This window comes from Malania oleifera, chromosome 12 (assembly GCF_029873635.1).
Source record: "Malania oleifera isolate guangnan ecotype guangnan chromosome 12, ASM2987363v1, whole genome shotgun sequence".
Taxonomy (NCBI): Eukaryota; Viridiplantae; Streptophyta; class Magnoliopsida; order Santalales; family Ximeniaceae; genus Malania; species Malania oleifera.
This window is the reverse complement of record NC_080428.1, coordinates 77420591-77477581: the sequence shown is the minus strand read 5'-3', so window position 1 is coordinate 77477581 and position 56991 is coordinate 77420591. Positions and strand designations below refer to the sequence as shown.

Sequence of the window (56991 nt, the reverse complement as noted above, 5' to 3'; positions counted from 1 at the left end):
TAACTAAGTTTTGTTGTATTTAGGTACAACCTTGCTCTATGAGAAAAGAATAAAAAGAAAATGCACAAAGGACATTAGACATTGTGTGGCAATTTCATCCTTAATCGTGCAACTAATTTGTGATTAATTAAATTCAAAAACAAAATGATTAAGGTTCCATATAGTTCTAGGATTTCATTAGGAGAGAGAGAAAAAAAAGATAAAAGACTAAAAAGAAAATTCACTTTCAGTTTATTTTCTCCTACATTAAATATTATTAAAGAATAAAATTTTAATTTAGTGTGTAATTTCCAAATATGTGAAATTAAATTTATGTTCATTGCTTCATTTTATATTTTGAGATGGTCAATGGTAATATGATCAATTGTTCACGATTTCAAGTTTAGAGAAATATTTTCTTCGCATAAAAATAAGGATAAGATTCAGTACATTATGACAATCCTCCACTTACCCTCGGAAAACCTCATGGCCTATCAAGGACCTTTTTCTTTTAATGAATTTGGGCACACTTCGATATAAAATTATATTATATCTCTTTCAAAACAGAACAAATATAATTTTAAAATTTAAAATCCACGCTCTTAAACGTTAACTAAGAAGATATTCATATTATACTACTGTAATTTCAAAATTCAAAATTCATGCTCTCAAATGTTAACTAAAAAGATTGCAAAACATTATCAAAATGGCCAAAATAGAATCATCCTACTGACTAGTGGAAAAATACTCAACAGATAAATGCAAATTGCATATGTAAACTGCAACGCCACATTTTTTGTGCCTTGCATGTGACGCAATGGAGAACATGTGCAAGATGAAATCTCCATTGCTCTTGAAAAGGATAGGGAAAATACATTCTCAAATTTTTGTTCTAAATTTACAATTCCTTTTCCTCTTTCGTCGCCCAACTTTTATCCATGTTTATATTCATAAGCCTGTTGAATTAAATATTTACAGTATATTTTTCAACAGGATACAATGCAAAAACATTGCAAGGAGCTATTAAACCCTTTGTAGGATTTTCACTTGCCCCCAAGCTGCTCTGTTAACAGATCAACAGGTAATGACCCAAAAGGAACTGATGACTCCAACTCTTCGGATGACGAGTCACTTAAGTAGTAATCATCATCGATGTTGAATCCATCTTCATCATCTTCAGAAGAAGGATCATCATCATGCTCTACCACAGAACTACTGTAAACATCTTTCCTTGACAGGGCTGGTGCTGGATACGAGTGCTCGGTGGCTTGTGAGGTGTCCTCAAATTCCTCCACCACTTTCAAAAGAGCATCAGGACCAAGATTGATCTCATCCAGCAACAATGCCTTGCTTGACTCAAGCGCACGTTTCCACAAGGACATCATTCTAGGGCTTGAGCTCACTGTCTTAGCATCCCTCCCCTTGTGATCATCGTCATCGTTGACTGGAAAAAACAAACACACACAAATCAGGAAGAATGAATTGAGACTCCCACCTCGAACCATCAAGAACCATGCTGCAGCATTGCAGGCTATGGCTATGTGCACTGCGTACAACGTACACAAGTTAAATAGTTTGTTTTTTATTTTCAGTTTTAGATTTCAGAACTGCTGCCTTGTTTTACATTTTTCCAACATTTGTATACGAAACTATGGAAAACTCTTCTATACACAAATGTCAGAAGAATGGAAAACAAGGTGCCATTTAGTAATAATTTAAAAAACTAAAAATGAAAATGGAACTGTTTTCCACAAGAACAGGCCCTTGGTATCTTTCAAGTTATTGATAATTTCAGTTTAGCACTGTTAATTCAAAAGAGAAGTGGAGCAGGTATAACAGGCCATGTCTGATCCCCCTCATCTCTTTTGCATACCTGAAGTGTCCAAGCCATTTGCAACACTGCAAGTGAGGAATGAAGCAGACTGAGCTTCAGGGTACATTGATTTCCAACCTTGTCCCCTCCACATCAATATCTGTTCATCGTCAAAAGAAAGTAGCACACAAGGAACCAATTCCTGTCAACAAATAGAGAGAGAAATAGAAGTTAAACAAAGCATGTGGTCCACTGCAATTCTCAATACACTTCTAAACAAAGCAATTCTCAATATTTGTTGTTCCCCATTGAGTTTCATATACAAAAAATAAATACATCTCGAAGGGTCGCCATTTGAAAGTGTCTTTAACAAAAATGGATGTCCACAATATCTAGTTGGTCTGTGATGCATATCCACCAGCATCAACGAGTGAACTCAAATCTTCCATGTAAGGACTCTAGCCCTAGCCCCATTTTACCTTGTGCAGCTTAATAAGTTTTTAATGGCCTGAATAAACCATAAACTATGAAACATAGACAAGGTGTGCCAGCGAGGACTGTCCAGGGACCATTTCTATTAAGATAAAAAATTTGCATTGTTCAGATTCAACAAATTTGGCCTAGGATTGAATAAGGAACTAATGACAAGCAGCTCAATTTGTCCAAGTGATGCAAGGGGCCAATTCCTAGTAAAGAAACTGACCTATTAACAAGAAACAAAAGGAGAATGAGAGGATTAAATTTTGTGTTGCTTTCATTCTTGCAAAGAACACATCCTATAGTATTCAAAAAGACTCTTACTGTTAGATTTGGTACTTTATTTGTTCAATGTATTTTACTGCTTTATTTATTTTTTTAAAAGAGCCCTTAGAGAAATAACATAATTGCAAGTAATGTTGGGGCATTTGAACAATGAAAGAATTTCCCAAAGAATTTAAAAGAGATAAAAAGAAATTCCTAAATTTATTCAACCTACTTAAAAATTTTCATTCAAATTAAGCTCATAATGATAACTTGAGAAACTGTTACAATGATTAATTTGGTTTAAGATAAAAGTATAAACATTGTGGTATATCATACGTACCATTATAGGGGGGAAAAAAGAAGATGAACAATTTCATTTTCACATTCTTTGCATTCTCTCCACACTATCCTCCTTCTGTCTATTTCCAAATCAATTTCAAATCAAGAAAATACCCCCCCCCCCTTCTGACATACATATGTATATGTACTCTTGATACTATCACCATATCCTGGATACCTTTGGAGTTCAAACTTTAATTAAAATCTGAATTTGACATTTCCCATTAAAGAACCATATTGTGGATTTAATACAACTCTTTCTTCAACTTTGCCCATCACATTTCTTTTTAATCAATTAATAAATCTTGTCTCGAACCTTGTAACCAGTCATGTGAAGATCCACATAATAGGGCATAGACTAGGCAAAGCCTTATAATCAAAGTATAATAAATGATTTGGAAGTAAAATGCACACCAACCTTGAGCTTAGCACCTATTCTTTTGTAATCACTTGGATCCAACCCCTTGCAGTCAACCTTCACCAAAGGACTTCCTTCAAAAGCATCTCTTACATCCTTCACAAGGGAAAAGTACACTCCATTTTTTGCTACAGCATGAAAGCAAAGTAATCAGAATAAATTAGCTAGCTGTTGAACGCAATTTGGAAATTAATTTACATGCAAGCATATATGTGTGGGACAGTTCATCACTGAATTTATGTCCCAAATGAAATAACTGAAACTTTCTTTTTCTCACCAGTGAACTTTTGGAGATGCATGTCACAAAAAGGTTAATTATAATTTATAACTATATATATATATGCCAGATATAATCAAGGTCCCTTTTTTTCATAGGAAAAAAAACTATAATAAGAAAAGAAAGAATCTACAAGGAGAATAAGAAATCCTCCAAACTGACATAAAATAGGGGGAAAAAAAAACAAAAACAGAAAAGAAAAAGGCCCAAATAAAGCTAGCAAAGCCAACCAATCCTGTTGAATATCCCAAAAACCCCACATTTCCAAAGCATCATTACAAAAATACTGTACAGTCAAATCAATCCGATCCTCATAATAGACAGATAAAGCCTGATCTTGGAAAATATGAGCATTCCTCTCTTGTCAAGGGGCCCATAATACAGCAGAAACTGCACATCACAGCAAAACCTGTGCTCTTCACCACCCACCCACACCAACCTCTAAAAAAAGGATAAAAAAAAAATCCTTCACAAAGTACAAGGCACGCACAATGCTTAACAGATCCAAAAACTTGGTCCACAACTAAAGTTTTATACAACAACAACAAAACCAAGTCTTAAGTCAGACTAGGTGGGGTCAGCTATATGAATCATTTTCCGTTAATTTATACGATCATGGACCATTTCTTTTGACAAATTCAGGGCTATTAAATCCTTACTCATTATCTCCTCCCAAGTTATTATAGGTTTACCCTTACCCCTTCTACTACCCCCGACAGTAACTAACTCACTCTTCCTCACTGGTGCACTATGTGGCCTACATTGCAACTGTCCATACCATCTAAATCGTCCTTCCCTTATCTTATCTTCTATAAGAGCTACACCTAACTTACCGCAAATATGTTCATTCCTTAATTTATCTTTCAATGTTATACCACTCATCCATCTAAGCATTTTCATCTCAGCAACTTTAACTTTTTGGATATTCTGCTTCTTCAACGCCCAACATTTTGATCCATATACAATAGTTGGTCTTATAGCTGTCCAATAAAACTTCCCTTTTAATTTTAAGGGTATTCTACGATCATAGAGCACACTTGAAGCACTTCTCCATTTTATCCAACCTGCTTTAACTCTATGCATTACATCATATTTAATATCTCCTTCAGCTTGCATAATATATCCAAGGTATCGAAATCTACAAGTGCTATTTATTTCTTCATCATCAAGTTTAACTTTGTCTCCAATATTCCTCCTATCATTACTAAAATTACATTTCACATATTTTGTCTTATTTCTACTTATCCTAAAGCCTCTAGATTCCAAAGTTTCTCTCCATAATTCTAACTCAGACTCTACTCCGTCCCTGGTTTCATCAATTAATACAATATTATCTGCAAACAACATACACCATGAAACCTCCTTTTGAATACTCTTAGTCAGTTGGTCCATCACTAAAGCAAAAAGATAAAGACTCAAAGCAGATCCTTGATGTGCACCTATGGTGATTGAAAATTCTCTAGTTTCTCCATCTATGGTCCTCGCACTAGTCATTGCTCCATCATACATATCCTTAATGACATCAGTATACCTACTATATACACCATTTTTTTCTAAAACACACCATAGAACTTCCCTAGGTATCCTATCATATGCTTTCTCGGTCAATAAATATCATATGCAAGTCTCTCTTCTTTTCCCTAAACTTTTCCATTAATCTTATTAAAAGATATATGACTTTTGTGGTAGATCTCCCAGGCATAAAACCAAATTGATTTTCTGAGACCTTCATTTCTAACCTTAATCTTTGTTCAACTACCCTTTTCTTATAGTTTCATTGTGTGACTCATAAGTTTAATTCCACAATAGTTATTACAATATTGAATCTTCTTTATTTTTGTATAGAGGTATTAAAGTGTTTTTCCTCCATTCATTTGACATTTTCTTAGTTTTTATAATTGTATTAAATAAATTAGTCAACCATATAATTTTGTTAACAACTAAACATTTCCAAACTTCAATTGGGATGTTATCTGATCCTATAACTTTCCCATTTTTCATCTTTTTTAGTGCAAACTTAACTTTGTTCACTCTAATTTTGCAAAAAAAAAAAATCTCATATTTTTAGTCTTTTCCTCATTTGACAATTTTAAGTTTAAGTCTTCTATTTGGTTTTCATTAAACAACTTACTAAAGCAACTTCGTCATCTTTCTTTAATGTCTTCGTTCTTAACCAAGACAATATCATCCTCACTTTTTATACATTTTACACTTCCTAAGTTTTTACTCTTCCTTTCTGCTTTAGCAAGTTTAAATATATCTCTTACCCCTTCTTTTGTATCTAATTTATCATACAAACTATTAAATGATCTGTATTTAGCTTCATTAACGACCTTTTTTGCATCTTTTCTCGCCTCATATTTTTCAAAGTTATCTTTGTTTCTACATTTTTGCCACATTGTATACCAAATTCTTTTTGTCTTTACGGCTTTTTGTACATCTTTATCTCAACACCAACTTTCTTTACTATTCGAGAATCTTCCCCTTGATCCACCTAAAATCTCTTTTGCTATCTTTTTAATAGAGCTAGCTAATCTACTTCAAAGAGTATTTGTATCTATCCCATCCTCTATAGTCCAATCCCCATCTTTGATCATTTTATCTTTAAATTTTATTATATTTTCTCCTTTTAGGTTCCACCACCTAGTTCTCTTATACTGGTTTATTTTATCCTTTGTCTTCCATTTTTTAATACATATATCTAATATTAAGACTCTATGTCCACAACTAAAGTTTTATATATAAAAAATAATAATTTTTGAATTAATCATCAACCATTGCTAATCTGTTGGCACAAAGAGATGACTTGTCAACCCTAAGCAATGTAATTTCCATGATCAATCAGAAATTGTTGTATATATATGAAAAAAATTCGATGCTCCCAATGAAGAATACTAAAAAGGTGGATGATCTGTTTTGACAAAAAATGTATTACATTGAGTTTAATTTGTAAAATGTACTACTTGGACATGTTTCCACACATGCGAGTGAAGATGTTATCATATAGAATGACATGTTTGAAAACAAATGGACCTATAAACTTTTTAACCAGAGAACCTTCACTACAAGCAATAAAACACCCTTCACTTGCAACAATGAACCTCTTAAATCCTCAATGGACCACATTAACCTTACAGCCTTGCAGCAGGTCCAAATAAATCCACCCCTTGAGGACAAGCTCTCTTAGAGCAATTGCATGACTTTTCCTCTCATGATCCCTTCACCTCTATAAATATAAGGGACAACATAAATCCAGTTACTAACTTCAAATTCCATAGCCCTGGCCTAATAAACCAAGTCATAACTTTTCAATTCATGGTCTCCTCATCCCTATAAATGTAAGAGTAGACATCAACTATTTTCACATTCAATGGCTCCGATCCTATGACTAAATTAAACAAGAATACATCTTGATTGAATAAAAAGAACATCCTTCATTGCAAGAAGATTCAAACAAAACAAAAAAATAAATGGGGGCTGATGGTCTACCTAGTTTACAAATTGGCATAAGATTTTTCCCTTTCATCCGTAACTCATCGGCTTCATTTTTTGTCAACCCCTCTGGAACTTCTTGGATGAGTTTTGGGTAAACTGGAGCAGCTGGTTTCCAAAGCATTAAAGGGTACTGTGGACGAGTACGGTAATTGTAGTTTCTTCCACGAAAAAGGTAAACAACCCCACCAAATCGATGAATGATCTTCCCCCCAGACTTTTCCTAAAACCATAAATAAAAATGGAGTTGAAAGGAAGCATATTTTTCTAAAGTTTGATAATAAAATTAAGTGCTTGTAGAATATGCATGGTGTAAACCAAGCATGCTTAATGGAAATCAAATCAATTTCATAATATCTATAAAACATCTGCCAATGAAATTGTGCAGCAACAAAGTGAAACATAGAGAAGAATAAACCTCTGTAGTGTGACAAATATGTGAACAACCAGATAACATGAACTCCACTAAAATTTTGTTTTTTAAGGTAATGATGGACAAAGATATGTTAACCACGTTGACAACACTGTTTCATCTACAGAATGCAACAAAGCAAAAACAGTCATATCCAAATATTAGAAATCCTTGGTTTTATTCTAATGGAAATTGTTTGATACCATATGCACACTGGTTGTTGACACCCAATTTTGTTCACGGTCAATTTGATTAAAATCTAATAATTTCAATGATGGACAATAAATGACTAGAAACAACTAAGGGCACTCTCTCTCTCTCTCTCTCTCTTTAGACCCTCATTAGCACTTTTCAAGTTCGGGCTAAGTTAGGGCTTCAATTTTGCATTTTAATGCTTAAACCACCTTTTTGCTGAAACAGGAGGATATCCCTAGCCAAGTTAGGGGTTTCACATTAAGAACAAGGTGAAACATGTATCAAACCACCCTTCTAGGATAAGGAAAGAAAAATCTTGAACTTTATGGGCATTTTTGGAAAGATGGTTATTAAGTTACCCTAGCTCCCAAAGCTTTATAAAAGGGAATCTAGGGCTCCCAAAAAAAGAGGGAGGCACATTGAAGGGGAAGACATGCAGTTAAGGGAAGGAGTGGAAGTACAGCATATTATTTATTGGGTCTTCTTAGCTCTATTGGGTTTTCTTGGTCTTCTTGTCCCTGAAGGAGAAACAAGGAATGATCTTTTTAATCCCTCTTGGATGCTTATGAATTTTTGTTGCATATTAGTAGGAAGTATTAATGTGAACTTTGATGTTCTTTAATGTTCTTGCATGATTTTATGATGGTTAACCCATGAGTTTCCCATGATTGGGTTGACGTTGACATATGAATGAATAGTGGGGACTTATTCTTGTTTCTTCTTCTCATTTTACTCGTGGTCTTTGTGACTTTGTTTTGCTACAATGAATGAAGAAATTAATGGTAGATACAAGAGAGGGAAGCTATGAATGCAAGGGAGAGACGGTTCTCTTTGACATGCAGGTTTTGTTTAGGAGGTCTTTGAAGTCCATGATTTTTCTTTGTTTTAGTATTGAGGAGTTCACGGTGGAACAGGGGTTCACACTAACGCCATTGTCATCTCACTGTCATCATATCATCTTCATCATCATCCCCTTCTTCTTCTTCTCCTCCTCCATCTTCCTATTCTTCTTCTTTTCTAGCATGCATATCAAAAGGGAGAAGAGTAGCAGTCCAGTGGCAGCAACAGAGACCAGCTCTTGCAGGATATTCAGGGAACGATGTTAGCATCTGGAGATAGCCACTATGGGAGCAGCTGAGCACGGCAGAAAGAAGAAAAATAAGAAGCGGCAGGGTCAGTGATTTCCGTGCCAATAAACAGAGCCAGTGGCGAGGGAGCCGACATTTGACCAAGTCCCACAGCAGTGGAGAGGCAACAGGGCGGCTGCTGCAGCTGCTGTTGTGCAACATGCAGGAAACCCTAAGAGATAAATGATTTCAAATTCATATAAAAAAAATCCTTAAAATATTTTAAAATAGGAAAAATTCAATTTTTATTCTCATTCTTTATTTGATAATTTGTTATAAAGTCGTTTTTGTTATTATTATTATTAGTATTATTATTACGATATTTTCTCTAAAACAATCCAAAAAATGAGAAGACCAAGAATCCAAAAATTTTAATTTGCTTATGTATTATTGCTTAGAATTTTATTTAATCAACGTTACTAATTGGGATTTTTCGTCATTTATTATTTAATTGTGCCAATAAAAAGTCATTAAAATTCCATGAAAATTCAGGAAAATTGTAGGGAAATTCCTAAAATTGCTAGGGTATTTTCTAGTTTTTTTAGAGTCTCTTGGGCTTTCTTTTGAGATAGATTAGTGTTTCCAATTTTTCTAAAAATCACAAAAAAAAATTGAACAATCAAATAATAAAAAAATAAAAGGCCAGGGTTCCCTAGTACATAAGTTTGGATCTCTCTTTGTATTTATTTCTAACATTAGAAGGGTTAAATTATTTTTAAATAGTTAAGTAGGGTTTCCTTTAAAAGACTTTGGGCAAAAGTTGCATGTCTTACTTCAATTGAGGCTTGTGTTTCTTATTTTGTTATATTGATTGCCTCTTTTGCATCATTTGGTAGATATCTCTTCATTGTGTAACTTATTCGTATAAGGTTGCATCCTATTTCGCTTGAACAATCTTTAATTGAATCAATCCAACGATGGAATCTGAAAGTGGCATGATAACGTCTTCTTGGGATTCTAAAGCTGAGGGAAGCCCTTTGTACAAGATCAGGAAACTAGATGGTCATTGGGTGAACCAAAGTAAAGAACTATAGGCCATGTGTAATTCATGTTTAAAATTCCAAAGTAACGGTACGTCCATGAAATGGTTGTGTAGGGGCGCTAGTACCTTCCCCTCACATAACCATACTCATGAACTTGGCCCTAGGTAAGGGAAATAAGTTTGACTATTAACTCCTTGGCCCTAGGTGTAGCTAGTAGACCAACCAATCCGGTAATAATCAATTAGTTGTTCTAACCTTACCTAAAATAAAATAAGTTAGTAGGAACTCCACTGATTTGTTTTGACTCATATATCATCCACACTCATAATTTCTCATCTTGAGTTTGCCATCCAAGTCCAGGCAGTTCTAAGATTCACCCTGGCAGGTGGTGGCTCTCCAGCACATTGTGACACTGGTCTATAAAGTAACTAATAAAAACAAGCATCAGGGTAAGTTTGGTAGCTAATATTTCTCATGATACATTGACACAATCTCTCAAGGGAAACATGATAAGAAGAGAGAAACTTCACAAGAGAAAAGAAGAAAAGTGTTTTTTTGTTTCCATTTTTTTTTTTTTTTTTGGTGTGGGAAGCAAGAACTACAATCCCTTTCTTTTGTCCTCTCTTTTCTCCCCAATTTTGGAGAGAAGCTCAAGCTCTCCTTCTTCCTCCTTTTTTGGCTCCACTTCTCAACCAATTCTTTTCTCTTCTCCTGTTAAAATAACCATACAAGAGAAGATGATAGAAGCTCCTAAAAATCTTTTCCTCCTCTCCTTAAAGCAATCAAACAAAAAAATTGGAAAGAAACCCCTACAGTACTTTTTCCTTTATCTTCACTTCTCTCCAACCAAGTGGGGAGTTACTAAACTTCAAGGGATTAGACAACATAAATTAAACTGGAATGAAATATCCCATTTATCTTCCACAATTCATTCAAATATCCTCTTCTTTTTTTTTTTACTTTCTTGTTTTCTCAAGTATTGTAACTCCTACACAAATGATTATTTCTTGCAGACTAAAATTTTATTTATTTATTTATTAGAAAGCACCAAGGGGAACCAGCCCATACACAAGAGCAGAATCATTTACAAGACAAGCACTTAATAAAATCTATGAGATTCTGCACATAAAATGTAAGCTGCTCACTGAACTAAAATCTAAAGGTCTATAATCATCTGCCTTTGAAGGACATACATCAAGGAAGTTTCCTTTCACTCAAAACTTGGTCCATTCCTCTCCCTCATTGCTTAAAGATTATCTTCCAAGTCTTAATTATTATTTCTTCCTCTTCTTTTTCCTCTTCTTCTTTTAAAATTATAGCGCTTAAACTTTTATGTCACTGATAAGTTAGCAGCAGTTCAAACTTAAGACATAAAAATTTTCTTTCACCCAATTAATTAAAAAAAAATGATACTTTATTTCAACGTTCAAATCCTGAACAGTTTTTATATTTGAATTAATTAAAATTATAGTGCTTAAATTTTTACGTCACTGATAAGTTAGCAGCAGTTCAAACTTTAGACTTAAAAATTTTCTTCATCCAATTAATTAAAAAAAAAATGCAACTTTATTTCAATGTTCATCTCTCTTTGTTTTCCTGTAAAGCGATTTTTATATTTGAATTTCTGAGCACTGCACAGGTGGTTTTGAGTTTGAAACTAATATTCAATCACAATCAGCATGATAGCTGTTAAACAAGCACTTTACCTAAAAGCTTAAGCTGTTAGCTTGTGGGTCAACAATATATATCCTGCCTTAACGATAGCTAAAATATCAAGCCAGATACTTCAAAACAAAAAATGTATAACAAGCCTAATAATGGCAGATAAAAGAATTGAGACTAGTTGTTCAAATTTAGCATGATGAATAATATTAAAATTGCGTCACATTGTCCTGTTAAAATCGACTGTTTTTCATGCATTCAAAGCTACATAAATTGACATCACTTATAAAAAAAATTGAAGTCATTGTGAGAGCCTATATTAACTCTAGCTTTTCATGAAGTGCCACCACTTTCGGCTGCACAGATGGCCACCTTCTCAGTGATATTCTCATTATAAACGATTAACTTGAGCATAGAACGATAGAAGTGTGCATAAAATTTCATGAGCAGGAAAATCTGCATCTAAAAATAAATAAATGAGAGACAATGCTGAGTGAAGAAAACCTCAAGATGATGGCAAACATTATCCATATCAACAGTGGGAACGCCTTTGCAACGAACTTTACAAACACGTCGTCTCTTCCAATGTGTGTGTACCAAGTCCAGCATATTATGGGTTAATCCATCCCTCCCTAGACCATTCAGTATAGTAGCAAATTTAGTAACTCAGTCTTCACATTTTGAAAAAGATAAAAAAAGAAAAACTCCCATCACGCTAATTGAAATAAATCATTAGAAACTATAAATTTAAATAGGAGTGTGAGTAAATCAAGCCAGCTCGAATAGTCTTGTTACATAGCTCAACTTGACTTGACTCTATTCAACTTCAAGTCTAACTTGAAATACTCATTGACTAGATAGCTTCAGAACTAATCAAGCATTTGTTATTTTAGTAATTTTTATATATCAGAAATTACATGCACACACATACATATATGTTATGTTATTTTTATAATCAAATCAAACATAATTGAATTGAGCTTGAACTTTGAACTTAAAGAGTCCAGTCGAGCTGGAGAATAAGATCCACTGAATTAGAGTCGAGTTCCCAGCTTGAGTTGATTTGAGGTCGTGTACAAGTACACTACTATAGTTGATATAGGTTAGAAGCACCCTGAGAGAGAGCTTACCGAGATTCACCTGGCGATTATCAGACAAGATGGGTTTAACAAGCATTCTAATCTCTTCCTTGGTAAGAGGATCTCCAAGTATCTCCTCCCTCGTTTTCCCCTCCGTCGGGAACTTCCCTACCGGAAATGGCCCCGGCATTTGCACGTACTTCACCCCCTTAGTCCCCGGTGGGGGCGGATTGAACGAATCAAACAGCGGAATCTTCTTCTTCTTGTTCGACTTCAGTGGAGCTTTCCCCGTCCATGGCCTCGGCATCGACGGCGGAGCGAACGGCAAGAACGCCGGTTCCCGTATTGCCAAAGGCTTCACCTTCGGCGTCTCCGAGTAACTGAATTGGAACTCGAACGGAGCTCCAGGGAGGAGGTATGACACTCCGGATTCGCCGATGAGGACGGAACGCTCGTCGTCCATCAAGATGACTCCTTCGGACACGGGCTTGGGATATTTGACGAAGCGGCGGGCTTTGATGGCTGGATTGGAGGGCTGATCTGGGGTTTTGGATTGGGATTGTGGAGGGGCTTTGGGAGATTTTGGTGGGTATTTGGGGATTGGGATGGGATGCGGTGGGATTTTGGAGACTCTGGTGGGATCATTCGGAGGAGAGTTTGAAGGCAGGGAGGAGAAGAGGTTGTGACCTGGTAGCGTTGCCAGAATTGCCATGGAGCTTCCGCCCATACACCTCTTTTTTTTTTTGATGCGCCGACCGCTTCGGGTGAGGAAAGAGATAATGAGAGAGAGAGAGAGAGAGAGAGAGTTTTAGGACTGGATTGTAGAACAGTTTATCTTTGTCGGATGCTGATTGCTGAGTATGAAAATTGGTGCTTGGGGGTTGGCCGTGACGGTTAACATATAGTTGAAATTGAAGATTATTATATTTCTTCTTCTTTTTTTTTTGGGAAAGCCTAATAATTTCATTCATTTAAAAAACCCCTCTCCCAAAGAAGAGGGAAGGCAAGCTTGAAAATCGATTTTGTCCATAGAAGGTAATAATAAAAATAATTAACTATAATTATAAAAATAATTATAGAAGGAGGCTGTAGACTTCGTCGACGAACGCGGAGAATATAATAAATTCGAGGGACTTCCAGGACTCATCGACGAATACAGGATTTCGTCGACGAGTGCATAAGAAAATTCGTCGACGAATACAGGACTTCGTCGACGAGTGCGTAAGGAAATTCGTCGACGAATACGGGACTTCGTCGACGAGAAAATACCGAGAGACGGTTTTGGGTTGCTTTGAAAGTCGTCGACGAATACAGGTTCTCATCAACGAATTTAATGAAAGATTCGTTGAAGAGATGACGTGTCTCATCGACGAATCTAACCCTATAAATAGCTAAAACCCGGATTTTTATCCATTTTTCACGCCCCTCTCTCTCTCTACGACTCTCTTTCCCTTCTCTCTTCGATTCCGGCCCCGCCAATCGCCGGATTGACAATCCGAAACCGCCACGACGCTCCTGGCGAAGTTCTCTACAAGTCTATCGGAGCGGATCGTTGGAGAAATGAAGTTGGATTTCATCCCAAATTCAGAACAAGGCCTTTTAGCCTATTTTTGGCCTTATGGTAGTTATAAGAAATGATGTAAGCGATGAAATACTGATATTATATTCTAAAAAATATTATTTTCAGGGTATTTTGTAGGAGGCCCTGTGGGTGTTAAGCTAGTATCCTATAAGGGCTTTCCAGTAGTCAAGTAAGAAAAATATGTTATGCTAGGTAATTTTAGAATATGATACACTTTATTAAATGATGAAAAGTATGTATTGCAGTATCGTGTGGCTTGTGAATATGAATATAGTACGGAGATATGCTTTACGATATTTCAGTATTCTGATTTTACGATATTTCAGTACTATGATTTCATGAACCTCAATACCATGATAATACGAATATTAGTATTATGATCATGTAGTTTCAGTACTATGATTATGCAGATGTCAGTGTTATTGTAGCGACCCTCAATTTTCTTTAACATAAAATGTAAGATAATGAATAAATGGTCAACTCGAACCCATGGGTAATGGGGACACCTGTCATTTACAGCGGAAACCTAAGCAGCAGTAAGTATAAAATTGAAATCATCAATCCATCAGACATAATACCAGAGTTTATTACATCATCAAAATACTGTATTTATACACAACTATCAAAAGTCAAAACAACACTAGGACCCTATAACAAAAATCTCCCGGTCCTAGTTCAACGTTTACCTTTCAAATAGAGAAGCTCCACTCGCTCAACGGTGGCCTTGACCCGCCGGTTTCTCTAGGTTTCCTGAAAAGTTAATCAAGTTCGGGGGTGAGACATTCCTCAATAAGGGAAAATAAACTAAATACAGTTGTGTGGCAACATGAACATTTAAGACATTTATACATATACAGTGTATTTCATATTTTCATAAAAATTCACCATATCAGACTGAATATTCACATGCTTTCATATCTTCTAATAAGTCATATCATACATAAAACATCTGATATAGCTGAATAGTACTGAAAATATACCCAGGATGAATAGTTAGCTGGTGTCATGTATTACCCCCCATGACGGGTTGTGCAGATTGAAGGCGGGACCCGACAATGGCTGGTCGACCACTACCAAATCAAATATGTCTGTAAATACGATGGGCCCGCCACACCCTGGTCCGGACTTCCAGGTGGATGTCCACACTCTACTGAAAGTTACATCGACTATCCATCTCCCATCCCCTCGTGGGATGGTTAGCACTAATCTGAATGTAGATATTTGATCTACATATAGCTACGGTACCAAGCTCCTGAACTGAACTAAACTAACATCCGGGTTCTAATAACATATAGTACATGGTAATATAGCATCGTTCATAATTTCATAAGTACGGTCTTGTGATGACCCAAAAATATATATATAATTAAAGTACAATAATAATAAAATAATAAAAATGGTCATTAAATTAATATCAATACAGAAGTGTTTTTTTCTGTAGGATCTTTGATTCCATGTTTGATGTCTAAGAAAGACCTTGTCTAAGCGAGTGCTCAGAGACCATTGCGGCTCAGTCGCTCCCTGAAGGTCGGCCTGTGTCAAAATGGAATTTCATAGGAGAAACAGGATAGACATTGTTTGTACACGTAAATAAGTATATATACATAAAATAGTGTTTTGATAGACATAATTTGTAGAAATACATAATAAGATAATAATAATATAGGTATCATATGTGGGGCCCACAAGACTATGTGGGGTCCACATGAGTCCCGGAGCCACAAGACACTATTTATATACGTAAATAAGTACATAAAATAATATTTTGACTAATATAATTTGTAAAAATATATGATAAAATAATAATAATATAGGTATCCTATGCGGGGCCCATAAGACTGTGTGGGGCCCACATGAGTCCCGAAGCCGTGTGGAGGTTTACACGAGTCTCGAAACTGTATAGGGCTCATAAAATCGTATGAGGATTATTGGAATTACGTAGGATCCGTTTGGGTCTCGAAGTGGTGTGGGGCCCACAAGACCATGTGGGGCCCACATGAGTTTTCAAAATTTAAATTTAATTTTTGTTCAAAAATAAATAATAAAATAAATAAATACTAAAAATAGTTTAAAAGTAAAAACAATGATAATAATAATGATAATAATGATTAAGAAAAATAATAAAATAATTAATTAACTAATTGACTAATTAATTAGGTAAGTGATTAATTAAAAATTTATTTAATGGGAATGGTGGCAAGCACTCCCACATGGCCTCCATCTCCATCTCATACTCAACCCATATCTTGCTCATCCCTTGCCCATTCTTTAATTTTAAAAAAATTATAATTTCACCCATCTCCTCACACTTTTATAAATTTCATTTCTTCCCCAAAATTTTCCTATAAATAGGGAGCTCTCAACCTTTATTTTTCACAACAATTTTTTAAGTAAGAGAAAGATTAGTGAGTGAAAGAATTTGTGGTGGAGAGAGAATTTTTAATAAATTCTCAATCACCCACCCTTTCCGATCTCATTTCTTAGAGATAGTTACAGTGTTCGTAAGGAAGAAGGTAAGTAAATTTTGATTATATTAGTTTTTTTTTTTTTTTTAATTCATACCCGAGTTTATTTTATAAGTAAATTTCAATTATGTTAATTAGTTCTACAAAATTTCCATAAGTTTATTTTTATGCATATTTAATTATACCAGTTCTATCTTTAATATACTTGCATCTATTTTTCGGTTAAGAAATATTCTAATCCCCTCGGATAAATTTTTAGCATTTTTTTTATTCAAAAATAAAATTATACATATTTTTAACACAAAAATTGTGTGGCATGAGTTGATTTCTATATTGCATTTTTTTATGAAAATATGAGTAAAGATGAGATTTTTACGATATTATTTTAAATTACATAAATTATAATAAGATGATTTTAAAACCCCTTATGACAACGAAAGTTCAAAGTTACAGATACTCGGTACCGCAGCTTAAAGTTTATAGGGATCAGAGTGTACCCACACTGTTTACAGAGTGGTTATTCATGTTAGTGGATTTCTCCTGAGTGCACACCTGGTTCCGGACTAGGACTTAATAAGGAAAATCTCACTTAAAGTTTACGTACGTTGATTTAGTTTGGTCGGCTAGCCAGTTAAGTCCAGTCTTTGGACCGCACAACCCAGTCATGGGGGTAAACATGACTTACGGCAAACAGACCTAAGGGTGATTTTTTTTTACAATATATGTTTATACATATTTAATTACGTGTACAAAGTTGCTGATGATTTGAAAGAAAAGTGTAAGTTTACATAAAAATGATCATTCTGGTACTTAAATGAAGATCTAAGGAAAACGTATAAGGAAATATATATGTATGTTTATCATTAAATATTTTTACAGTTTTAAAGTTAAAAGTTTAATTTAACAGTTATAGTATATGATTATAAAATTTTACTGTTGTAATTGATGGTAAAAGTTTTATGTAGTAAATTTTAAATTTATATTTATTCTAAAAACAATTTTGAAGTTATAGTATTAAATATTGTTTTACGAAATTTTTTTTAAACTCATTTTGGCCACACACTAATAATAATCTTATTTACTTACTGAACGTCGTCTCACTCCAATCATATTTTTATTTCAGATGACTCTGAAGAGCATGTCGGAAATCAGGCTTAGTAAGCACGCGGGTGGGGATAGAAAAATAAAGATTTGTTTAAAAATATTAGTATGTTGTCAAATATTTATGCTTGTGTAATTTTTCTTCTTTTGAAATAAATGATTGTAATATGGATAATTAGTGCTCTGGTTTAATAAAAATTGAGTTTATTTGCTTCCGCTATAAATAAATGGTAAAAAGTTAATATCCCAGGCCCCTCGGGGTTGGGGTGTTACAAGCCTCGTGCCAAAAACATAAATATGTGGCCTCGCGCCAATAACATAAATACGGCCGATAACATAAAATACAACCTTATGCCGAAATCGTTTCAGGTATTACATTCTGAAAATAACTCATTTATCATATATTCATCAAACTCAATATAGCATAACTCGTCTTTTCAAAATACCTAAAAATATGTTTTACTCGTAAAATCACTCATATCATGATTCATAAAAAATAATGTTCATGCCACACATGTGCCGTTTAAAGTCATACCTCATATTCTAAAATCATCATTTCTAGCATCTTATACATACATATATTTTTTAATCATAATAGTAGTATTTTCCAAACACACATTTCATATATGATAAACAAATATAGCATATGTTTTTCTGAAAATAAATGTGCTCATAATTAATAATAACTTGCGTGGAAAATAACTACTTTAGTTTATTCCCTTACCTAGCTACTGAGAAAGCCCCCAAAATATCATAGGCTAACCCCCGTATGATTTCCTGATCAATATCTTGAAACTCAAAACTCCCAGTATTAAACATCAGTATTTTCATACGTACATCAATTTCTATAACTACCATAAAGTCTAATTTGACTTAAAAAGTCTTACCTCAACCTAGGGATGATTTGCAACTTCGTTTTCCCAACAATCCACTCTGACAAACTCGTAGAGAACTTCGCCAGGAGCGTCGTGGTAGCCTCAAATCTTCGATCCGGCGACTGGCAGGGCCAAAATCGAAGAGAGAGAGTGAGAGGGCCAAAGAGGAGAGAGAGAGAGTGGAGAGGGAGCTTGGAAATGAATAAAAATCGGATTTTTACATATATATATATATATATATATATAGGGTCAGATTCGTCGATGAGACACGTCACCTCGTCTACAAGACACGTCACCTCGTCGACGAGTCCTTCATTAAATTCGTCGACGAGACCTTGTATTCGTCGACGAAATTCAGGTTGCCTCAGAACCCCTCTCAGTATTTTCTCGTCGACAAGGCCCTGTATTCGTTGACGAATTTCCTTCTAAACTCGTCGACGAACCCCTGTATTCGTCAACGAACTTAGGTAATCTCTTGAAATCATTTTTATCCTCCAAATACAATGTCGTCGATGAACACTCCGCGTTCGTCGACGAAGTATACGGCCTTCTTTTGTTTCTATTTCTATTTCTCTTCCTCTTAATTATTCAAATTTCATTTATTCGGGTTGTCACTGTTATGATTATATAGTTCTCAGTATTACGTATTGTTGGCCCGGTTGAATGTCTAGAGGGGAGTGAATGGACTTTCTTCACGGAAGTGCTAACTTTCTACAACCACAAAAATCTTACAAAGAGCAAGTGTATAAAGTTGTTGTGTAAAATGCAGGAAATCACAATAATAATAAATAAGATATGAAAGAAAAGAAGCTGAACACAAAGATATTTACGTGGTTTGGCACTCCGCCTACGTCCACACCTTGAGACCAACTCAAGGATTCCCAAAATCCACTATAATCCTCCTTCGGGCGGAGAAGCCAATACACAGCATCTCACAAAGAGCTTTCAACAAGGCGCTCACTTAGGGACACCCAAAAATAGCTCACAAAGAGCCTTTCTTTACAAGAACTAGATGAGAAATAAATGTAAACTTGAATACTCTCTTTGAGCTGATTACAACAATAAAAACCTTACTCAATGTCCTCTTGTTAATAGAGTAGAAGCAAGACTAAGAGCAGCAATAAGAGGGCAAGTGAGTGTATGACCAAACCCTAGAAGATAACAACACCAATGAATGATTTTCTTGCAATATAAACTTTCTTGGTAAGGAATAAATGTTATTTACTCCTATTTAAACATCAAATGGGCAAGGGCAAAGATGGAGAGCCGTTGGGCATTTATGAATATAAGACAAGGGTTAAACTAGCCGTTCTGCAGCATTTAATGTTCGCTGCTGCCCAACGTTCGTCGACGAAGTTTGACCTTCGTCGATGAGCTCTTCAGTCAATTTGTCGATGAAGCCCTGTGTTCGTCGACGAGTTGCTGGTTTTGAATTTAGGTACCTCTCGGTATATTTTCATCAACGAGAACCCTGTGTTCGTCGACGAGTTCTTTATTCCATTCGTCGACGACGCCCTGTGTTCGTCGACGAGTTGTGGCTTTGAATTCAGATGCCTCTCGGTATCTCTTCGTCGACGAGAACCGTGTGTTCGTCGATGAAGTTTGTGTTACACTCGTCGACAAAGCCCTGTGTTCGTCAACGAGTTCCTTCTTATGATTTGTTCTTTTAAGTACAAAGAAGGTCCTTGTCCATTTGGGGGTTTCTTTTCACACTTTTAAATAACTTTACTTGTATTTTGTTGTACGTGTGTGATACGCCCATTTCTTGCTCTTAGTTTTGAGTTTAACTCTATATACAAGATATTTACAAAATGGTCTCTCTCTCATTCTCACATTCATCCTTCAGATGACTTTGTATATTGTGTATGCGTTGAGAGGCTTGTGCTTTTGGTCATGTTATGAGTTGCTCTAACTGTTTATTGGTTCAGATGTCGTTCTGTATAGCTGAAACATGACTTAGAGAGAAACGTTAGTAGCCTTAAGAACTACTAATGGGTTGTTGTCATCAAAACACGGTAGGAATGAAAGACCCTTAACAACTTGGTCTAACATTCTCCCCCTTTTTGATGATGACAATCCATTAGTGTTCTTTTTGAAAGATAAATGCTCCCCCTTACTGAAAGGAATAGTTTAGAGTTTGAATAAAATTCTCTTCCTTAATGTTTGCATTTTATGAAAGAGCATTTTATTAAATTTTGGCAGCATGTTGTTTATAAGTAAGATATTTTCCATTTATCCCTGCATAAACCATGATAGTATATCAATCATTCAAGTACATAGATAGAGCATTTATATTTAAAAGATGCAATGCTTTCTAATGTTTTATTACTAAATATGCGTCGTGTTTACAAACAGTGTTGAAGGCTAATATATTCTATTCTAACTACATCCGAATACAACTGAAAAGAATACAACTGAAAGGAGACCTAGATAATCTCTCCCCCTTTGCCATAATCAAAATTGGGGGATAGCGGAGGGAGTGCACTACTCGCCCAGCCGATCAAAGAGTGCAGTGAAAGACGCGTCTAGAGAGTCAAAACGAGAGTGATTAGCGTCCTCTTGCCTAGAAAGAGACGCATCGATGGAGTCAAAACGATGGCGGTGTCGAGGCTCTGATTGTGTCATAGCGTGCTGAAGCCCATCCAGGCGCTCCAGTATGTGGCCATACACAGTGTCCGCATGTTCGCCTTCTTCTGCCTCTTCTTCGGCCTCCAAGGCGGCCTTAACCTCATCGACGGGAATATTGCCCTGCTCGTGGGCCTTGAACCACGTGATGGTGGTTTAGTCCTTTTCAAAGTGCATACAATGAAGAGTCACCTCAGTGTAAACATCTTCCAGCACAGGACGAATGCAAGGCAGGCCAGTGCAAATAAGGTCGTAGTGATCAAAGAAGGTCATGAGGAGACGACCGTACGGGAGACAACCACGTTGTCGTTTGAGGTCTTCTTCCATGTTTTGAACAATAATAGAGGGAGATATATACCTCGACCAATCCATAGACAGTACATGCAGAAAATGTCTCCAAGGGTGACCCAATCCCGGCCACCAGTGCGAGGGCACAAGTTATATGTTATGATATGGTGGAGGACCCAAAATTCCACAGTAAGGTCCTTGGATTTCGGGCGAGCCATCGCGGGAATATGAGGATTACCGGTAATCAGCTTGAGAGCAGTATGGGAGTCGAACCAGTTGAATCGTGTCGGCCAAGAGGACTTGGGGATGCCACGAAGAGGATAAGAGGTGCAACCGAGTACCGCGGAGAACGTATCATCCGAAAGCTAAATAACGGTGCCTCGAACAGTGGAGTAAGCAGCAATGCTGCGATATGAGGGAACAAAATTTGTGTAGAACTCGTGAACAAGGTATTCATAAATTAGCTCATCAAGATTGAAAAGGGCATCCCACCCGAGGGCTTTAATCTTGGTGAGAAGGGTGGGGAAATGAAGCTGGAGAAAATCGAAGGGTACGATTTTGCCATAGATGATATGCCACTTGAGGATGTCGTCGCGGTAACGAGAGGCGGCTTCAGGGGAGACGAAGCGGGGGTCGGGGTTGGCCGGAGCATGTGTAGGGGGACTAGAGGCAGGGCGAGATGATCCTTCGCCGGCTTCTGTTTGAAGATTTCGGCGTTTGGGGCAAGGAGCCATGGAGGAGCGGAGAGAACTGGTAAGGCCAAGAGGAGGAGGGAGCTTGAGGGAAGGGGACAAACGAGGGTGGCCGAGAGGAGGAGCTAATAGCGTGGTGGTGGCGAGAGAGGTAGGTGGTGGCGAGAGAGAAAGGTGGTGGCGCAGGGCGGGTGGGGGAAGGACATAGAGCCGAGAGAAAGGAGAGGTGTGTGAAGAGGGCTAGGGTTTGTTTGTTTTAATTGGGAAGAAATAAGTAGCCCGACGGTTTTCGTGGACGAAGCCCTTTGTTCGTCGACGAAATTATGGAAAATTTGTCGACGATACCCCTGTGTTCGTCGACGAATTATGTAGTCTTCTCGGCGACGAATACCCTGTGTTCATCGAAGAGAACTGGAGCAAGGGAAAAGAAAAACTAAGTGTAAGAGAATGGTGAGTGAATCCGGGAGTAGGAGCTGACATAAGGATCCTATAGTACGTCTGAAAGAGTGCACATTCCTAGGGCATGTCGGATTTTGTGGAATCTTTCTTCATTGAGAGGCTTAGTTAGAATGTCGGCAAGTTGGTTTTCAGTGGGAACATAAACCAACTCAACGTCTCCTTTTTGGACATGATCTCGAATGAAGTGGTGCCTAATTTCAATATGCTTGGTTCTATAATGGAGACACAGATTCTTTGATATGTTAATGGTACTAGTATTGTCACAATGAATTGGAGTACTTTTAACTAAGATTCGGAAATCCTCAAGTTGTTGTTTCATGTATAAAGCTTGAGCACAACAGCTGCCAGCTGCAATATACTCATCCTCGGTGGTGGAAAGATCTATGGAGGTTTGTTTTTTGCAAAACCAGGAAACAAAGGAGTGTCCAAGGAAATGACATGTTCCACTAGTGCTTTTTCTATCGGTTTTACAACCACCGTAGTCAGCATCAAAATAGCATGTGAGGTTAAAAGGAGCATTTTTAGGATAGAAAAGTCCTAGGTCATGAGTGCCTGCTAAGTATCTAAAGATTCGTTTGACTGCATGAAGATGGGATTCTTTAGGACAAGCTTGAAATCTAGCACATAGACAAACGCTGAACATTATATCAGGCTTGCTGGAAGTAAGATACAATAAGCTACCTATCATCCCATGGGAAGTTTTTTGGTCAATATTTTTCCCTTTTTCATCAGCGTCAAGCTTTGTTGTGATGCTCATAGGAGTTACCTTAGATTTACCCATTTCAAAGTTGAATTTATTTAGCATGTCCCTAACGTATTTGGCCTGATTTATGAAGATTCCATGTTTCATTTGTTTGATTTGTAATCCTAGGAAAAAGGTTAGCTCACCCATCATGCTCATCTCAAATGTTTCCTGCATAGTTTGAGCAAAATCTTGACACAAGGTCTCATTTGTGGCCCCGAAGATAATATCATCCACATAAATTTGTATAACCAGCATATCATTCTCTTTATGTTTTAAGAAAAGAGTGGTATCGAATTTTCCTCTTGTGAACCCATTTTCTACAAGAAATTTGCTTAAGCGCTCATACCAAGCTCTTGGGGCTTGCTTAAGTCCGTAAAGGGCTTTTGAGAGTTTATATACGTGATCGGGAAGAGCGTGGCTCTCAAAACCAGGAGGTTGTTTGACAAATACTTCTTCATTTATGTATCCATTTAAAAATGCGCTTTTAACATCCATTTGAAATAATTTAAAGTTTTTGTAACAAGTAAAGGCAAGGAGCATTCTAATGGCTTCTAGTCTAGCTACAGGGGCATAAGTTTCATCGTAGTCAATACCCTCTTGTTGGTTGTATCCTTGGGCTACTAGTCTAACTTTATTTCTAACAATGTTTCCATCTTCATCTTTTTTGTTTCTAAATACCCATTTAGTGCCAATTATTGTGGTATTTTTGGGCTTAGGAACTAAGTGCCATACTTTGTTTCTTTCAAATTGATATAGTTCTTCTTGCAAGACATTTATCCAATTTTCATCATTTTCAGCTTCTTCAAAGTTTTTAGGTTCTAAGTGAGATATGAAAGCAATATGATTACGTCCACTTCTAAGGTGAGATCGGGTGCTGGCTCCTTGAGAGGGACTTCCTGTAACGACCCAGAAAATATTCATATTCAAATATTAAAGAGAGAGGAAAATAGATACAGAAACAGAAGGAGGCCGTAGACTTCGTCGACGAATACAGGGTCTCGTCGACGAAATTTGTGAAGGACTCATCGACGAATACAGGATCTCATCGACAAAATCCCCTATTTATATATATACGGAATCCGGGGAAAAATTTCATTTTTACGAAATCTCTCTCTCTCCTCTCTCTCTCTCCCTACAACTTTCTCTCCCTTCTCTCTTGTTTTCCGGCCCCACCGGTCGCCGGATTAACGATCCAAAGCTACCACGACGCTCCTGGCGGAGTTCTCCACAAATCTACCAAAGCGGATTGTCGAGAAAACGAAGTTGGATTTCATCCCAAATTCTGGGTAAGGCCTTTTATTGAGTTTCTAGCTTTATGGTAGTTATAAGAAATGACATAGGTGGAAAAATAATAATATTTTGTTCTGAGATATTGTGCTTTTAGGAGGTTGATCTAGGAATCCTGTGGGTATAGAGCCAGATTTTTATAGGGGCTTTTCAAAGTTGAAGTAAGGGAAATATGCTATGCTAAGAGTTTTAATAGAGTAAATAGAGATTTCATAAGCATATTTTTATGTCTGTCTATTATACTATTTTTATAGAAAATGAGAATAAATGTTTGTGTGGCCTAAGTAGACTTTTCATGTGAAGAAAAAATTTATACTGTTGTTATGAAACATCATACTATACTAAATACAAAGATATAGATAGTGTATACATTTGATATGGTTTTCTAGCTTATGAGATTATATAGAGATAGATTTATATTCGCAGAGAAATGTACATGCATATATAGTTTTATATGAATAGTTCATGAAACGGTTATATACATATATCCAAATACATGTATACAGATACTCAGATCAATATTTTATATTACAGTTTATTACAGAACGGTATATACATATATACAGTGTTATAACATGCCATGTTTTTCTTATTCCATAACATACAAAACATAGACAAAGTATATATATACAGAATACATAGATAGATATATAAAGGTAGCATCAAGATGCTACAGATACAGTGTTTACAATATAGAAAGACAGAGTTATGGTAATTTGGAAACACGATGAAAACAATAAAAGAGTATATATATGTATATATGTATATAGTATCAGATCTCTGAGGAAAGTTACACAGACAGATACAGATTACAGAGCACGGTACTGTTGCTAGATACAGATAGAGTGCAACCACATGGCTCAAATAGTATGTGGGTACCGTCAGCCGTACTCAGAGAGTATGCAGCTCCCCAGTACATTGGGTTGAGGGGGCCGGTTTGACGAAGTAGTAGCTAGTCCCGAGCTTAGGAGAGGATGCAGTTTGGTCGGGCTGAGGTAGTGTAGAGTATGATGACCTATCTGGAGGGCCGACCAGATACAGTCCCGCCTATGGGCCGCACAACCCTGTCATGAGGGGTCAAATCATGACGCACAGAGTCCCAGGGATAAAAGCACAGTTATATATGTATGTTTACAGTTTTACAGTATAGTATGATATTACCAATATGAAAAGTAGAAAAACGGACGATATCATGTGTTTTAAATTGTGAAAGAAACATATGTTTTACAGATGATTTATTTCATTGCAGTTCAGCTATTATTTTTTTAAAAAGTATTCTTAACTTAGTTGCCACACACTAGTGATAGCATATTTCCACTTACTAAGCGTCGACTCACCCCTTTATTCTAACATTTTTTAGGTGAGCCAGATAGGCGAGCAGATCAGGCTCGCGAATAGAGAGAGTGTTTGGTCACCCTGGTTATAGGGTAAGTTTTTGACAAATTTGTGTATGTTTTTGGGATAGATGATACTGAAGTGGCATTTTTATATGGTCTGTATATTCTAGAATCTGATGTTGTACAGTTTATATATAAATGGTTTCATGATATATGTTTCCACTGCGTAGGAATGTTTACTGTATATATATAAAAAAAAAAATTGATAGAATTTTGAGGTTGTTACACTTCCTATGATGAGATTAGTTTGATGATTTTTTACAAACTTCCAAGCTTTGGGAAATTCATGATCTTCTTTTTCTTCTAGTTGGTTAGATTCTTGAGGAGAAGATCCTAGATGATCTATGTTTGTATCTTGACAATTTGTGTCTTGATCATTATTTAACTTTAGTTGTTCTAATTCTCTTTCAATTCTAAAGGTAATGACTTGGTTTTCTTCATCTATCTCAACATGTGTTTTGGATGCGTGAGGATTTGTTTCATCAAATACGACATGGGTTGATTCTTGAACAGTTTGAATTCTTTTGTTAAATACCCTATATGCTTTACTGTTCATGGCATATCCTATGAAAATCCCTTCATCGGACTTTGAATCAAACTTGGCTAAATGATCCCTATCGTTTAATATAAAACACTTACATCCAAAAACCTTAAAATGAGATGTTAGGTTTTCTGCCCTTCCAAATTTCATATGGGGTTTTTCCTATCTTGGATCTAATGATGACTCGGTTACTAACATAGCATGTTGTGCTAACGGCTTCTGCCCAAAAGTATTTTCGCAAATTATGTTCATTGAGCATTGTTCTAGCCATTTCTTGGAGTGTTCGATTTTTTCTTTCAACTACTCCGTTTTGTTGTGGAGTTTTTTGGTGCGGAGAAGTTGTGTGAATATCCATTTTCGTTGCAAAAATCCTCAAGTTCTTTATTTATAAATTCTCTTCCTCTATCACTCCTAATGTGTATAATTGACATTCCCTTCTCATTTTGGATTTTTCCACAAAAATGAATAAAAGCATTACAGGTATCACTTTTGTTAGCAAGAAAAATTACCCATGAAAATCTAGAGTAGTCATCAACTATGACAAATGTATACAACTTTCCACTAATGCTAACTATGTCATTAGGTCCAAAAAGATCAAGATGGATTAACTCTAAGGGTCTTGATGTAGAGATTACTTTCTTAGTTTTGAAGGAGGTCTTAACTTGTTTTCCATATTGACATGCATCACATATTTTGTCTTTCACATAATTATCCTTTGGTAGGCCGTTTACTAGTTCCTTGGATGAAAGTTTATGAAGAAGATCCATACTTGCATGACCTAGTCTCCTATGCCATAGCCACAATTTTCATTGGTGACAGCTAAACACTTAATGTTACAATTTGTGATGTCATCAAACTCAATTGTGTATATGTTGGATTCACATTTTCCTATGAGAATGGTATTTTCATTTAAGTCATTTATTAGGCATTTTGTGGATTGGAAAATAATATTTAACCCTTTATCACATAGTTGACTGACACTTAACAAATTATGTTTGAGAGTATCAACTAGAGCAACATTCTCAATAGCCAAGGATGAATTACCTATTTTACCTTTACCAATGATTCTTCCTTTGGCGTTATCTCCAAATGTGACAAGCCCTTCCTTTTTGTAGGTGAGGGAGAGGAATTTGCTTGCGTCTCCTATCATGTGCCTTGAGCATCTACTGTCTAGAAACCATTTATTCTTTACAAAGTCGATCTTCAAGCATACCTGCACACAACATCAAGTGATTTGTTTTGGTACCCATATTTTCTTGGGTCCTACTGGGTTAGTGTTCTTAATCACCCATCTGTAGTTCATATTTTTTCCTCTATTTCCCCTGAAGGGGCAAGTAAATCGCACGTGATCCTTTTTTCTCACAATATAGACAGACTTTATTTATGTGTGAGGGGTTTAGTTTAGGTGCATGACTTTTCTTTGATGCAAAATTCCTTTTAGCAAATCCTATCGATTCTGAAGATGATAGGCCGTATCCTAAACCTTCTTTGAAAATTCCAAATCTTTGAGCTCCAAGTAATCTATCGAAATTTTCCTCACCATTTGTAAATTTATATATAGTATTGCTTTGATCCTTCACTTTCTTTTTCAATGAAGAGTTTTCTTGAAGGAATTCAATTGCTTGATTTTTTAAGCTTTCAATTTCTTTTTGAGAGGACTCTTTGTAGTTTAAGTATTCTTTAGAAAGCTTTTCTTTTTCAAGATGAGAAGATGTATTTTCAGCTTTCAAGGTGTCACACGAGCAAATCTGTTTTTGTTTGCATTTTGAATAATTTTCTTCTAAAAGTTTAAGTTTCTTTTTAGATGCTCTTAGCTCAACATAGAGTTTTCTACAATTTTCCTCTAATTCTTCATATGAAGGGAGATATTCGTCATCAAAGCTTACCTCATTTTGTTCGTCTGCCATAAGGTAGACATGAGCGACTTCTTCTTCGACTTCTTCGTCGGTTGAGGTTCCATCTAGTTCATCCCATTATGTTGCGTTCATTGCTTTGAACATTTTCTTGCCTCCTTGTTGATTGTTGCTTTTGTTTTTTAAGAGAGGGCAATCGGCCATGCGGTGCCTGATCTTTTTGCAATTGTAGCATCTGATGCTCGATTCTCCTTTCTCCTTTTGTTTGCCATTTCGTTTGTTCATTAGAAAGTTTCTGAATCTTCTAGTTAGTAAAACAACTTCATCGTCATCATCATTCTCCTCTTCTTCTATGATCTCTCTTTACTTTCCGGCTTTTAGAACAATTTCGTTAGCCTTCTTGGGAGCTTCAGCTTCAGCAACAACATTTTTCTTCTTGATCTTGTAGGTCTTGAGAGATCCAATTAGTTCATCAAGTGTGACCTTTGAGAGGTCCTTTGCTTCCTCAATTGCTGTGGACTTTGCGTGCCAAGATATCGGTAGAGACCGAAGAACTTTCTGCACATTATCTTCCATAGAGTACTCTCTACCGAGAGCTTTTAGTCCATTAGTGATGTGTGTGAACCGTGTGAACATGACTGTAATTGTTTCACCTTCTTCCATTTTGAACATTTCATATTCTTTCACAAGCATATAAATTTTAGATCTCTTTACCTAGGTAGTGCCTTCATACGTTACCTGAAGTTTTTCCCACATTTCCTTGGCCATGTTGCAGTCGCATATCCGATTGTACTTTTCATCACTTACGGCACAATATAGGAAATTCTTGGTTTTAAAGTTGAGCTGTGCCAGTCTTGCATCTGCCTCGGGAAGTTTTCCAATGGGTATGTCATCGCCATCTTCATTTTTGAAGGTGTAGTCTCCTTCGCTGATGACATTCCACATACGGTAGTCATAAGCCTGGATGAAGATAGACATTCGATCCTTACATGCTAGGTAGTTAGTTCAACAAAACTTGGGAGGGCGGTCCATGGATTGACCTTGGGCAAACATGTCTTCATGTTCATCTTTTCGCCTGGATGTTACTCCGAATTTCAGCGATTGGTGCTTTGATACCACTTGTTGGCCCGATTGAATGTCTAGAGGGGGGGTGAATAGACTTTCTTCTTGGAAGTGCTAACTTTCTACAACCACAAAATTCTTACAAAGAGCAAGTGTATAAAGTTGTTGTGTAAAGATGCAGGAAATCACAATAATAATAAATAAGATATGAAAGAAGAGAAGCTTAACACAAAGATATTTATGTGGTTCGGCACCCCGCCTACGTCCACGCCTTGAGACCAACTCAAGGATTCACAAAATCCACTATAATCCTCCTTCGGGCGGAGAAGCCAATACACAGCAGCTCACAAAGAGCTTTCAACAAGGTGCTCACTTAGAGACACCCAACAATAGCTCACAAAGAGCCTTTCTTTACAAGAAGTTGATGAGAAATAAATGTAAACTTGAATACTCCCTTTGAGTTGATTACAACAATAAAAACCTTACTCAATGTCCTCTTGTTAATAGAGTAGAAGCAAGACTAAGTGCGGTAAGAAGAGGGCAAGTGAGTGTATGACCAAACCCTAGAAGATAACAACACCGACGAATGATTTTCTTGCAATATAAACTTTCTTGGTAAGGAATAAATGTTATTTACTCCTATTTAAACATCAAATGGGCGAGGGCAAAGCTGGAGAGCTGTTGGGCATTTATGAATACGAGACAAGGGTCAAACTAGCCGTTCTGCAGCATTTAATGTTTGCTGCTGTGTGACGTTCATCGACGAAGTTCAACCTTCGTCGACGAGCTCTTCAGTCAATTCATCGACGAAGCCCTGTGTTCATCGACGAGTTGCTGGTTTTGAATTCAGGTACCTCTCGGTATATTTTCGTCGACGAGAACCCTATGTTCGTCGATGTTGACCCTATGGGTCATTCCCTGTTTTGATTATGACAAATATTCTGATATTTAATGATTGCTGAGTTGATGTGCAGGTTTATTTTGGTAGTATTATATGATGGCACTCGGAGACCCTTGGAGGAAAATGAAGACCTTGAAGACCCTAGTTATAATTTAATTGTTGTATTTCTTTGATGTAAAGGGTTTGTAATAGTAATTAGGGCTTATGGCTTGTAATAATTGCATGCATTAATTGCATGATTTAATAGGTAAGCTCGAAATGAAAATGACCTTAGAAAGGTCTTAGGGATTCCCTTTGGTCGACCGACACCGGACTTTTTTGGTGTCTTCAAATTGGACCTCAAGTGACCCTAGGACACACACATTTTCACACATATTTGTTAGGTACTTCATTAGGGTTTGTATGCTTCAAGATTGGACCGAAATACACACATGGTGCACTTTCGGTCGACCAGCACAATCAGTTCATTTTGGCCTGGTCGATCGAAACCGGCCTGGGTCAATAGTTGACCAAGGGCTCGATCGACCGAACCATATAGTTCATTTAAGCCTGGTTGATCGAACCCCATGACCAAGTCAATGTTTGACCACGTCTCGGTCGATCGAACTAGGTAGTTCAAAAAGACCTGGTTGACTGAAACCCTCCCTGGTCAACATTTTGACCATCTGGTCGACCAAGCACTTGTTCTCCAACTACCTGGTCGACTGGAGGGTCCTTGGGAGAAATCCCAGCAGTCTGGTCGACCGAACCAGCCAGTTCATAATGGCCTGGTCGACCAAACTTCAGAAAATTAAGAAATCGCCCTCTCCTGGTCGACCGAGCTCTCAGTTCAAAAGTCCCCTGGTCGACCGAATCATATGAGACTTGGTCGACTGAACTTGTTCTGGTCGATCGGACCTCTCGGGCTGCCCTTATTTTTATCGCGGTTAAATATTTTTTAAATAGGGTTAAAATGGTTTAAATGTCATTAAACTTTTCTAATAATTCCTAATAGGTCCCCAACGGTCATATTTTCTCTCATGCCTATATATATGAGATCATTTGAGAAAATTAGTAAGCATTAGCCACTTAGATTAAGGGAAAATTCTCTAAAAATCCAAAAGTCTATACTACTCATTTTTTAGTCTCATGCACTCATGCTTATTGTTTATTAGTGCCTACATCATTTGTAAGTGAATTGAGTGTGTGTTTGGAAAGGTTTGCTCTCCTTGTTTTATTTATTTGACACGATTTTATTTGAGAGCAAAATCTAAGGATTCTTAGGGGACTTTGTTGATAAGTCTATCCTAAGAAGACTTTGTTGATAAGTCTAAGATCTTCTAAGCTTGTACCTTCATTGCAATATCCTGAGAAGATCGTATAGTATTTTGTTTGCAAAATCTTTTCAAAATCATTTTCAAATATCTATTGTGCTTTTATCTCGAAAAACATTTGAAGAAGATATTTTTTTGTGTGATAAAATCTTTGTTGCAATATTCATCAACTCATATATCCTTTGCTGAATACAAAGATTGAATATCTTTTGCAAACCAAACATATATATATTACTGGAGCATCATATGATTGAGAAAACCTACTCATTAAAATATACATATTGTCTTGCTAGTATCTTTGTGTGAACTATTATATTGAACATATCTTGTGATACAAAGATTGTTTGTTTGATACTCTCACGTGTGCATTACACTGATAGAAAATACCTTTGAGAGTTGAACCATCTAGACCACACTGAGCTTACATATTGAATCATATTGTGGTGTATGTTATTGCGCGCATTTGGGTACATATCTGCTTTACACGAAAGCACAATCACTGTACCATCTGATTATATACACATTTGTTGTATATCCAGGCATGGTCCTGAAGAGGGGGACTAGCCTTGGAATAGTCCCGGATTGGCTTAGGCCCGGTTAGGAAAGTTAGGTGCGTCGTCCTGTTAAGGCGTGTAGGTTGAGGTCAGTCCCGCTAATTGACCTAGTTAAGGTTGAGGTCAGCCCTGTATTAATTTGACCTAGTTGTAAACGGTACTGCTCCACCCTTAAGTAAGTTATTAGTGGAATCCTCGGGCTTGCGAGCTAGAGGCGGGGACGTAGGCACAGTTGGCCGAACCCCGATAACATATCGTGTGTTTATTTACATTTCCGCACTCTATATTTACCTCACGCTTATGTTATTGTGTGAATGATGCGCTTGATTTAAATTTATACATATCTTATACACTAGTGCATTTGGAATTATATAGATCGACCCTAGGTTGTTTTATACGGGTATTTTGTTTAACCTAGGAGATAAACTTGAAAATTCAATTCACCTCCACTCTTGGGAATACACCAAAGCTAACAGTCGACGAGTTCTTCATTCCATTCGTCGACGATGCCCTGTGTTCATCGACGAGTTGTGGCTCTGAATTCAGATGCCTTTCGGTATCTCTTCGTCGATGAGAACCCTGTGTTCGTTGACAAAGTTTGTGTTACACTCGTCGACGAAGCCCTGTGTTCGTCAACGAGTTCCTTCTTATGATTTGTTCTTTTAAGTACAAAGAAGGTCCTTGTCCATTTGGGGCTTTCTTTTCACACTTTTAAATAACTTTACTTTTATTTTGTTGTGCGTGTGTGATACACCCATTTCTTGCTCTTAGTTTTGAGTTTTACTCTATATACAAGATATTTACAAGATGGTCTCTCTCTTATTCTCATATTCATCCTTCAGATGACTTTGTATATTGTGTATCGTTCATGAATGCGTTGAGAGGCTTGTGCTTTTGGTTATGGTATGAGTTGCTTTGACTGTTTGTTGGTTCATATGCCGTTATGTATACCTGAAACATGACTTAGAGAGAAACGTTAGTAGCCTTAAGAACTGCTAATGGGTTGTTGTCATCAAAACACGGTAGGAATGAAAGACCCTTAACAACTTGGTCTAACACGTATGAACTACAGTTACAGTTTATGCAGCATCATGGTTATTTCAGTATTTCAGAATCATGGTAAATCATATATATATATATATATATATATATATATATATATATATAAATATACTATATGATATCATACCCTATTGGACTTGCAGTTACAGAGCACGGTACTGTTGCTACATATATTATGATACTTTATGAGTGCAACTATCTATTTAGATAATACGTGGTAAGGTCGATTACCTAGGCCCTTGAAAAGGATAGGCTCCCCATCCAGATATGGGTTGAGGTGGGCAGATCGACCGATGGAGTATAATGATTTATTCTTGGTTGGCCAGCCAAGGTAAATCCCGCCTACTGGCCGCACAACCCTGTCATAAGGGGGTAAGTCATGACACACAGATAGTCACAGGGAACATTTTCAGTTACTATTACGTATGTACATATTTACAGAAACATGGAATATACCTATATATAATAGAAGTATTTTAATTAGTAACTTACGATACTGTTATGTTAAGCAACATGGAAGGGGGGTGTATTTTATCACTTGTACTTTATTTATATACTCAGTTATACATGTTTATTTGAAAACAGATTTTCATGATATAGTAGCTCATTTGTCACATACTAGTAATAGCATATTTCTTCTTATTGAGCGTTGGCTCATCCCAGTGTTGAATTATTTTTTAGGTGATCCAAGTAGGCGAGCAGACCAGACTCACGAATAGAGGGGCTTCAGTAGTGCCCTGTCAGTAGAGAGTGAGTATATTTTTGGGAATGATTTTGTAAACCCTATCTAGTTGAGGGTATTTTGGAGAACAAATATATGTACATATTTTGGAAACATGTAGTACTTTGGTATTGTGTGGTATTGTATATATATGTTCAAATGATAATGTTTATGTGATTTATGCTTCCTGCTGCTTAGGTTCATGGTTGGGTCTATTCCAGTATGGTATCAGAACATATAGATTATCATAGTATATATATATATATATAATAAAAAATAAATAAATCAGTTTATTAAGCAGGTCGTTACATACTAGGTACGAATTTTGGTATCCAGGTTGTCGAGATAGTTTTGTGGATACCTGGGGTATGTTTTGTATTATGGAAATGTATATCCTAGCTGGTATAGACTTTGGTATGGTACCGTACATGTGTAAAAGACCGTATTCTGCTGCGTATATTTGGATGAGTATGGATGGTTATGTGTATGTATGTGGGCATCCGTTCACCCCACAGGGTCGGACCCTCTTTTTTTATCGTATCATGTATGTTTTAATTGATATAGAGACAGGTTAGGTTACTTTATTCACACCTGGGACCCGCCTGCGGGTTCAGGGTGTGACATTTCAACTACTAGACACCCGAACCTTCACGTTCATTATGGCGTCGGGCGACCGAATTGGTCACTTTAGTTAACCGAACCTAGCTTAGGGCACCCGAACCTCAGACAAAATGCTACAGACTTTGGTTCAGCCAACCGACCCTGATTTCGGACACCCGAACCTTAGACAAAATGTTACTAATTTTGGCTAAAAAGAGATTTTTTAAGTGAGTCTATTTGGGCACTCGAATCTCGTGGGGTAAATTAATTTTTACTAAAAATTAAAAGGGGTAAACTAGGTTAATTTTTTCTATACTTGTTTTAAACTTTTCTAATTATCCTCATTAAATCCTTAACAGTCAAAAAATTTCTTCTTACCTATATATACATGTTCATTTGCAATAATTAGTAAGGATTAACAAAATTGATTAGGGTCAAACTCTCTCAAAATAAAAAATCTTACTTTAGCCTATACTATTCCAAAACACTTATACACTTCATTTACTTAGATCTTTCAAGTGTAGTGAGTATTTCTAAAGTGCTTGTATCAAATCTAGCCTGCTCATACTCTCATTAGATTATATTGTTTGTTTGATTTTATTTAGAGTAGAAGCATCAAGTTCTTCCACTGATTTAACTTGATAAATCTTGTGTGGGAAATTTAGAAGGTTGTGGTTCTTGCATTATTATTGCAAGACACTTAAACCTATATTTTTGTGTTCAAAATCATTTTCAAAACTTGCATTCAAACACTCCTTGTGCTTAGTACATTGAAAATATCTTGTTGAGTTTGTTTGAATCAACTAGCTAGCATATTTGAAACCTTTATCTGACTTTGTGATATTCACATATTGTGTTTCAAATCTTACTTAGATATACACTCTTTATTTAAATTGATTATATACACTTATTTTAGTGTTTAACACACATTAGAGCACTGAGTATATTTACATATCATACGTGCTTACATTATTACTTGAGCTATACTGGTGTAGCTTGTAAAGAAGCGCATTTTTGTGTACAAAAATTTCATATCATTTGTTGTATTTCAGGCGTGGGCCTGAAAAGGGAGACTAGCCTTGTGGAATAGTTCCGGACTGACTTAAACCCGGTTAGGAAAGTTAGGTGCACCACCCTAGTAAGACGTGTCGTATTAGGTGTCACTCCACCCGTTTAAGTGAGTCGTAGTGAAATCCTTGTGCTGGTGTAATCAAAGCGAGGACGTAGGCAATTTGGCCGAACCTTATTAACATTTCGCATGTACTGTTTACCTTTCCGCACCTTTCTATTACTACATGTATATGTTTATTTATTAATTGCATAAATTGACCCTAGACTCGTGTAATACTAATGTTAGTGAATTGATTTAGGGAATAAAATTTTTTAAAAACCAATTCACCCTCCTTCTTGGGATTACACCAAAACTAATAACATTTGTTTACATTATTAGCCTTTTTATTTTTGTTATTGATTTTAATTAATTTTTTTTATTTTTAAAAATATTTTTTATGATTTTCACTCATTTTGATAGTAACAAAGCACTTTAATATTTAGAATTCATTTTAGTGGATTAAAACATTATTTTGTATATATTTTCATTTAAAATTAAATAAATCATGTGAATTTTAAAGTTTACATTTGCTCTCCTCCCAAAACCCTAAATGGCCCCTGCAAATATAAAGGCTCTCTTTTCCCGCACCATCCCTCACTCTTTGTCTTTTTAGATAACCCTAAGCCGCCATCTGCATCTGCAGCAATGCAGATCTTCGTGAAAACCCTAACCGGGAAGACCATAACCCTAGAGGTTGAGTCCTCTGATACCATCGACAATGTCAAGGCCAAGATCCAAGACAAGGAGGGCATCCCTCCGGACCAGCAGCGCCTGATCTTCGCCGGAAAGCAGCTCGAGGACGGCCGCACACTCGCCGACTACAACATCCAGAAAGAGTCGACGCTTCATCTCGTCCTCCGCCTCCGCGGTGGTGCCAAGAAGCGCAAGAAGAAAACCTACACCAAGCCCAAGAAGATCAAGCACAAGAAGAAGAAGGTCAAGCTCGCTGTCCTCCAGTTCTACAAGGTCGATGATTCCGGAAAGGTCCAGCGCCTCCGGAAGGAGTGCCCCAACGCCGAGTGCGGCGCCGGCACTTTCATGGCCAACCACTTCGACCGGCACTACTGCGGCAAGTGCGGCTTGACTTATGTTTATCAGAAGGCTGGCGGTGATTAATTAGGTTGTATTTCCGAATCCGGTGTTTTAATTTTTATTATTGGGAATTTTGTCTTGTAGAATTAATCGCGGAGTTTTGGATCTGATTTTTGTTGCACAATCATGAATTTATTTTGCTATAACTTTCTGTCATACAAATTTATTAGAGACGAATCAATAGTAAATTCTGGATAACTGCCAAACTAGGGCTAGGGCGTAAATTATGTCATTGTTTTTCCTTCCGTGGATTCTAAGCCCACTTAAGATGAGCTCCAAAAAAAAAAAGTTTTGAATTGATAGGAAGCTGGACTCTTGATGAGTTACTATGGGCAGGATGGCTTGTGATTAGATGCATATATCCTTATATTACAATTTCTGTCAAATAGTACCCGTTGAGAAATTTGCATTTCTCTGTTTTTCTCAAGCATTCGAGCGGAATGTTTTCTTCAACATTGTTTATACAAAGTACAAACCCTTTTATTCTCTGGTTTCATCTAGGAATTGAATGATCTTTTCTCTGGGCCTTCTTGTGCAAATTGATTGAAGCTGCAGTTAGGAGCATGGATTCCAGACCTTGGATTTGGATTTGGACAAATTTCTATACAATTTCATATTACATCTTCTTCAATCTAATAAAAATTCAAATTCAAGGCATTTGCAAATATAAGGAGAGTGAATTTGCATTTGCTTATTAGAATTGTGAATTTGCACTTTCTTGACTAGAATTGTGAATTTGCACTTCCTTGACTAGAATTGTGATTTTGCCTTCTTCTGCTTATTGTTCATTACTTCTTCTTCTTCTTATTGGCAGTGGGTTTTCTTTTTCTGCTTATTTGTTTCAGTTCTAGCTTTGAATTGATTGGGAATTTGGAATATTTGAGTTTCTATGGTTAGAATGGCGTGTCTTTGGACACACATTCTTTTTATTATATGGAAGTTCTATCATATATCCTATGAGAAAGTTGTAATTCTCTTTTTCTCAGGCATATAAGTGTAATGTTTCTTCAAATTTTTTTGTACAAACTCAATTATCCTTCTTGTGCTCATTGATAGAGTGTACTTGCATTTGCTTTATTATAAGTGACTTTGCATTTGCTTGACTAGAATTGTGATTTGCCTCGTCTCTTTTTCTTCATCTTCATGTCAATGGGTCTTCTTCTCTTCTTTCCAACTAGTTTTCATTTTAGGTAGGCTATTTTACTGTCTTATTGGTTTTAGGTTTCAATTGGTGAAATTAGACAATTGTTTTGTCTGTAGATGAAGAATTTAGTGGGAATTCCTTGCATTTGAATGATAATGACTCTTCAGTATAGTCAATGGCCAACAAGGGTAACCATCAGTACCGCATGACCTCATTTTCAAATGAATCATCTTTGGGGCTTTCAATTCTGCATGGAAATGCAAGACACCTTTCGAGGAGGTCAAGAGCTTGCCCTTGAGCTCTCTTTAGGATGCTCACTTTGTACCCAATAGGATATTAGGGTAGGTAGGCTGCTCATCCGATGTGTCTCTAAAACTAAAGTTTTTGAAATGTTTTCGGTCACATACAAATAACCAATTAGGGATCTAATATGATCATGCATCTTAGCTTGATAACACCACCATAAAATATTATTTGGATCCACGACAACATTGCTAGACATTCCAAATCCATCCCCATGTCATGTCTTCAGGCAAGTTCATGTTAATGAAATGTCCCTTCAAGACAGAACATAAAGCCAAAATCATGTTGAATGGTTACAAGACTGTAAGATTGACGCAAGGCATGAGGGGATGCCAACTCAGTATAGAAACAAAACAAAGATCACCCACAGAGTGACAAAGGCAACCTACTAATAAAAAATTGTTGACCCTTTCTTCTTTTGTTCAACTGTTTGTGTCAATGTTGTGTTATCTATCTCTAAAGGCTTTTTGGAAGTATGATGTGTTTTGATTTGCGTCACATACAAACATATAGTAAATCATAAACTAAAAAAAAAAAAAAACCTACAATGCAATGTTGTGTGTGCGCATGTGAAGAAAGGCTAATTTATTCATTCAAAAGTAAGCACCACATCGCCCACAGGCTAAGAGTAGAGAATGCATCACAATCCAAAAACCGAAAGTGGAGGACTGGAAAGCCCTGATAGCACTCTGTAAGATCATGGGCACGGCTATTCAGTTTTCTGCCAAGGGAAAAGAGCAACTATAAAATGTATTTCACGATGCAAAATCTTCTTGTCAACTAATGTTGTCATTGCATCAGAAGCCAATGTTTTTAGAATTAGATCGGTTGGGCTATTGCTCAGACTGTTTTAGAGTTAGATCGGTGAGCAAATCAGAACAGTTTTCGGCTGGACTGGTTGGGCTATTGCCCAGACTGTTTTCTGTTACTTTCCTAAAATTAAAAAGAAAAAAGTTACATACAAATTTTGAATCATTTTTAGCATAAATGGCATGTTGTTTCGGTGGTGGTGTGGTGTGTAGCAGCGTTATTAGCCCAGGTTCAATTCTAGTCTCCTGCATGCATTTAGCAAACATTTTGACCTTTTATCGTTTTTATTTTATTTTATTTTCTTCTACACCCACTGAGTGAATTCCTCATCTCCCTGTTATTTCTTAGATCACTAGTCTAAATACAGCACAAGCTGGTTCCTCATCTCTTTATCACTTCTAGTCCACGAGCCCTGAAAGAGAGTGCTGGAAGAAAAATGAGACTCAAGCAAGAAAATGAGAATACTTTCTTCTTATTCCACACGTAAATACAATGCTATACATGCTGTATTTATAACCAGATAAAAAAGAAAGATCAAGAAGAAAAACAGAAGAAGAAAGAAAAGAAGAAATAGAAAGATAAACAAAAAAACAAAATATAGCAAACTAACTAAAAAACTAAGGTTCTGTAATAGTCCCCCTCAAGATGATGTGTAGATATTATGCACATTCATCTTGGATAAAAGTACTTCAAAAATCTTAAGAGCCTAAAAGCTTGGTCATCAAATCTGCAACCTGATAAGCAGAAGGAACATGTAGAGTGGTAATAAGACCTTTTTGTAATTTCTCACGAACCAAATGGCAGTCAATTTCGAAACACATCAAATCTGCAACCTGATAAGCAGAAGGAACATGTAGAGTGGTAATAAGACCTTTTTGTAATTTCTCACAAACCAAATGGCAGTCAATTTCAATATGTTTCGTACGTTCATGATAGACTGGATTGGTTGCTATATGAAGAGCTGCTTGGTTATCACAGAATAAAAGAGCTGGTTGATGATGTTGGTGATGCAAGTTAGCAAGTAAAGCTTTGATCCAGATGATTTCGCAGACTGTAAATGCCATGGATTTATATTCAGCCTCTGCTGAAGATCGTGAGATCGTGTGTTGCTTCTTAGATTTCCAAGATACAAGAGAATCCCCAATAAAAATGCAATAGCCACTTATTGATCTTCGAGTATCAAGACAATTTGCCCAATCTGAATATGAAAAAGCTTTAATATGAACCTTTGATGAAGAAGGAAAAAATAAACCTTGTCCAAAAGCTGATTTAAGATATCTCAAAATTCTCATAGCAGCTTGTAAATGGGGCAATCGAGGGTTATCTAGAAATTGACTAAGATGATTAACAGCAAAAGTAATGTCAAGTCTGGTGTGAGTCAAATACAATAATCTGCCAATGAGTTTTCTATAAGCAGAAACATCATCTATTAATTCACCATCATCTTTAGATAACTTTGTATGAGTATCCATAGGAAATAGAACTGGTTTAGCAGTCAAGTAAACTAGACTCTGAAATGAGTTCCAAGCAATATTTTCTTTGAGATAAAGAAATACCCTTATGTGATCTAGCTATTTCCAAACCAAGAAAAAACTTTAACGACCCCAAATCCTTCAACTTAAACTCAGCACTCAGATAACTTTTAACCTTCTCAAGAGCAGCTGTATCACTACCAGCAAGTAGGATATCATCAACATAAAGCAACAAGACAACAAAAGAACCTCCTCTTGCTTGGTAAACAAAGAATAATCAGCCTTTGATTTTGAGAAACCCATTGTAAACAACACATAAGTGAATTTGGAGTTCCATTGTCTTGAAGCTTGCTTCAAGCCATATAAAGATCTTTGCAATTTACATACCCTTTTGTCCCCCTTGTTGAGATAACCTGGAGGAGGCTTCATAAAAACTTCCTCATCTAATTCCCCATATAGGAATGCATTATTAACATCTAGATGAAAGATATGCCAATTATATATTGCAGCAAGTGATAAAACACATCTCACAGTGACCATCTTTGCAACAGGTGAGAAAGTCTCAAAATAATCTAAGCCTTCCATTTGAGTATAACCTTTGGCAACAAGTCGTGCCTTGTGTCTCTCTATTAGACCATCAGAGTTATATTTAGTTTTATATACCCACTTACAACCTATAGGAGTTTTATTAGGTGGCAGTGTAGTAAGAACCCAAGTGTTATTCATTTCTAAAGCAGATAATTCTGCAGACATAGCAACTTTCCAATGAGCATGTTGAACAGCTTGGTGATAAAATAAAGGTTCAAAATCAGAAGAAATAGCAATAGAAAAAACTCTATGTGAGTCAGATAATTTAGAGTAAGAAAGGACATCAGATATACTATGTTTATTACCTGAAACAGGAGTAGGATCCCTGGTAGAGGATTGAGAAGTAGAAGTAGCTAGGTTGCAATGATAGGATTGCAGATAACCAGGCATTCTGTGCTGTCGAGTTGATTGTCTCAAAGGTGGAAATTGATTTTCATCATGTAAAGGTAAATCTATATTAAGTGGAACAACTGGAACAGGAGGAGAATTTACTGAATGCAATGGTTTAGGATGAGTTATATTCTCACTACAATCTGAAACTGGTTTTGGAAGAACTAAAGAACTTTTTGAAGTGATATTTGACTGAGAAGAAATGTCATGTCCAAAAAACTTATTGAAACCATATACAAAAGGAAATATTGATTCATGAAAAATGACATCTCTAGAAACAAAGAATGTTTGCTGTTCCAAATCATAAAGTTTGTAGCCCTTTATGCCAAATGGGTATCCTATAAACATACATCTTCTTGCCCTTGGAGAAAATTTTGATCTGTTTTTGGTAAGTGTTGATGCATAACATAAGCAACCAAAAACTTTTAAATGATTATATGCTGGAACTGACTTGTATAAAATTTCATATGGAGATTTGTTATTCAAAATGAAAGATGGAATTCTATTAATAAGATAAGTTGCAGTAAGTACACATTCTCCCTAGAAAATTAAAGGTATGTTTGATTGAAATTTTAATGCTCTTGCTACATTTAATATATGCTGATGTTTTCTCTCAACTATAGAATTTTGTTGAGGGGTTTCTACACATGATACTTGATGTAAAATTCCTTTTGATTGAAAAAAAATTGTCATTTTGAATTCTAAACCATTGTCAGATCTTACACATCTAATTTTTATCTGAAATTGTGTTTCAACTTGATTGTAAAAAGCAATAAAAATATGTTGAACTTCAGATTTTGTTTTCATTAAGTAGATCCAAGTAAATCTAGAATCATCATCCACTAAGGTAAGAAAATATCTAGAACCATTATGAGTTGGAACAGAAAAAGGCCCCCATATATCAGCATGCACAAGATTGAAAGAAAAACTTTTATTATATGAATGAATCTCAAAAGGAAGCCTTTTCTGTTTGGCTAGAGGACAAACTGTACAATGATCAACAAGTTTGTCTGAAAAACTAATATCTGATACATTTCTTGAAAGAAAAAACAATCGAGACATAGAAGGATGTCCTAATCTACTATGCCAAATTTTAGAATTTGTGACAGAATTCACAATCTTTGATTTTGGTGAAAACTCAACAGCATGAACACTTGATTGCTGTAATATGTATAACCCAGCAAATTTCCTAGCAATCCCAATCATCTTCCATGGGGTAAATTCCTGAATAAAACAAACATCAGGTAAGAAAATAACAGTGCATTTTTTGAGATGAAACAAGCTTGCTAACCGAAAGCAAATTATAAGAGAAAGATAGTACACAAAGTACATCTTTGAGGATTAAATTTTCAGATAATTTGACTGTACCAAGATGAGTGACTGGTACAGTATTTCCATTTGGAAGTATAACAGTGGTATTTAAAGATTTTGTTATGGAAGTAAAAAAATTAATGGAATGAACAATGTGATTTGTAGCACCAGTGTCTACAATCTAATGATTCTGAGATATTGATGAACAACTTGAAGAAAAACTTGAAAGAACCATACCTTGAGTGTTGTTTTGTGAAGGAATATTAGAAACAACATTGGCTGCTTGATGATGGATGGTTTCATTAGATTGTGAGTGGATTAAGGCTAACAATTTCTGACAATCCTCTTGAGAGAAAGGCAACTTATTATGAGATTCAAAGGTTGTATCAATAGATTGGTTTGTGACTTGATTAATTGATGGAGACTTTCCTTTCTGCCGAGAAGTAAATTTAAATCCTGGAGGATAGCCATGTATCTTGTAACACTTATCAACCGTATGATTGTTCAATCCACAATGAGTGCAAAATAATTTGGCTCTCCTTTGCTGCTGATTTCCAGGAACAAATTTGTAACCTGATGAATTTGCTTCTTGCATTTTACTCATGAAAGCAACACTGTCAATTGCTCCAGTTTTGCTTTATTTCTCTTTGTTTCTCTTCTTGAACCATTAAGGAAAAAACTTTGTCTATTCCTAGTAAAGGTTCCATCATCAAAATCTGCCCTCTAACATGAGAAAAAACTTCATTCAATCCCATCAAAAACTGAATAACATGTTGTTTATCTTGATATTTCAAAAACTCCCGAATAGCATCACAGGTACAGGTTCTTAAAACACCACAAGAACAAGTGGGAATTTGATTATAATCAACCAATTCATCCCATAAAGACTTGAATTTTGTATAGTAATCTCTTACCGACATATCTTCTTGAGTTAGTATTGATAAATCTTTCTGAAGTTGGAAAATTCTTGGCCCATTTCCCTGTGTAAATCTGTTCTTGAGATCTTGCCACATATCTTTGGCTGTTCTGGAGCAAATGATGCTGGCTCCAATTTCTCTTGACACTGAGCTGATGATCCAAGAAGACACCATATTATTGCATCTTTCCCATAAAGCAATCGAAGCATCTGCTATTGATGGTTGAGTTATAGTACCATTCACAAACCCAATTTTATTCTTTGCCTTCAAAGCCATCATCATGGATCTGCTCCATGTATGATAATTCTCCCCAGTGAGAACATTTGAAACTAGCATTGTACCCGAAGAATCACCACTCTGCAAGTGGTACGAATTTTCTTCAATTGTATTATTCATTGAAATAGAAGAAGTGGACATGGCAGTGTCTCTTTTCAGTTTTCTTGCTCTGATACCATGAAACAGAGTGTTGGAAGAAAAATGAGACTCAAGCAAGAAAATGAGAATACTTCTTCTTATTCCACATGTAAATACAATGCTATACATGCTGTATTTATAACCAGATAAAAAAGAAAGATCAAGAAGAAAAACAGAAGAAGAAAGAAAAAAGAAATAGAAAGATAAACAGAAAAACAAAATATAGCAAACTAACTAAAAAACTAACTAAGGTTCTGTAATAAGCCCCAATAGAGCCAACATATCTTACAACCACTTTAAGATTCAAGAATTGGGGACTGGTTGGTTGTGTGTTGGTGGTGCTCCCAAAGAAGAAGAAGGCGTGCGCACAGTCCATTCCATGCCTGCCCACGGCTGTCATGGTGGCAACCCTTTGGCTTGCTGGAGGTAATGCTGTGAGCTTGTGGCGGCCATTGACAACAGCTCTCTGGCTCCTCCCAAGTCTCCTCAAAGGCTAAAGACAGAAGTATCTTAAACAAAGAAATAGAAATTTTATAACACAACGCTCAAATTACAAATTGGGGAAGGAGACTTTGTACCTGGTCCAGAGACTGGGCTGCTTTGGTCAGCCAGGCCATTCGTTCTGGACAATTCACACTAAGCCACAAGAACCTTGGTTTCAGCGTTTGACCTATATCGGAAAGGTGCTCGAGTCCCGGCCTAACCAGTTAAGCTAGCTGAACTGATCCAATCCGGTTTTCAAGACCTTGTCAAAAGGCATGAAAGGTGAAGTATTGCCATTTCAAGTAGACATCGGCTTTGCCTAAAAAAAAAAAGAAAAAAAAAGACATGAGCATTGCATTATCATAATATAGCTTTATTTGACTAAATAATTATTTGGTCATTGTGATTGTAAGCTCAAGTATTAAAAATTCAAGAAAGTTCCTAGAACATCAACCAAGTGGTGGCCGACACCACGTTTTGGGCGGAAATCACTTGTTAGTGCAAGGAATTGTCATCAAATTCTCTATAATAAGAACTAGTTGCGAAGTGGAGAAAGAGAGCACTCATTATTTTGAAAGAGGGGGGTGGGGGGGGGAGGAGGATTCATTGCACGGAGAGGGAGTCAACCTTTAGTGGGCCCTCTATTCCCCTAGCGCATTTAATCTCTTGAAAATACCTTGACAACCAACTTATTGCATGCTCCAGTCTCATATATGAATGTATGACCAAGATCCAAACAAATAGGCTTTGGAAATGCCTAGGGTTTTTGCCAGTCCAAACCAAACAAGAGTCATCAAGAGCAAGAAGTATTTAACATGACATCCTCCTTGCTCAAATGCAGCTCTATGACTACCCCACTTAAATTCCGATAAACTGAAGTTTGCTGCAAAAAAGTTGAGATTCTAATGAAGGCCTCTTGCTCATAACATGGAATTTTCTTATATTCATATTAAAATCCATTGGAACAATAGAACTTCGTGAGTTAGATACAAAAATGTTCTACTACTTAGTTTCTCAGTTCTTATAAATGGCATCCAAAGGCTTTTTCAAGGGAATAAGACAAGGCTTTGTAATGTGTTACTAATATTAGTTTCTCAATCCTTATAAATGGTTCCATAAGGCTTTTTAAAATGTGTTGAGGGAATATTCAAATGTGTGGAGGGAATAAGACAAGGTGACAGTTTACCCCCGTCTTTTTGTAATGACCATGAAAGTTCTCACTTGATACGTGTATGTTGCTGTCAGTGAGAGTTTTTCTCATAGTAAATGCAGTAAATTAGATCTTGTTAATCAAAATGATGAGGTTGCAATGTAACAAAGCAAACATGAAATGTACTCTGTTATCTTTGAACAAGACAACCAGGAAATCATTTACATCCTTGGTTGGTTTCCAAAATGTCATCTACACGTCATATACTCCCCCCTCCCCCTGAAAAAAAACAAAAAACCAAAAAAACAAAACAAAAAATAGTTGGGGAAAATGATTTTGAACTCCTCATTGAGAGAATATCTTTCAAAATATATGACTAGATTCATAAGTTCCTCACATATATAGGAAATTGCAGATCTATGCCTATTTTTATAAAACCTTCTGGGAGATCTTATCGAAACTTGTGCTTAAAGAACTAGAAGAAAATACTCGAGGACTTTTTTATTTTATTTTTTATAGGAATGATTAGAAGACTTAGAATTGCAAAATTGAATGGAAGGAAGTTTGTAAAACAAACCTCTAAAAGAGACCTTGTTTCAAACCATCCTTAGAATGGAGTGATATAACAACAACCAAATTCCTATGAATCTTTGTACGCCTCAAAATCCTTCTTATGAATCACCCAGATTCATATATATAGGCTAAAAGGGAAGAGCAAGGATCCTCTCCGTCTCGCAACAAGCCTACCTAAAAGTCCTATTAACCAACCATTAAGAACCTGTAATAGGAAAGAATTTTGGATGCTTACTTTACCCGATTAGCCTATGTAAATAAATTTAAGGTGAGAACTTTGTGTAAACATTCCGCAATAACTTCATAACAATCATTTTTGGTATTTTTTACTTTTTATTTCTTTCATTTTCTTGATGTACATGCTGAAAATATACTCTCTCAACACCCTTGACAAAAAATATAAAAAATAAATACATGTTGTGTACACAAAAAAAAAGAAAAAGAAAAAAAAATACACGAGAGGAACAAAAACCATGAAAAAAAAATTTTGATATTTGCTTTTATTTTTATTTTCCAGTGGAAACAACATATTAGGCCAAATAAATTTCACATTAGAGATAATTTATTTATTATTTCATACTTTTAAAGATTTTCAAATTGGAAACAAATCAAACCTTAAGTTTCACATACATGAATTTTTGTTCTTCAGTATATACTACTAGATTTATTGTAAAAATTGGTGAAAAAGAATTCATATAACCCATGGAGACTGAAATTTAAAACTTGACTTTTTTATTGTTGTATGATAAAAGTGTTAAACATTTTTTTTTATTTTAATATATAAATTTTTTTTGGAATATAGTGCCATTACTCATTGAGTCTAACAGAGAGTCATGGGTGGCTATGACCCTACACGCTAACCAAAATCCAGCTGCTATGGAGACGTCAGACGGGAGAGGGAAGGCAGAGGCTTCTGCATTAATAAGCTAGAGAACACAAATAAAAGGAGGACCGAATTATGATTGGGGGAGAACGGGACCCCTGGCTCTCCCCTTATCATCAATTTTATTTTACCTGTTTCAACAAAGACAAATCCTGAAGATGCCACTTTTCCTTCTTCAGCTATCCTTCTGGAAATTCCCCCCTTCCGTCACCTATGGCAACTCCATTGCACTTTCACTTTCGAAACAGATGGAGGGACAGTTAATATGCAGAAAACAACTCAAGCCGGTGAACTGAGGAGTTGAGAGCTTAAGTGCTGGTGACATGAAATTTAACAAGCATAAGTAGAGAAGGGGAAATATAAATATATAGGCAATTAATTGGTTGCAGGTCATGCAGCTGGGACTGTAATCCACAGAAAAGCAAACTGCAATGCTTGAATATGTAGTCCACATTAAGAATTGTTTCTTTTAGCCAAACAGGATATTAAAAAAGGCCAATGTTTGATTGTTGACGACCTCTAATTAACCCCTATACAATTTTCCCCTAGTTAGCTTCTTTCAGGAAAACCCAAGTCCTCCTTTCTTGAATTCTTCCTCCCTCTCTCTCTCTCTCTGTGACAACAGACACATGCACAGTTGCAGAGCATGTCAACGCTTGATCATCAAGATCAGATTTGCTATGTACAATGTGGGTTATGCACCATCATCCTAGTGGTATGGGTTGCATCGATCCATTTTTTTTTTTTAGGTGCTAGTAACTTGAGTTTTTGTTTATATATGTATTTCATATTTGTCCATGTGCCTTTTCTCTTCTTACTGTGTCTCTTTAATTTTCTCAAACATATGTAGGTTAGTGTCCCAAGTAGCTGCTTGTCCATGGTCAGGGTCCCGGTCCGATGTGGCCGATGTATGGGCATCCTCTCTGTAAACATGACCAAAGCTTCCTTTGCCCCTCTTCGGCCCTTTCCTTCTCTAAACCAAGCTGAGGTACGAAACTTGGTTCTTAATTTAAGTTTTTCTTGTATTGTTCTTTTCCTAATTCCTTTTTTTTTTTTTTACCATGATTCGATCACATGTGTGTATAATGTATGTATGTCTCAGTTGAAAGATCAGGAAAGTTGTCCTGAAGAGAAGGAGGCTCAGGAAGCTTTTAAGAATCGCTGCTTGTCAATGGTGGCCGCTTCAAACACTGAAGATGGTGATATAGTAGTACCTACGAATCCCGTCATTAACAAACGTAGGATGCTCAGATTTTCATTAGTTAATGTCCAAAGTACTTGTTGTGTGTGTGTGTGTGTGTGTGTATATATATATATATTTGTTCCTCTTGTGATTTTGGTTCAGTTACTTTGCTATAGACCAGGAAAAGAGAAAACGACCTTCAACAGCGTATAACAACTTCATCAGGTGAGGAAATTATTTTTTTTAAGTGAAGGCCTAAACAATTTGTGGGTGGGTTTTGAAATTTTTAGTTTGAAGCTTTTATGAAAATTGATGTTCATGCATTCATGGCAGAGAAGAGATTAGGAGGCTGAAGGCTCAATGCCCCAACATGACTCACAAAGAGGCCTTCAGACTGGCTCCAAAAAATGTAAGTGATCAACCATTGATGTCGGTTGATATTTATTAATTAATTAATGAACTGCGAGTAAACCTAGCTACTTTATTAATATTAATGTACAGAACTGATACATTGATCTGTATATTCACCTGATAATCAAAGTTTTGACATGTTTGGACACTTTCAGTGGGCACTACATCGACCAAAGGAGAGAGGGAAAGAGTTGCAGTGAGGGAACACTAATTGAGGTAATGATTTTATATATGATGATGAATTAATCTTACCCGCTTCCAATGCATTTTACTGTTGTAGATTATGATTAAGCTTCGACAATGTCGATTAACATTTGATTACTATTATAGCTTTCGAGGAAACATGCATCCCCTAATTGTTGCAAAGGCTAATTTACCTAAGATTGGTCCACACTTATTTTCTTGGACTTCAATTCAGTCACTAACTATGAATAGAAATGTCAAATTAATTAACAAGACACCCCTTCAATTATTGATGTTTGAAAATGCAATTGAGCCACAAAAATGGGAAGGTGACTTTTCTGATGAAAAAGATTGCAGGTCCATGAAGAAGGCAAAGGTTTGTCGAAAGAAAAGCCTGAAACTAGCTAGGCAAACCCACATGGCCGGGCAAAGAAACTCTATCTCTTACAGTAAAGAGGAGGGCCAATTGACTATATTGCCTAAGAGAAAATTCAATTATATCTCAACGACTAGCTGCTTAATTAGTTATATGTTGAAGGTTGTTGTGTTTTTATTTCTCTCAGGGAAAATTCTACGGATCGGTTAGTTGAGTTTCATTAATTAAATGGGGGCATGATCAGTTTGCTTATGCTTGTCTAATTTCATTGCAGAAAACTAAAAGCTAACTGGTTTAAAAGGGTTGGTCTCTGATATATTTTTGTGAAGTAGAAACTAAAAATAGCTTTGTTGATCCTAGTAGGTTTGACATGCTGATCACAACTAATATTTAGTGGTCGTTGTTCATATATAACTTCATATGTATTAATTTGGAATAATATTTCACATGCATATATAAGATAAACCTAGCTACAGCAGTCTCTTAATTAACTAATATTCTACTAAATGTGCACAAAAAACTAATACCAGTAAAAATTATGCAATGATCTCTTCGGATCATCATGCATATATATACATGTATATATATAGCCGCAGGTTCTTAATATATGATTTCCAATATTAATGCTTCCTTCTTGCAGACCATGGTGCCTTATGGTACTGGAAGTGTCTTCTTCCTGAAATTTTATTAAAATGCAATTAAGTACTGGTCAAATAGGTAAGCTACTGTGAAAATTTACATATGAGAACACATTCAATACTTATATATATACTCAATATTTAAGTGAAATACTTATACAGCATGAACACAGCAACATGTAGATTCAGTAAGAATAGAGCATATATATATATATATATATATAGAAAAGGCACATATATAGCCTTTTGTATCTTGTATATCTTGAGTCATATACTCTTACTCATCAAATGTTATTATTATTATTATAGATGAAAAGTTAGGGGGCTTACTAGATATCAATGAAGGAGGCCTGCAGCTGGGAGAACTGCTATGGAAATATGCTCTAAAGAAGTCCTTGTTTTCTTTTAGTAGCTCTCTCCATACTGCATACGGCCCCCAAATTGATCCATAAAATATATAAACCAGTTAGTTGTTGGGAGTAAACTAATGAAAATCTGAGTAAATTAAAAAAGAATTTTGGGTGGGGGTTGGGGGGGGGGGGGGGGAAGAGAGAGAGAGAGAAGGAGAAACCAGTAAGAGTGATGAGGGGCTGAATGCTGGCATGGTGTGCAAGAGCATTGATGCACTGGTCTCGGCTCATGTTAAGGATCAAGCACCTCTCTATGAGATATTGAACCTGTAATTCAATTCCAGCCCATGCAAATTAAAAAAATGCCTCAGTTGGTTTTAATCATTTTTCATAAAAATAAAATAAAATAATAATAATAATAATAATAAAGCTAAAAATTTCCATCATATACAGTTCTAATGTTGAAAACATATAGATATACTCATTTTGTGATATATAGTTGAAACATACAAGTAGTAATGAGACCAAAAACTAATGCATGTGTTCCCCAGGCCCAGAGTACGTATTCTTCTTGACCTTTTGTTGTCATCTCAGAGAGAGAGAGAGAGAGAGAGAGAGAGAGATATACCATTCTAATGTAGTGATGTGGGTGGCAATGCAAACAAGGAAGTAAGTTATGAGGATGATACATTCTGCTAATAGACAAAACGAGGAAAGATTAATGAGGAAACTAGGAATATAAAATAGGTTGATTGATGAGAAAAGAAGCCAACACAGAGAGAGAGAGAGAGAGAAAGCAAAAGGCGCCGGGGGCCGCCGGGGGGGGGGGGGGGGGGGGGGGGGGGGGAGGCTGGCTAGGAAGATATTTGCAGAAAGGGCCTATATATAGATAGATAGACAAATAAAACAAATGAAAAAAATGGAGGAGGTGGTTATCCACAGATATCGGCAGTGAAGGGCCAAAAAAGCGCTAGCAATCCAGAAGATATGGTCCATATGGATTGGCCTCATCTAACAGATAAGAGAGAACGTACGAACGCATGTCGCACGCAGAGACATATATAGAGAGAGATCCATGGTTAATTTTCATTTTACAAATCTCTCGTGATGCATACCAGTGTGGGGATTGGGATGAGGATGAGCTTTGATTGACGATGACGCCTTCTCCGTGGCAGAACCTTAAGCCACTGAACTCTAAATCATATACTCATATACAATCACTCCCATTGCTCCATCGATCTCCTACGCCTTAGCTATAATGGCTATTTGGGTCCCCCACCAGCTTAAATTCCTACCCCCATGAACGCGAAGTGTAATAGAGTCCTCTCTGCTCTGCAGACGCTGCGCCACGACACCACCCCCCCCCCCCCCCCCCCCTCTCTCTTCCACACCTCTGCCAAGGCCTAACGGTGCCAGTGGAGAGTGCCCCATCCTATCCATTCTTGATGCAATCCAAGCCCACTGCGACCTCCAAGAAACTTAAAAGGGACCAATCCTGGATAAAGCCCAAGTCAAATAACACAAATGGGCCTGAGACAGGGCCTAATCTATAAAGCCTTGCCTCCTCCATGTAATATCATGGTCCAAAGACTAGTACTTTGAAGGGCCTCATACTACTAGAGTACTGGTACCAAAAGCCTAGTGTTGGGGAGCGACTGATATGGGGTAAAAAAAGGGGAATGGCTCTATGTTAACTCTCCAAGGATTCGTATTGATGAATAAAATGTTTCTGTTGAGGCTTGTACTGTTGCCTTCATGATTGAATAAAATAAGTAGATATTATCATAGTTGTGTTTTACTATGTATAGTGTTGGAGCACTTTGTTAATCTATGGATGTCTTTGTATGGTTGATCCTTACTTAAGCTATGGTTGCCTTTAATATTACTCTTGAGTGTTGCCACTTTTGTTGAGAGAACTAGTCAGGTGCTCATGCATTGCAAGTAGATAAATTGTTTTGCAAGTTTATTAGACTGGGAAAAAAAAATTACAAATTTAAATTATGATTCAACAAATATGCAAGTATAAACTCAAATTACATACTTTTAATATCGATGTTAGAAAATAAAGTAGTATTAAAGAATAAAGGATGAGATAAAATTAATGTGTAACTATAGATTCTAATTTAAGTCTATCATAGAGTAGGGTTGATTTGCAAGATACTTGAATAGGGGAAAATGGTCTTTTGAAATAAAGGATTTTAATGGGTGGTTATTATATCATAGAGTAAACTACAGGTGTTAGCAGTATTTAAATAAAAAAATAGTAATTCTCAGTTTCTTAAATCTAATATACAAACCAAAGTCATGGTTCTCTATTGACTGCATAAACATACAATCCAATATCTACTCATTATTGAAGAACAAATTTAGAAAACTCTTATATTGATCATAAGGGTAAAATCAATGATAAGTACTACTCAGAGCCACTTTCAAACACATTCATGTAGCTACCATAGCCTACTAATTCAAGAAATCAAACCATTATTTTTGTCCAACTTCAATTCATATACATGAATTGAACACCACTAGTAGCAAAACATATTCAATTTTTTTTCCCTTGATTTACAGTTGTGTGTAGATAAAATTAAGGGTTTACTTGGGTCAATCATGACAATAAGGCCCAACTTCTTGATTTGTAAGTTTCTACCATGTATCCTTCTTTTTTTTCCCCCTCTTATATTAGAAAATATTAGGTTATCTCGTAAGACAAATGTGATCCTCTAAAATGGCCTCCTTTCTAATGAACGCCCCAAGTATTAGGTTCCATGGGAGTACCACCTAGACTCACATGTGTTTGAAGTGATTTCATTAGATGTGGAATTCTAATTGGAGGATAACATTGGTTTTCCGAGAGCACCTATTTTTTTTTTTTAATGCTAATTGTGAGTCATCACTCTATTAGACCACTAATTTGTATATTTCTCATTAGTTGAGATTTGACGCGACATTCTATTTATCCGAGAATCACAACCTTTATATATACATTTGTCTCCTTTATAAAAACCATTAATCGTGCTTCAATGGGGTCCTTTAACACTTGAGCAATCAAGCTCTCTTTCTCTCTCTATCACCTAGAGATGAGTAGGCACACATATGCACATGTACATGAATGCTCTTTCTAGTTCAAAAAAATCCGTCCAACCATTAGACCTTGCAAAACCACCATTCACATTTGAGTTACTTAAGAATTATTCAATCCCCTCTAGAAACTTGCAAATCGAATATACATTATTTTTGCCCAATGTAGATTCTCTTTTTTTTTTTTTTTTTAATGAACTCCATTTATACTATTCCATCAATTATCAAATACATTTGTAACTTTAAAAATAAAAACCTTTTCTCATTTTTTCAAAATATCTACAAATCGAATCTAGTCTTTCCCCCAGTGGTTTACCTCTCCCTTTCCTTTCTAGAGATGACAAAGTTAAAGTTCTCTTGAGCTCATATATATGGAGCCTTCGAACTTTTGTTGACATTTTTAGTGTTGGGTTTGCCTGCATTTATAATTGTTTAATTGGGATGATTGGGTATAAGGCGTTGAATCTACCCTTTGGGAGCCTTGTGACATTCAATTTTTTTTTTTTTTTTTAAATGTCTATAACTAAGGGTGACAAAATAGGTCAAAATTTAATAGATGATATATTTTCTGCATGTTTAGACTGCATTTAGGTCTGAGAGAAGATGACCTATTTTAAACGGGTCAACACGAATCCAACCTATTTAATAAATGAATTAGACATGTAACACTCCGACCCCGAGGGGCCTGAGATATTAACTTTTTACTACTAATTTACAGCGGAAGCAAATAAACTAAATTTTTATTAAATCAGAGCACTAATATTCCATATTACAATCATTTATTTCAAAAGAAGGAAAATTACACAAACATAAATATCTGAAACCATACTAATATTTCTAATCAATCTTTATTTTTCTAATCCCCACCCGCATGCTTGCTAAGTCTGATTCCCGACATGTCCTTCAAAGTTATCTGAAATAAAATATGATTGGGATGAGACGACGCTCAGTAAGTAAATAAGATTATTATTAGTGTGTGGCCAAAATGAGTTTTTAAAGAATTTCGTAAAACAATAATGAATACTATAACTTCAAGATTGCTTTTAGAATAAACATAAATTTAACAATTTCTGCATAAAACTTTTGTCATCAATTTCAACAGTAAATTTTTAAATCATATACTATAACTACTAAATTAAACTTTTAACTTTAAAACTGTAAAAATATTTAATGATAAACATACATATACTTTTCCTTATACGTTTTCCTTAGATCGTCATATAAGCACCAAAATGATCCTTTTCACGTAAACTTACGCTTTTCCTTCAAATTATCAGTAACTTTGTACACGTAATTAAATATGTATAAACATATATTGTAAAAACCACCCTTAGGCCTGTTTGCCGTAAGTCATGTTTACCCCCATGACTGGGTTGTGCGGTCCGAAGACTGGACTTAGCTGGCTGGCCGACCAAACTAAATCAACGTACGTAAACTTTAAGTGAGATTTTCCTTATTAAGTCCTGGTCCGGAATCAGGTGTGCACTCAGGAGAAATCCACTAACATAAATAACCACTCTGTAAACAGTGTGGGTGCACTCTGATCCGTATAAACTTTAAGCTGCGGTACCGAGCATCTGTAACTTTGAACTTTCGTTGCCATAAGGGGTTTTAAAATCATCTTATTATAATTTATGCAATTTAAAATAATATCGTGAAAATCTCATTTTTACTCATATTTTCATAAAAAATGCAACTTAGAAATAAACTCATGCCACACAATTTTTGTGTTAAAAATATATATAATTTTATTTTTGAATAGAAATAAATGCTGAAAATTTACCCGAGGGGATTGGAACATTTCTTAACCCACAAATGGATGCAAGTATATTAAAGATAGAACTGGTATAATTAAATATGCGTAAAAATAAACTTATGGAAATTTTGTGGAACTAAGTAACATAATTAAAATTTACGTACAAAATAAACTCGGGTATGAATTTAAAAAAAAAAAAACTAACATAATCAAAATTTACTTACCTTCTTCTTTTACTGCGTGCTACGAACACAATAACTATCTTTAAGAAATGAGATCGGAAAGAGTGGGTGATTGAGAATTTATTTAAAAATTCTCTCTCCACCACAATTTCTTTCACTCACTAATCCTTCTCTTCCTTGAAAAATTGTTGTGAAAAATGAAGGTTGAGAGCTCCCTATTTATAGGAAAATTTTGGGGAAAGAATGAAATTTATAAAAGTGTGGGGAGATGGGTGAAATTATAATTTTTAAAAATTAAAGAATGGGCAAGGGATGGGCAAGGTATGGGTTGAGTATGGGATGGGGATGGAGACCATGTGGGAGTGCTTGCCACCATTCCCATTAAATAATTTTTTTTTAATTAATTACTTACCTAATTAATCAATTAGTTAATTAATTATTTTACTATTTCATTATTTTTTTTAATCATTATTATCAATATTATTATCATTGTTATTACTTTTAAACTATTTTTAGGATTTCTTTATTTTATTTTTTGAATAAGAATTAAATTTGAATTTTAAAAACTCATGTGGGCCCCACATGGTCTTGTGGGCCCCACACAACTTCGAGACCCAAATGGATCCTACGTCACTCGAATAACTCTCATATGATTTTATGCATCCTACATAGCTTTGAGACTCGTGTAAACCTCCATACAGCTTCGGGACTCATGTGGGCCCCACACAGTCTTGTGGGCCCCGCATAGGATACCTATATTATTATTATTTTATCATATATTTCTACAAATTATATCAGTCAAAACATTATTTTGTGTATTTATTTACATATATAAACAGTGTCTTGTGGCTCCGGGACTCATGTGGACCCCACATAGTCTCTTGGGCCCCACATATGATACCTATATTATTATCATCTTATTATGTATTTCTACAAATTATGTCTGTCAAAACACTATTTTATGTATATATACTTATTTACGTGTACAAACAGTGTCTATCCTGTTTATCCTATGAAATTCCATTTTGACCAGGCCGACCTCCAGGGAGCGACTGAGCCGCAATGGTCTCTGAGCACTCGCTAAGACAAGGTCTTTCTTAGGCATCAAACATGGAATCAAGGATCCTACAGAAAACACTTCTATATTGATATTAACTTAATGACTATTTTTATTATTTTATTATTATTGTACTTTAATCATATATATATATATATATATATATATATATATTTTTGGGTCATCACAAGACAGGTTTGGGTCGAGTACACATTAGGTCACCCGTTTGGCGTTTACATTAAAAAAAAGTTAATTTTATTTTTACTTTTGCCCTTGCAGATAGAATAATATTTTATAGTTACAAGTTATATAACTGGATTTGTTGAACAATTAAAGAGAAAAAAAATGATATAAAATCCAGCTATACAAGCTATATTTATATTGATGTTGTTTTTAAATTTTCAACTCACATTTAAAAAATAAACGAAAGAGATACTTCTTTAAATTTTAATTTTGTTGTTAAGGTATTAATTTCCTTTTTGAAAAAAATTAT

The 56991-nt window shown here is 35.9% G+C and overlaps 5 protein-coding genes across 5 annotated transcripts; 2 read left to right on the top strand and 3 right to left on the bottom strand.

The window, feature by feature from the left end:
- Window positions 1-806: 806 nt before the first annotated feature.
- On the bottom strand, window positions 807-13392 carry LOC131144922 (CRS2-associated factor 2, chloroplastic). Its single transcript, XM_058093883.1, has 6 exons — window positions 12572-13392; window positions 11946-12073; window positions 7060-7285; window positions 3294-3421; window positions 1853-1994; window positions 807-1423 (listed from the first exon to the last, which is right to left on the bottom strand). The coding sequence occupies exons 1-6, from the start codon at window positions 13245-13247 to the stop codon at window positions 1023-1025; spliced, it is 1701 nt and encodes a 566-aa protein (XP_057949866.1). The 5' UTR covers window positions 13248-13392; the 3' UTR covers window positions 807-1022.
- Window positions 13393-36265: 22873 nt separating this feature from the next.
- LOC131145210 (ubiquitin-ribosomal protein eS31 fusion protein) lies at window positions 36266-37002 on the top strand. The gene has a single exon (XM_058094355.1). It carries the CDS (start codon window positions 36400-36402, stop codon window positions 36868-36870), a length of 471 nt encoding a protein of 156 aa, XP_057950338.1. The 5' UTR covers window positions 36266-36399; the 3' UTR covers window positions 36871-37002.
- A 7273-nt stretch (window positions 37003-44275) lies between these two features.
- Window positions 44276-44997, bottom strand: LOC131145208 (uncharacterized). Its single transcript, XM_058094353.1, has 2 exons — window positions 44774-44997; window positions 44276-44688 (listed from the first exon to the last, which is right to left on the bottom strand). Exons 1-2 carry the CDS (start codon window positions 44810-44812, stop codon window positions 44356-44358), a joined length of 372 nt encoding a protein of 123 aa, XP_057950336.1. The 5' UTR covers window positions 44813-44997; the 3' UTR covers window positions 44276-44355.
- A 2889-nt stretch (window positions 44998-47886) lies between these two features.
- Window positions 47887-49700, top strand: LOC131145207 (axial regulator YABBY 4). Its single transcript, XM_058094352.1, has 7 exons — window positions 47887-47999; window positions 48135-48272; window positions 48387-48522; window positions 48644-48692; window positions 48801-48876; window positions 49034-49094; window positions 49412-49700. The coding sequence occupies exons 1-6, from the start codon at window positions 47931-47933 to the stop codon at window positions 49076-49078; spliced, it is 513 nt and encodes a 170-aa protein (XP_057950335.1). The 5' UTR covers window positions 47887-47930; the 3' UTR covers window positions 49079-49094; window positions 49412-49700.
- Window positions 49701-49844: 144 nt separating this feature from the next.
- LOC131145209 (uncharacterized) lies at window positions 49845-51281 on the bottom strand. Its single transcript, XM_058094354.1, has 4 exons — window positions 51054-51281; window positions 50647-50752; window positions 50406-50498; window positions 49845-50113 (listed from the first exon to the last, which is right to left on the bottom strand). The coding sequence occupies exons 1-4, from the start codon at window positions 51114-51116 to the stop codon at window positions 50058-50060; spliced, it is 318 nt and encodes a 105-aa protein (XP_057950337.1). The 5' UTR covers window positions 51117-51281; the 3' UTR covers window positions 49845-50057.
- Window positions 51282-56991: the final 5710 nt, after the last annotated feature.

Excerpts from the sequence above, each read along its gene's own strand:
- LOC131145207 (XM_058094352.1), top strand. The coding sequence starts at position 47,931 with ATGTCAACGCTTGATCATCAAGATCAGATTTGCTATGTACAATGTGGG. Across the intron at positions 48,273-48,386 it reads CTTCTCTAAACCAAGCTGAG|TTGAAAGATCAGGAAAGTTG; the intron begins GTACGAAACTTG and ends TGTATGTCTCAG. Across the intron at positions 48,523-48,643 it reads GAATCCCGTCATTAACAAAC|ACCAGGAAAAGAGAAAACGA; the intron begins GTAGGATGCTCA and ends ACTTTGCTATAG.
- LOC131145210 (XM_058094355.1), top strand. The coding sequence starts at position 36,400 with ATGCAGATCTTCGTGAAAACCCTAACCGGGAAGACCATAACCCTAGAG.
- LOC131144922 (XM_058093883.1), bottom strand. The coding sequence starts at position 13,247 with ATGGGCGGAAGCTCCATGGCAATTCTGGCAACGCTACCAGGTCACAAC. Across the intron at positions 1,995-3,293 it reads GAATAGGTGCTAAGCTCAAG|GAATTGGTTCCTTGTGTGCT; the intron begins GTTGGTGTGCAT and ends ATTTGTTGACAG. Across the intron at positions 1,424-1,852 it reads AAATGGCTTGGACACTTCAG|TCAACGATGACGATGATCAC; the intron begins GTATGCAAAAGA and ends TGTTTTTTCCAG.
- LOC131145208 (XM_058094353.1), bottom strand. The coding sequence starts at position 44,812 with ATGGCCTGGCTGACCAAAGCAGCCCAGTCTCTGGACCAG. Across the intron at positions 44,689-44,773 it reads CAGCCCAGTCTCTGGACCAG|CCTTTGAGGAGACTTGGGAG; the intron begins GTACAAAGTCTC and ends TTCTGTCTTTAG.
- LOC131145209 (XM_058094354.1), bottom strand. The coding sequence starts at position 51,116 with ATGTATCATCCTCATAACTTACTTCCTTGTTTGCATTGCCACCCACAT. Across the intron at positions 50,753-51,053 it reads CACATCACTACATTAGAATG|GTTCAATATCTCATAGAGAG; the intron begins GTATATCTCTCT and ends ATTGAATTACAG. Across the intron at positions 50,499-50,646 it reads GCCCCTCATCACTCTTACTG|TATGGAGAGAGCTACTAAAA; the intron begins GTTTCTCCTTCT and ends GGCCGTATGCAG.